The sequence below is a fragment of the Coccinella septempunctata genome, chromosome 8 (assembly GCF_907165205.1).
Source record: "Coccinella septempunctata chromosome 8, icCocSept1.1, whole genome shotgun sequence".
Taxonomy (NCBI): Eukaryota; Metazoa; Arthropoda; class Insecta; order Coleoptera; family Coccinellidae; genus Coccinella; species Coccinella septempunctata.
In genome coordinates, this window is record NC_058196.1 from 3,519,738 (window position 1) to 3,591,826 (window position 72,089).

General features: G+C 36.2%; 1 protein-coding gene across 1 annotated transcript; it reads left to right on the forward strand.

The window, feature by feature from the left end:
• The first annotated feature begins 25,283 nt into the window (after positions 1 to 25,283).
• LOC123318216 lies at positions 25,284 to 55,684 on the forward strand. The gene is made up of 3 exons (XM_044904831.1): positions 25,284 to 26,028; positions 26,494 to 27,488; positions 55,094 to 55,684. The coding sequence occupies exons 1-3, from the start codon at positions 25,284 to 25,286 to the stop codon at positions 55,682 to 55,684; spliced, it is 2,331 nt and encodes a 776-aa protein (XP_044760766.1).
• The last annotated feature ends 16,405 nt before the right edge of the window (positions 55,685 to 72,089 follow it).

Below are 72,089 nucleotides of genomic sequence, written 5' to 3' on the forward strand. Positions count from 1 at the left end.
GGCTCTCGAGAATGCTTGCAATAGATTCAGCTTTTTCGAGAAATCATATTTTCTTAACGTTTTTTCAATTATTCGACACTGTTTAGCAAAAAATCGAATTTATTGTTTTTCCATTTTCCAGTTGAATTCCAAGAGCTCCCTGGAGTGCAATTCTCTATGGAATCATCAACTGTTTAGTTTGGTGGAATCAATAAAGTTAGTATTGTATACTCCATATCCTAAGACAGTAGTAGGACACCCTGATTTTTAGGCAGAGGAGCAAATAGGTCATTTCAGGGGGGTCAAACCCCTTGCTCATTTTTGACCAAAAAAATCGAGATTTTCAAAATTGAGATTTTGAACTAGGCTGAAAGCCTCATCAACGCTGATCACAAAATGGTGAATCCCGAATGCATCAGACGAAAATAACAGGAGATATCGCAGATTGAAATTTGCGATTTTTGAAAATTGCCATTTCCAAGATGAAAATCTGAACGGAGGGAGATAGGCTCTCAAGAATGCTTGCAATAGATTAAGCTTTTCCGGGAACATATATTTTCATAAAAATTTCTCAGATATTCGGCACTGTTCAGCAAAAAATCGATTTTATTGTTTTTCCATGTTTCATTTTCGAGTTGAATTCGAAGAGCTCCCTGGAGTGCAATGCTCTATGATATCATCAACTGTTTAGTTTGTTGAAATCAACAAAGTAAGTATTGTACACTCCATATCTTAAGAAAGTAGTAGGACATCCTGATTTTTAGGCAGAGGAGCAAATAGGTCATTTTAGGGGAGTCTAACCCCTTGCTCATTTTTGACCAAAAAAATCGAGATTTTCAAAATTGAGTTTGTGTACTAGGCTGAAAGCCTTATCAACGCTGATTACAGAACCGTAAATCCCAAATGGATCAGACGACAATAGATTCAGCTTATTCGAGAACCCATATTTTCATAAAAATTTCTCAGATATTCGGCACTGTTCAGCAAAAAATCGATTTTATTGTTTTTCAATTTTTCATTTCCGAGTTGAATTCGAAGAGCTCTCTGGTGTGCAATTCTCTATGGAATCATCATCTGTTTAGTTTGGTGGAATCAACAAAGTAAGTTTTGTACACTCCATATCCTAAGACAGTAGAAGGACATCCTGATTTTTAGGCAGAGGAGCAAATAGGTCATTTTAGGTGGTTCTAACCCTTTGCTCATTTTTTACCAAAAAAATTGAGATTTTCGGAATTGAGTTTGTGTACTAGGATGGAAGCCTTATCAACGCTGATTACAAAACCGTAAATACCGAAGGTATCAGACGAAAGTCACAGGAGATATCGCAGATTGAAATTTGCGATTTTTGTGCCATTTCCAAAATGAAAATCTAAACGGAGGGAGATAGGCTCTCGAGAATGCTTGCAATAGATTCAGCTTTTTCGAGAACCCATATTTTCATAACAATTTTTCAGATATTCGACACTGTTCAGCAAAAAATCGAATTTATTTTTTTTGCCATTTTTCATTTTCGAGTAGAATTCGAAGAGCTTCCTGGAGTGCAATTCTCTATGGAATCATAAACTGTTTAGTTTGGTGAAATCCACCAAGCAAGAATTATACACACCATATCCTAAGACAGTAGTAGGACACCATGATTTTCAGGCAGAGGAGCAAATATGTCATTTTAGGGGGGTCAAACACCTTGCTCATTTTTGTCCCAGAAAATCGAGATTTTCGAAATTTAGTTTTTGAGCTAGGATGAAAGCCTCATCAATGCTGATTACAAAACCCTAAATCCCAAATGGATCAGACGAAAATAACAGCAGCTATCGCAGATTGAAATTTGCTATTTTTGAAAAATGCCATTTCCAAGATGTAAATCTAAACGGAGGGAGATAGGCTTTCAGGAATGCTTGCAATAGATTCAGCGTATCCGAAAACCCATATCTTCATAACAATTTCTAATATATTGGACAGTGCTCAGGAAAAACTGGAATTTATTGTTTTTCCATTTTTCATTTTTGAGTTGACTTCGAGGAGCTCTCTGGAGTGCAATTCTCTATGGAATCATCATCTGTTTAGTTTGGTGGAATCAACAAAGTAAGTATTGTACACTCCATATCCTAAGACAGTAGAAGGACACCCTGATTTTTAGGCAGAGGAGCAAATAGGTCATTTTAGGGGGTTCTAACCCTTTGCTCATTTTTGACCAAAAAAATCGAGATTTTCAAAATTGAGTTTGTGTACTAGGATGGAAGCCTCATCAACGCTGATTACAAAACCTTAAATACCGAAGGTATCAGACGAAAGTCACAGGAGATATCGCAGATTGACATTTGCGATTTTTGAAAAATGCCATTTCCAAGATGAAAACCTAAACGGAGGGAGATAGGCTTTCATGAATGCTTGCAATAGACTCAGCGTATTCGAGAACCCATATCTTCATAACAATTTTTAATATATTGGACAGTGTTCAGGAAAAAATCGAATTTATTGTTTTTCCATTTTTCATTTTCGAGTTGAATTCGAAGAGCTCCCTGGAGTGCAATTCTCTATGATATCATCAACTGTTTAGTTTTGTGGAATCAACAAAATTAGTACACTCCATATCCTAAGACAGTAGTAGGAAACCCTGATTTTTAGGCAGAGGAGCAAATAGGTCATTTAAGGGGGGTCTAACCCCTTGCTAATTTTTAACCAAAAAAATCGAGATTTTCGAAATTGAGATTTTGAACTAGGCTGAAAGCCTTATCAATGTTGATTACAAAACCGTAAATCTCAAATGGATCAGACGAAAATAACAGGAGATATCCCAGATTGAAATTTGTGATTTTTGAAAATTGCCATTTCCAAGATGAAAATCTAAACGGAGGGAGATAGGCTTTCGAGAATGCTTGCAATAGATTCAGCTTTTTCGAGAACCCATATTTTCTTTACGATTTTTCAGTTATTCGACACTGTTTAGCAAAAAATCGAATTTATTGTTTTTCCATTTTTCATTTTCGAGTTGACTTCGAAGAGCTCTCTGGAGTGCAATTCTCCATGGAATCATCAACTGTTTAGTTTGGTGGAATCTAGAAAGTTAGTTTTGTACACTCCATATCCTAAGACAGTAGTAGGACACTATGATTTTCGGGCAGAGGAACCAATATGTCATTTTATGGGGGTCTAACCCCTTGCTCATTTTTGACCAAAAAAATCGAGATTTTCAAAATTTGGTTTGTGTGCTAGGATGGAAGCCTCATCAACGCTGATTACAAAACCGTAAATCCCGAATATATCAGACGAAAACAACAGGAGATGTCGCAGATTGAAATTTGCGATTTTTGAAAATTGCCATTTCTAAGATGAAAATATAAACGGAGGGAGATAGGCTCTCGAGAATGCTTGCAATAGATTCAGCTTTTTCGAGAACCCATATTTTCTTTACGATTTTTCAGTTATTCGACACTGTTTAGCAAAAAATCGAATTTATTGTTTTTCCATTTTCCATTTGAATTCCAAGAGCTCCCTGGAGTGCAATTCTCTATGGAATCATCAACTGTTTAGTTTGGTGGAATCAACAAAGTAAGTATTGTATACTCCATATCCTAAGACAGTAGTAGGACACCCTGATTTTTAGGCAGAGGAGCAAATAGGTCATTTTAGGGGAGTCTAACCTCTTGCTCATTTTTGACCAAAAAAATCGAGATTTTCAAAATTGAGTTTGTGTACTAGGCTGAAAGCCTTATCAACGCTGATTACAGAACCGTAAATCCCAAATGGATCAGACGACAATAGATTCAGCTTATTCGAGAACCCATATTTTCATAAAAATTTTTCAGATATTCGACACTGTTTAGCAAAAAATCGAATTTATTGTTTTTCCCTTTTTCATTTTCGAGTTGAATTCGAAGAGCTCTCTGGAGTGCAATTCTCTATGGAATCATCAACTGTTTAGTTTGGTGGAATGAAAAAAGTAAGTATTGTACACTCCATATCCTAAGACAGTAGTAGGACACTATGATTTTCAGGCAGAGGAGCCAATATGTCATTTTATGGGGGTCTAACCCCTTGCTCATTTTGACCAAAAAAATCGAGACTTTCAAAATTGGGTTTGTGTGCTAGGATGGAAGCCTTATCAACGCTGATTACAAAACCGTAAATCCCGAATGCATCAGACGAAAATAACAGGAGATATCGCAGATTGAAATTTGCGATTTTTGAAAATTGCCATTTCTAAGATGAAAATCTAAACGGGGGGAGATAGGCTCTCGAGAATGCTTGCAATAGATTCAGCTTTTTCGAGAACCCATATTTTCTTAACGTTTTTTCAATTATTCGACACTGTTTAGCAAAAAATCGAATTTATTGTTTTTCCCTTTTTCATTTTCGAGTAAAATTCCAAGAGCTCCCTGGAGTGCAATTCTCTATGGAATCATCAACTCTTTAGTTTGGTGGAATCAACAAAGTAAGTATTATACACTCCATACCCTTAGACAGTAGTAGGACAACCAGATTTTTAGGCAGAGGAGCAAATAGTTCATTTTAGGGGGTTCTAACCCCTTGCTCATTTTTGACCAAAAAAATCGGGATTTTCAAAATTGAGTTTGTGTGCTATGATGGAAGCCTCATCAACGCTGATTACAAAACCGTAAATCCCGAATATATCAGACGAAAACAACAGGAGATATCGCAGATTGAAATTTGCGATTTTTGAAAATTGCCATTTCTAAGATGAAAATCTAAACGGAGGGAGATAGGCTCTCGAGAATGCTTGCAATAGATTCAGCTTTTTCGAGAACCCATATTTTCTTTACGATTTTCCAGTTATTCGACACTGTTTAGCAAAAAATCGAATTTATTGTTTTTCCATTTTTCATTTTCGAGTTTAATTCGAAGAGCTCTCTGGAGTGCAATTCTCTATGGAATCATCAACTGTTTAGTTTGGTGGAATGAAAAAAGTAAGTATTGTACATTCCATATCCTAAGGCAGTAGTAGGACACCCTGATTTTTAGGCAGAGGAGCAAATAGGTCATTTCAGGGGGGTCAAACCCCTTGCTCATTTTTGACCAAAAAAATCGAGATTTTCAAAATTGAGTTTGTGTGCTAGGATGGAAGTCTTATCATCGCTGATAACAAAACCGTGAATCCCGAATGCATCAGACGAAAATAACAGGAGATATCGCAGATTGAAATTTGCGATTTTTGAGAATTGCCATTTCCAAGATGAAAATCTAAACGGGGGGAGATAGGCTCTCGAGAATGCTTGCAATAGATTCAGCTTTTTCGAGAACCCATATTTTCTTAACGATTTTTCGATTATTCGACACTGTTTAGCAAAAATTCGAATTTATTGTTTTTCCATTTTATATTTTCGATTTGAATTCCAAGAGCTCCCTGGAGTGCAATTCTCTATGGAATCATCAACTGTTTAGTTTGGTGGAATCAACAAAGTTAGTATTGTATACTCCATATCCTAAGACAGTAGTAGGACACCCTGATTTTTAGGCAGAGGAGCAAATAGGTCATTTCAGGGGGGTCAAACCCCTTGCTCATTTTTGACCAAAAAAATCGAGATTTTCAAAATTGAGTTTGTGTGCTAGGATGGAAGTCTTATCATCGCTGATAACAAAACCGTGAATCCCGAATGCATCAGACGAAAATAACAGGAGATATCGCAGATTGAAATTTGCGATTTTTGAGAATTGCCATTTCCAAGATGAAAATCTAAACGGAGGGAGATAGGCTCTCAAGAATGCTTGCAATAGATTAAGCTTTATCGGGAACCCATATTTTCATAAAAATTTCTCAGATATTCGACACTGTTCAGCAAAAAATCGATTTTATTGTTTTTCCATGTTTCATTTTCGAGTTGAATTCGAAGAGCTCCCTGGAGTGCAATGCTCTATGATATCATCAACTGTTTGGTTTGGTGAAATCAACAAAATTAGTATTGTACACTCCATATCCTAAGACAGTAGTAGGACACCCTGATTTTTAGGCAGAGGAGCAAATAGGTCATTTCAGGGGGGTCAAACCCCCTTGGATAAGACGAAAATAACAGGAGATATCGCAGTTTGAAATTTGCGATTTTTGAAAATTGCCATAAGATGAAAATCTAAAGGAGGGAGATAGGCTTTCGAGAATGCTTTCAATAGATTCAGCTTTTTCGAGAACCCATATTTTCATAACAATTTTTCAGATTTTTGACACTGTTTAGCATAATATCGAATTTATTGTTTTTCCATTTTTTATTTTCGAGTTGACTTCGAAGAGCTCCCTGGAGTGCAATTCTCTATGGAATCATCAACTGTTTAGTTTTGTGGAATCAACAAAGTAAGTTTTGTAGACTCCATATCCTAAGACAGAACTAGGACACCATGATTTTCCGGCAGAGGAGCAAATAGTTCATTTTAGGGGGGTCTAACCCATTGCTCATTTTTGACTAAAAAAAATCGAGATTTTCAAAATTGAGTTTTTGTATCAGGATGGTAGCCAAATCAACGCTCATTACAAAACCTGAAATCTCAAATGAATCAGACGAATATAACAGGAGATATCGCACATTGAAATTTGCACTTTTTGAAAAATGCCATTTCCAAAATGAACATCTAAACGGAGAGAGATAGGCTTTCGAGAATGCTTGCAATAGATTCAGCTTTTTCGAGAACCCATATTTTCATAACAATTTTTCAGATATTTGACACTGTTTAGCAAACAATCGTATTTGTTGTTTTTTCATTTTCGATTTGAATTCGAAGAGCTCCCTGGAGTGCAATTCTCTATTATATCATCAACAGTTTAGTTTGGTGGAATCAACAAAGTAAGTATTGTACACTCCATATCCTAAGACAGTATGATATTCCGGCAAAGGAGCAAATAGGTCATTTTATTGGGGTCTAACCCCTTGCTCATTTTTGACTGAAAAAATCGAGATTTTCAAAATTGAATTTTTGTAGTAAGATGGTAGCCATATCAACGCTGATTACAAAACCGTAAATCCAGAATGGATCAGACGAAAATAACAGGAGATATCGCACATTGAAATTTGCACTTTTTGGAAAATGCCATTTCCAAGATGAACATCTAAACGGAGAGAGATAGGCTTTCGGGAATGCTTGCAATAGATTCGGCGTATTCGAGAAATCATATCTTCATAACAATTTTCAAGATATTGGACAGTATTCAGGAAAAAATCGAATTTATTGTTTTTCCATTTTTTATTTTCGAGTTGACTTCGACGAGCTCTCTGGAGTGCAATTCTCCATGGAATCATCAACTGTTTAGTTTGGTGGAATCTAGAAAGTAAGTTTCGTACACTCCATATCCTAAGACAGTAGTAGGACACCCTGATTTTTAGGCAGAGGAGCAAATAGGTCATTTTAGGGGGTTCTAACCCCTTGGTCATTTTTGTCTGAAAAAATCGAGTTTTTCAAAATTGGGTTTGTGTGCTAGGATGGAAGCCTTATCAACGCTGATTACAGAACCGTAAATCCCGAATGGATCAGACGAAAATAACAGGAGATCTCGCAGATTGAAATTTGCGATTTTTGAAAATTGCCATTTCCAAGATGAAAATCTAAACGGAGGGAGATAGGCTCTCGAGAATGCTTGCAATAGATTCAGCTTTTTCGAGAACCCATATTTTCATAACAATTTTTCAGATATTCGACACTGTTCAGCAAAAAATCGAATTTATTTTTTTTCCATTTTTCATTTTCGAGTAGAATTCGAAGAGCTTCCTGGAGTGCAATTCTCTATGGAATCATAAACTGTTTAGTTTGGTGAAATCCACCAAGCAAGAATTATACACACCATATCCTAAGACAGTAGTAGGACACCATGATTTTCAGGCAGAGAAGCAAATATGTCATTTTAGGGGGGTCAAACACCTTGCTCATTTTTGTCCCAGAAAATCGAGATTTTCGAAATTTAGTTTTTGAGCTAGGATGAAAGCCTCATCAATGCTGATTACAAAACCGTAAATCCCAAATGGATCAGACGAAAATAACAGGAGCTATCGCAGATTGAAATTTGCTATTTTTGAAAAATGCCATTTCCAAGATGTAAATCTAAACGGAGGGAGATATGCTTTCAGGAATGCTTGCAATAGATTCAGCGTATTCGAAAACCCATATCTTCATAACAATTTCTAATATATTGGACAGTGCTCAGGAAAAACTGGAATTTATTGTTTTTCCATTTTTCATTTTTGAGTTGACTTCGAGGAGCTCTCTGGAGTGCAATTCTCTATGGAATCATCATCTGTTTAGTTTGGTGGAATCAACAAAGTAAGTATTGTACACTCCATATCCTAAGACAGTAGAAGGACACCCTGATTTTTAGGCAGAGGAGCAAATAGGTCATTTTAGGGGGTTCTAACCCTTTGCTCATTTTTGACCAAAAAAATCGAGATTTTCAAAATTGAGTTTGTGTACTAGGATGGAAGCCTCATCAACGCTGATTACAAAACCGTAAATACCGAAGGTATCAGACGAAAGTCACAGGAGATATCGCAGATTGACATTTGCGATTTTTGAAAAATGCCATTTCCAAGATGAAAACCTAAACGGAGGGAGATAGGCTTTCATGAATGCCTGCAATAGACTCAGCGTATTCGAGAACCCATATCTTCATAACAATTTTTAATATATTGGACAGTGTTCAGGAAAAAATCGAATTTATTGTTTTTCCATTTTTCATTTTCGAGTTGAATTCGAAGAGCTCCCTGGAGTGCAATTCTCTATGATATCATCAACTGTTTAGTTTTGTGGAATCAACAAAATTAGTACACTCCATATCCTAAGACAGTAGTAGTCTAACCCCTTGCTCATTTTTAACCAAAAAAATCGAGATTTTCGAAATTGAGATTTTGAACTAGGCTGAAAGCCTCATCAACGCTGATTACAAAACCGTAAATCCCAAACGGATCAGACGAAAATAACAGGAGCTATCGCAGATTGAAATTTGCGATTTTTGAAAAATGTCATTTCCAAGATGAAAATCTAAACGGAGGGAGATAGGCTTTCAGGAATGCTTGCAATAGACTCAGCGTATTCGAGAACCCATATCTTCATAACAATTTTCAAGATATTGGACAGTGTTCAGGAAAAAATTGAGTTTAGTGTTTTTCCATTTTTCATTTTCGAGTTGAATTCGAAGAGCTCTCTGGAGTGCAATTCTCTATGGAATCATCAACTGTTTATTTTGGTGGAATCAACAAAGTAAGTATTGTACACTTCATATCCTAAGCCAGTAGTAGGACACTCTGCTTTTTAGGCAGAGGAGCAAATAGGTCATTTTAGGGGGGTCTAACCCCTTGCTCATTTTTAACCAAAAAAATCGAGATTTTCGAAATTGAGATTTTGAACTAGGCTGAAAGCCTCATCAACGCTGATTACAAAACCGTAAATACCGAAGGTATCAGACGAAAGTCACAGGAGATATCGCAGATTGACATTTGCGATTTTTGAAAAATGCCATTTCCAAGATGAAAACCTTAACGGAGGGAGATAGGCTTTCATGAATGCTTGCAATAGACTCAGCCTATTCGAGAACCCATATCTTCATAACAATTTTCAAGATATTGGACAGTGTTCAGGAAAAAATTGAGTTTAGTGTTTTTCCATTTTTCATTTTCGAGTTGAATTCGAAGAGCTCTCTGGAGTACAATTCTCTATGGAATCATCAACTGTTTAGTTTGGTGGAATCAACAAAGTAAGTATTGTACACTCCATATCCTAAGACAGTAGTAGGACACTCTGATTTTTAGGCAGAGGAGCAAATAGGTCATTTTAGGGGAGTCTAACCCCTTGCTCATTTTTGACCAAAAAAATCGAGATTTTCAAAATTGAGTTTGTGTACTAGGCTGAAAGCCTTATCAACGCTGATTACAGAACCGTAAATATCAAATGGATCAGACGACAATAGATTCAGCTTTTTCGAGAACCCATATTTTCATAACAATTTTTCAGATATTCGACACTGTTTAGCAAAAAATCGAATTTATTGTTTTTCCCTTTTTCATTTTCGAGTTGAATTCGAAGAGCTGTCTGGAGTGCAATTCTCTATGGAATCATCAACTGTTTAGTTTGGTGGAATGAAAAAAGTAAGTATTGTACACTCCATATCCTAAGACAGTAGTAGGACACTATGATTTTCAGGCAGAGGAGCCAATATGTCATTTTATGGGGGTTTGGTCATTTTTGACCAGAAAAATTGAGATTTTCGAAATTGAGTTTGTGTACTAGGATGGAAGCCTTATCAACGCTGATTACAAAACCGTAAATACCGAAGGTATCAGACGAAAGTCACAGGAGATATCGCAGATTGAAATTCGCGATTTTTGTGCCATTTCCAAAATGAAAATCTAAACGGAGGGAGATAGGCTCTCGAGAATGCTTGCAATACATTCAGCTTTTTCGAGAACCCATATTTTCATAACAATTTTTCAGATATTCGACACTGTTCAGCAAAAAATCGAATTTATTTTTTTTCCATTTTTCATTTTCGAGTAGAATTCGAAGAGCTTCCTGGAGTGCAATTCTCTATGGAATCATAAACTGTTTAGTTTGGTGAAATCCACCAAGCAAGAATTATACACACCATATCCTAAGACAGTAGTAGGACACCATGATTTTCAGGCAGAGGAGCAAATATGTCATTTTAGGGGGGTCAAACCCCTTGCTCATTTTTGTCCCAGAAAATCGAGATTTTCGAAATTTAGTTTTTGAACTAGGATGAAAGCCTCATCAATGCTGATTACAAAACCGTAAATCCCAAATGGATCAGACGAAACTAACAGGAGCTATCGCAGATTGAAATTTGCGATTTTTGAAAAATGCCATATCCAAGATGAAAACCTAAACGGAGGGAGTAGGCTTTCATGAATGCTTGCAATAGACTCAGCGTATTCGAGAACCCATATCTTCATCAAATAGGTCATTTTAGGGGGGTCTAACCCCTTGCTCATTTTTGACCAAAAAAATCGAGATTTTCAAAATTTGGTTTGTGTGCTAGGATGGAAGCCTCATCAACGCTGATTACAAAACCGTAAATCCCGAATATATCAGACGAAAACAACAGGAGATATCGCAGATTGAAATTTGCGATTTTTGAAAATTGCCATTTCTAAGATGAAAATATAAACGGAGAGAGATAGGCTCTCGAGAATGCTTGCAATAGATTCAGCTTTTTCGAGAACCCATATTTTCTTTACGATTTTTCAGTTATTCGACACTGTTTAGCAAAAAATCGAATTTATTGTTTTTCCATTTTTCATTTTCGAGTTTAATTCGAAGAGCTCTCTGGAGTGCAATTCTCTATGGAATCATCAACTGTTTAGTTTGGTGGAATGAAAAAAGTAAGTATTGTACATTCCATATCCTAAGGCAGTAGTAGGACACCCTGATTTTTAGGCAGAGGAGCAAATAGGTCATTTCAGGGGGGTCAAACCCCTTGCTCATTTTTGACCAAAAAAATCGAGATTTTCAAAATTGAGTTTGTGTGCTAGGATGGAAGTCTTATCATCGCTGATAACAAAACCGTGAATCCCGAATGCATCAGACGAAAATAACAGGAGATATCGCAGATTGAAATTTGCGATTTTTGAGAATTGCCATTTCCAAGATGAAAATCTAAACGGGGGGAGATAGGCTCTCGAGAATGCTTGCAATAGATTCAGCTTTTTCGAGAACCCATATTTTCTTAACGATTTTTCGATTATTCGACACTGTTTAGCAAAAATTCGAATTTATTGTTTTTCCATTTTATATTTTCGATTTGAATTCCAAGAGCTCCCTGGAGTGCAATTCTCTATGGAATCATCAACTGTTTAGTTTGGTGGAATCAACAAAGTTAGTATTGTATACTCCATATCCTAAGACAGTAGTAGGACACCCTGATTTTTAGGCAGAGGAGCAAATAGGTCATTTCAGGGGGGTCAAACCCCTTGCTCATTTTTTACCAAAAAAATCGAGATTTTCAAAATTGAGTTTGTGTGCTAGGATGGAAGTCTTATCATCGCTGATAACAAAACCGTGAATCCCGAATGCATCAGACGAAAATAACAGGAGATATCGCAGATTGAAATTTGCGATTTTTGAGAATTGCCATTTCCAAGATGAAAATCTAAACGGAGGGAGATAGGCTCTCAAGAATGCTTGCAATAGATTAAGCTTTATCGGGAACCCATATTTTCATAAAAATTTCTCAGATATTCGACACTGTTCAGCAAAAAATCGATTTTATTGTTTTTCCATGTTTCATTTTCGAGTTGAATTCGAAGAGCTCCCTGGAGTGCAATGCTCTATGATATCATCAACTGTTTGGTTTGGTGAAATCAACAAAATTAGTATTGTACACTCCATATCCTAAGACAGTAGTAGGACACCCTGATTTTTAGGCAGAGGAGCAAATAGGTCATTTCAGGGGGGTCAAACCCCCTTGGATAAGACGAAAATAACAGGAGATATCGCAGTTTGAAATTTGCGATTTTTGAAAATTGCCATAAGATGAAAATCTAAAGGAGGGAGATAGGCTTTCGAGAATGCTTTCAATAGATTCAGCTTTTTCGAGAACCCATATTTTCATAACAATTTTTCAGATTTTTGACACTGTTTAGCATAATATCGAATTTATTGTTTTTCCATTTTTTATTTTCGAGTTGACTTCGAAGAGCTCCCTGGAGTGCAATTCTCTATGGAATCATCAACTGTTTAGTTTTGTGGAATCAACAAAGTAAGTTTTGTAGACTCCATATCCTAAGACAGAACTAGGACACCATGATTTTCCGGCAGAGGAGCAAATAGTTCATTTTAGGGGGGTCTAACCCATTGCTCATTTTTGACTAAAAAAAATCGAGATTTTCAAAATTGAGTTTTTGTATCAGGATGGTAGCCAAATCAACGCTCATTACAAAACCTGAAATCTCAAATGAATCAGACGAATATAACAGGAGATATCGCACATTGAAATTTGCACTTTTTGAAAAATGCCATTTCCAAAATGAACATCTAAACGGAGAGAGATAGGCTTTCGAGAATGCTTGCAATAGATTCAGCTTTTTCGAGAACCCATATTTTCATAACAATTTTTCAGATATTTGACACTGTTTAGCAAACAATCGTATTTGTTGTTTTTTCATTTTCGATTTGAATTCGAAGAGCTCCCTGGAGTGCAATTCTCTATTATATCATCAACAGTTTAGTTTGGTGGAATCAACAAAGTAAGTATTGTACACTCCATATCCTAAGACAGTATGATATTCCGGCAAAGGAGCAAATAGGTCATTTTATTGGGGTCTAACCCCTTGCTCATTTTTGACTGAAAAAATCGAGATTTTCAAAATTGAATTTTTGTAGTAAGATGGTAGCCATATCAACGCTGATTACAAAACCGTAAATCCAGAATGGATCAGACGAAAATAACAGGAGATATCGCACATTGAAATTTGCACTTTTTGGAAAATGCCATTTCCAAGATGAACATCTAAACGGAGAGAGATAGGCTTTCGGGAATGCTTGCAATAGATTCGGCGTATTCGAGAAATCATATCTTCATAACAATTTTCAAGATATTGGACAGTATTCAGGAAAAAATCGAATTTATTGTTTTTCCATTTTTTATTTTCGAGTTGACTTCGACGAGCTCTCTGGAGTGCAATTCTCCATGGAATCATCAACTGTTTAGTTTGGTGGAATCTAGAAAGTAAGTTTCGTACACTCCATATCCTAAGACAGTAGTAGGACACCCTGATTTTTAGGCAGAGGAGCAAATAGGTCATTTTAGGGGGTTCTAACCCCTTGGTCATTTTTGTCTGAAAAAATCGAGTTTTTCAAAATTGGGTTTGTGTGCTAGGATGGAAGCCTTATCAACGCTGATTACAGAACCGTAAATCCCGAATGGATCAGACGAAAATAACAGGAGATCTCGCAGATTGAAATTTGCGATTTTTGAAAATTGCCATTTCCAAGATGAAAATCTAAACGGAGGGAGATAGGCTCTCGAGAATGCTTGCAATAGATTCAGCTTTTTCGAGAACCCATATTTTCATAACAATTTTTCAGATATTCGACACTGTTCAGCAAAAAATCGAATTTATTTTTTTTCCATTTTTCATTTTCGAGTAGAATTCGAAGAGCTTCCTGGAGTGCAATTCTCTATGGAATCATAAACTGTTTAGTTTGGTGAAATCCACCAAGCAAGAATTATACACACCATATCCTAAGACAGTAGTAGGACACCATGATTTTCAGGCAGAGGAGCAAATATGTCATTTTAGGGGGGTCAAACACCTTGCTCATTTTTGTCCCAGAAAATCGAGATTTTCGAAATTTAGTTTTTGAGCTAGGATGAAAGCCTCATCAATGCTGATTACAAAACCGTAAATCCCAAATGGATCAGACGAAAATAACAGGAGCTATCGCAGATTGAAATTTGCTATTTTTGAAAAATGCCATTTCCAAGATGTAAATCTAAACGGAGGGAGATATGCTTTCAGGAATGCTTGCAATAGATTCAGCGTATTCGAAAACCCATATCTTCATAACAATTTCTAATATATTGGACAGTGCTCAGGAAAAACTGGAATTTATTGTTTTTCCATTTTTCATTTTTGAGTTGACTTCGAGGAGCTCTCTGGAGTGCAATTCTCTATGGAATCATCATCTGTTTAGTTTGGTGGAATCAACAAAGTAAGTATTGTACACTCCATATCCTAAGACAGTAGAAGGACACCCTGATTTTTAGGCAGAGGAGCAAATAGGTCATTTTAGGGGGTTCTAACCCTTTGCTCATTTTTGACCAAAAAAATCGAGATTTTCAAAATTGAGTTTGTGTACTAGGATGGAAGCCTCATCAACGCTGATTACAAAACCGTAAATACCGAAGGTATCAGACGAAAGTCACAGGAGATATCGCAGATTGACATTTGCGATTTTTGAAAAATGCCATTTCCAAGATGAAAACCTAAACGGAGGGAGATAGGCTTTCATGAATGCCTGCAATAGACTCAGCGTATTCGAGAACCCATATCTTCATAACAATTTTTAATATATTGGACAGTGTTCAGGAAAAAATCGAATTTATTGTTTTTCCATTTTTCATTTTCGAGTTGAATTCGAAGAGCTCCCTGGAGTGCAATTCTCTATGATATCATCAACTGTTTAGTTTTGTGGAATCAACAAAATTAGTACACTCCATATCCTAAGACAGTAGTAGTCTAACCCCTTGCTCATTTTTAACCAAAAAAATCGAGATTTTCGAAATTGAGATTTTGAACTAGGCTGAAAGCCTCATCAACGCTGATTACAAAACCGTAAATCCCAAACGGATCAGACGAAAATAACAGGAGCTATCGCAGATTGAAATTTGCGATTTTTGAAAAATGTCATTTCCAAGATGAAAATCTAAACGGAGGGAGATAGGCTTTCAGGAATGCTTGCAATAGACTCAGCGTATTCGAGAACCCATATCTTCATAACAATTTTCAAGATATTGGACAGTGTTCAGGAAAAAATTGAGTTTAGTGTTTTTCCATTTTTCATTTTCGAGTTGAATTCGAAGAGCTCTCTGGAGTGCAATTCTCTATGGAATCATCAACTGTTTATTTTGGTGGAATCAACAAAGTAAGTATTGTACACTTCATATCCTAAGCCAGTAGTAGGACACTCTGCTTTTTAGGCAGAGGAGCAAATAGGTCATTTTAGGGGGGTCTAACCCCTTGCTCATTTTTAACCAAAAAAATCGAGATTTTCGAAATTGAGATTTTGAACTAGGCTGAAAGCCTCATCAACGCTGATTACAAAACCGTAAATACCGAAGGTATCAGACGAAAGTCACAGGAGATATCGCAGATTGACATTTGCGATTTTTGAAAAATGCCATTTCCAAGATGAAAACCTTAACGGAGGGAGATAGGCTTTCATGAATGCTTGCAATAGACTCAGCCTATTCGAGAACCCATATCTTCATAACAATTTTCAAGATATTGGACAGTGTTCAGGAAAAAATTGAGTTTAGTGTTTTTCCATTTTTCATTTTCGAGTTGAATTCGAAGAGCTCTCTGGAGTACAATTCTCTATGGAATCATCAACTGTTTAGTTTGGTGGAATCAACAAAGTAAGTATTGTACACTCCATATCCTAAGACAGTAGTAGGACACTCTGATTTTTAGGCAGAGGAGCAAATAGGTCATTTTAGGGGAGTCTAACCCCTTGCTCATTTTTGACCAAAAAAATCGAGATTTTCAAAATTGAGTTTGTGTACTAGGCTGAAAGCCTTATCAACGCTGATTACAGAACCGTAAATATCAAATGGATCAGACGACAATAGATTCAGCTTTTTCGAGAACCCATATTTTCATAACAATTTTTCAGATATTCGACACTGTTTAGCAAAAAATCGAATTTATTGTTTTTCCCTTTTTCATTTTCGAGTTGAATTCGAAGAGCTGTCTGGAGTGCAATTCTCTATGGAATCATCAACTGTTTAGTTTGGTGGAATGAAAAAAGTAAGTATTGTACACTCCATATCCTAAGACAGTAGTAGGACACTATGATTTTCAGGCAGAGGAGCCAATATGTCATTTTATGGGGGTTTGGTCATTTTTGACCAGAAAAATTGAGATTTTCGAAATTGAGTTTGTGTACTAGGATGGAAGCCTTATCAACGCTGATTACAAAACCGTAAATACCGAAGGTATCAGACGAAAGTCACAGGAGATATCGCAGATTGAAATTCGCGATTTTTGTGCCATTTCCAAAATGAAAATCTAAACGGAGGGAGATAGGCTCTCGAGAATGCTTGCAATACATTCAGCTTTTTCGAGAACCCATATTTTCATAACAATTTTTCAGATATTCGACACTGTTCAGCAAAAAATCGAATTTATTTTTTTTCCATTTTTCATTTTCGAGTAGAATTCGAAGAGCTTCCTGGAGTGCAATTCTCTATGGAATCATAAACTGTTTAGTTTGGTGAAATCCACCAAGCAAGAATTATACACACCATATCCTAAGACAGTAGTAGGACACCATGATTTTCAGGCAGAGGAGCAAATATGTCATTTTAGGGGGGTCAAACCCCTTGCTCATTTTTGTCCCAGAAAATCGAGATTTTCGAAATTTAGTTTTTGAACTAGGATGAAAGCCTCATCAATGCTGATTACAAAACCGTAAATCCCAAATGGATCAGACGAAACTAACAGGAGCTATCGCAGATTGAAATTTGCGATTTTTGAAAAATGCCATATCCAAGATGAAAACCTAAACGGAGGGAGTAGGCTTTCATGAATGCTTGCAATAGACTCAGCGTATTCGAGAACCCATATCTTCATCAAATAGGTCATTTTAGGGGGGTCTAACCCCTTGCTCATTTTTGACCAAAAAAATCGAGATTTTCAAAATTTGGTTTGTGTGCTAGGATGGAAGCCTCATCAACGCTGATTACAAAACCGTAAATCCCGAATATATCAGACGAAAACAACAGGAGATATCGCAGATTGAAATTTGCGATTTTTGAAAATTGCCATTTCTAAGATGAAAATATAAACGGAGAGAGATAGGCTCTCGAGAATGCTTGCAATAGATTCAGCTTTTTCGAGAACCCATATTTTCTTTACGATTTTTCAGTTATTCGACACTGTTTAGCAAAAAATCGAATTTATTGTTTTTCCATTTTCCATTTGAATTCCAAGAGCTCCCTGGAGTGCAATTCTCTATGGAATCATCAACTGTTTAGTTTGGTGGAATCAACAAAGTTAGTATTGTATACTCCATATCCTAAGACAGTAGTAGGACACCCTGATTTTTAGGCAGAGGAGCAAATAGGTCATTTTAGGGGAGTCTAACCCCTTGCTCATTTTTGACCAAAAAAATCGAGATTTTCAAAATTGAGTTTGTGTACTAGGCTGAAAGCCTTATCAACGCTGATTACAGAACCGTAAATCCCAAATGGATCAGACGACAATAGATTCAGCTTATTCGAGAACCCATATTTTCATAACAATTTTTCAGATATTCGACACTGTTTAGCAAAAAATCGAATTTATTGTTTTTCCCTTTTTCATTTTCGAGTTGAATTCGAAGAGCTCTCTGGAGTGCAATTCTCTATGGAATCATCAACTGTTTAGTTTGGTGGAATGAAAAAAGTAAGTATTGTACACTCCATATCCTAAGACAGTAGTAGGACACTATGATTTTCAGGCAGAGGAGCCAATATGTCATTTTATGGGGGTCTAACCCCTTGCTCATTTTGACCAAAAAAATCGAGACTTTCAAAATTGGGTTTGTGTGCTAGGATGGAAGCCTTATCAACGCTGATTACAAAACCGTAAATCCCGAATGCATCAGACGAAAATAACAGGAGATATCGCAGATTGAAATTTGCGATTTTTGAAAATTGCCATTTCTAAGATGAAAATCTAAACGGGGGGAGATAGGCTCTCGAGAATGCTTGCAATAGATTCAGCTTTTTCGAGAACCCATATTTTCTTAACGTTTTTTCAATTATTCGACACTGTTTAGCAAAAAATCGAATTTATTGTTTTTCCCTTTTTCATTTTCGAGTAAAATTCCAAGAGCTCCCTGGAGTGCAATTCTCTATGGAATCATCAACTCTTTAGTTTGGTGGAATCAACAAAGTAAGTATTATACACTCCATACCCTTAGACAGTAGTAGGACAACCTGATTTTTAGGCAGAGGAGCAAATAGTTCATTTTAGGGGGTTCTAACCCCTTGCTCATTTTTGACCAAAAAAATCGGGATTTTCAAAATTGAGTTTGTGTGCTAGGATGGAAGCCTCATCAACGCTGATTACAAAACCGTAAATCCCGAATATATCAGACGAAAACAACAGGAGATATCGCAGATTGAAATTTGCGATTTTTGAAAATTGCCATTTCTAAGATGAAAATCTAAACGGAGGGAGATAGGCTCTCGAGAATGCTTGCAATAGATTCAGCTTTTTCGAGAACCCATATTTTCTTTACGATTTTCCAGTTATTCGACACTGTTTAGCAAAAAATCGAATTTATTGTTTTTCCATTTTTCATTTTCGAGTTTAATTCGAAGAGCTCTCTGTAGTGCAATTCTCTATGGAATCATCAACTGTTTAGTTTGGTGGAATGAAAAAAGTAAGTATTGTACATTCCATATCCTAAGACAGTAGTAAGACACAATGATTTTCAGGCAGAGGAGCCAATATGTCATTTTATGGGGGTCTAACCCCTTGCTCATTTTTGACCAAAAAAATCGAGATTTTCAAAATTGGATTTGTGTGCTAGGATGGAAGCCTCATCAACGCTGATTACAAAACCGTAAATCCCGAATGCATCAGACGAAAATAACAGGAGATATCGCAGATTGAAATTTGCGATTTTTGAAAATTGCCATTTCTGAGATGAAAATCTAAACGGGGGGAGATAGGCTCTCGAGAATGCTTGCAATAGATTAAGCTTTTTCGGGAACCCATAATTCCATAAAAATTTCTCAGATATTCGACACTGTTCAGCAAAAAATCGATTTTATTGTTTTTCCAATGTTCATTTTCGAGTTGAATTCGAAGAGCTCCCTGGAGTGCAATGCTCTATGATATCATCAACTGTTTAGTTTGGTGGAATCAACAAAGTTAGTATTGTATACTCCATATCCTAAGACAGTAGTAGGACACCCTGATTTTTAGGCAGAGGAGCAAATAGGTCATTTCAGGGGGGTCAAACCCCTTGCTCATTTTTGACCAAAAAAATCGAGATTTTCAAAATTGAGTTTGTGTGCTAGGATGGAAGTCTTATCATCGCTGATTACAAAACCGTGAATCCCGAATGCATCAGACGAAAATAACAGGAGATATCGCAGATTGAAATTTGCGATTTTTGAGAATTGCCATTTCCAAGATGAAAATCTAAACGGAGGGAGATAGGCTCTCAAGAATGCTTGCAATAGATTAAGCTTTATCGGGAACCCATATTTTCATAAAAATTTCTCAGATATTCGACACTGTTCAGCAAAAAATCGATTTTATTGTTTTTCCATGTTTCATTTTCGAGTTGAATTCGAAGAGCTCCCTGGAGTGCAATGCTCTATGATATCATCAACTGTTTGGTTTGGTGAAATCAACAAAATTAGTATTGTACACTCCATATCCTAAGACAGTAGTAGGACACCCTGATTTTTAGGCAAAGCAGCAAATAGGTCATTTCAGGGGGGTCAAACCCCCTTGGATAAGACGAAAATAACAGGAGATATCGCAGTTTGATATTTGCGATTTTTGAAAATTGCCATAAGATGAAAATCTAAACGGAGGGAGATAGGCTTTCGAGAATGCTTTCAATAGATTCAGCTTTTTCGAGAACCCATATTTTCATAACAATTTTTCAGATTTTTGACACTGTTTAGCATAAAATCGAATTTATTGTTTTTCCATTTTTTATTTTCGAGTTGACTTCGAAGAGCTCCCTGGAGTGCAATTCTCTATGGAATCATCAACTGTTTAGTTTTGTGGAATCAACAAAGTAAGTTTTGTACACTCCATATCCTAAGACAGAAGAACTAGGACACCATGATTTTCCGGCAGAGGAGCAAATAGTTCATTTTAGGGGGGTCTAACCCATTGCTCATTTTTGACTAAAAAAAATCGAGATTTTCAAAATTGAGTTTTTGTATCAGGATGGTAGCCAAATCAACGCTCATTACAAAACCCGAAATCTCAAATGAATCAGACGAATATAACAGGAGATATCGCACATTGAAATTTGCACTTTTTGAAAAATGCCATTTCCAAGATGAACATCTAAACGGAGAGAGATAGGCTGTCGGAAATGCTTGCAATAGATTCCGCGTATTCGGGAACCAATTTTTCTTCACCAATTTTTCAGATATCTGACAGTGTTCAGAAAAAAATCCAGCTTAATGTTTTTCCATTTTTCATATTCGAGTTGGATTCGAAGAGCTCTCTGGAGTGCAATTCTCTATGGAATCATCAACTGTTTAGTTTGGTGGAATGAAAAGAGTAAGTATTGTACACTCCATATCCTAAGACAGTAGTAGGACACTATGATTTTCAGGCAGAGGAGCCAATATGTCATTTTATGGGGGTCTAACCCTTTGCTCATTGTTCGATTTGAGATTTTCAAAATTGGGTTTGTGTGCTAGGATGGAAGCCTTATCAACGCTGATTACAAAACCGTAAATCCCGAATGCATCAGACGAAAATAACAGGAGATATCGCAGATTAAAATTTGCGATTTTTGAAAATTGCCATTTCTAAGATGAAAATCTAAACGGGGGGAGATAGGCTCTCGAGAATGCTTGCAATAGATTCAGCTTTTTCGAGAACCCATATTTTCTTAACGATTTTTCAATTATTCGACACTGTTTAGCAAAAAATCGAATTTATTGTTTTTCCATTTTATATTTTCGATTTGAATTCCAAGAGCTCCCTGGAGTGCAATTCTCTATGGAATCATCAACTGTTTAGTTTGGTGGAATCAACAAAGTTAGTATTGTATACTCCATATCCTAAGACAGTAGTAGGACACCCTGATTTTTAGGCAGAGGAGCAAATAGGTCATTTCAGGGGGGTCAAACACCTTGCTCATTTTTGACCAAAAAAATCGAGATTTTCAAAATTGAGGTTGTGTGCTAGGATGGAAGTCTTATCAACGCTGATTACAAAACCGTGAATCCCGAATGCATCAGACGAAAATAACAGGAGATATCGCAGATTGAAATTTGCGATTTTTGAAAATTGCCATTTCCAAGATGAAAATCTAAACAGAGGGAGATACGCTCTCAAGAATGCTTGCAATAGATTAAGCTTTTTCGGGAACCCATAATTCCATAAAAATTTCTCAGATATTCGACACTGTTCAGCAAAAAATCGATTTTATTGTTTTTCCATGTTTCATTTTCGAGTTGAATTCGAAGAGCTCCCTGGAGTGCAATGCTCTATGATATCATCAACTGTTTGGTTTGGTGAAATCAACAAAATTAGTTTTGTACACTCCATATCCTAAGACAGTAGTAGGACACCCTGATTTTTAGGCAGAGGAGCAAATAAGTCATTCTAGGGGGGTCTAACCCCTTGCTCATTTTTGACCAAAAAAAAAATAGAGATTTTCAAAATTGAGTTTGTGTGCTAGGATGGAAGCCTTATCAACGCTGATTATGGAACCGTAAATCCCGAATGGATAAGACGAAAATAACAATAGATTTCGCAGATTGAAATTTACGATTTTTGAAAATTGCCATAAGATGAAAATCTAAACGGAGGGAGATAGGCTTTCGAGAATGCTTTCAATAGAATCAGGTTTTTCGAGAACCCATATTTTCATAACAATTTTTCAGATTTTTGACACTGTTTAGCATAAAATCGAATTTATTGTTTTTCCATTTTTCATTTTCGAGTTGACTTCGAAGAGCTCCCTGGAGTGCAATTCTCTATGGAATCATCAACTGTTTAGTTTTGTGGAATCAACAAAGTATCCTAAGACAGTAGTAGGTCACCCTGATTTTTAGGCAGAGGAGCAAATAGGTCATTTTAGGGGGCTCTAACCCCTTGCTCATTTTTGTCTTAAAAAAATCGAGATTTTCAAAATTGAGTTTTTGTATAAGGATGGTAGCCATATCAACGCAGATTACAAAACCGTAAATCCCGAATGGATCAGACGAAAATAACAGGAGATATCGCACATTGAAATTTGCACTTTTTGGAAAATGCCATTTCCAAGATGAACATCTAAACGGAGAGAGATAGGCTTTCGAGAATGCTTGCAATAGATTCAGCTTTTTCGAGAACCCATATTTTCATAACAATTTTTCAGATATTTGACACTGTTTAGCAAACAATCGTATTTGTTGTTTTTTCATTTTCGATTTGAATTCGAAGAGCTCCCTGGAGTGCAATTCTCTATTATATCATCAACAGTTTAGTTTGGTGAAATCAACAAAGTAAGTATTGTACACTCCATATCCTAAGACAGTATGATATTCCGGCAAAGGAGCAAATAGGTCATTTTAGGGGGGTCTAACCCCTTGCTCATTTTTGACTGAAAAAATCGAGATTTTCAAAATTGAATTTTTGTAGTAAGATGGTAGCCATATCAACGCTGATTACAAAACCGTAAATCCCGAATGGATCAGACGAAAATGACAGGAGATATCGCACATTGAAATTTGCACTTTTTGGAAAATGCCATTTCCAAGATGAACATCTAAACGGAGAGAGATAGGCTTTCGAGAATGCTTGCAATAGATTCAGCTTTTTCGAGAACCCATATTTTCATAACAATTTTTCAGATATTTGACACTGTTTAGCAAACAATCGTATTTATTGTTTTTCCATTTTTCATTTTCGAGTTGAATTCGAAGAGCTCCCTGGAGTGCAATTCTCTATGATATCATCAACTGTTTAGTTTGGTGGAATCAACAAAGTAAGTATGGTACACTCCATATCCTAAGACAATAGTAGGACACCATGATATTCCGGCAAAGGAGCAAATAGGTCATTTTAGGGGGGTCTAATCCCTTGCTCATTTTTGACTAAAAAAAATCGAGATTTTCAAAATTGAGTTTTTGTAGTAAGATGGTAGCCATATCAACGCTTATTACAAAACCGTAAATCCCGAATGGATAAGACGAAAATAACAGGAGATATCGCACATTGAAATTTCCACTTTTTGGAAAATGCCATTTCCAAGATGAACATCTAAACGGAGAGAGATACGCTTTCGGGAATGCTTGCAATAGATTCAGCGTATTCGAGAAATAATATCTCCATAACAATTTTCAAGATATTGGACAGTGTTCAGGAAAAAATCGAATTTATTGTTTTTCCATTTTTTATTTTCGAGTTGACTTCGAGGAGCTCTCTGGAGTGCAATTCTCCATGGAATCATCAACTGTTCAGTTTGGTGGAATCTAGAAAAAAAGTTTTGTACACTCCATATCCTAAGACAGTAGTAGGACACCCTGATTTTTAGGCAGAGGAGCAAATAGGTTATTTTAGGGGGTTCTAACCCCTTGCTCATTTTTGTCTGAAAAAATCGAGATTTTCAAAATTGGGTTTGTGTGCTAGGATGGAAGCCTTATCAACGCTGATTACAGAACCGTAAATCCCGAATGGATCAGACGAAAATAACAGGAGATATCGCAGATTGAAATTTGCGATTTTTGAAAATTGCCATTTCCAAGATGAAAATCTAAACGGAGGGAGATAGGCTCTCGAGAATGCTTGCAATAGATTGAGCTTTTTCGGGAACCCATATTTTCATAACAATTTTTCAGATATTTGACACTGTTCAGCAAAAAATCGATTTTATTTTTTTTCCATGTTTCATTTTCGAGTTGAATTCGAAGAGCTCCCTGGAGTGCAATGCTCTATGATATCATCAACAATTTGGTTTGGTGAAATCAACAAAATTAGTATTGTACACTCCATATCCTAAGACAGTAGTAGGACACCCTGATTTTTAGGCAGAGGAGCAAATAGGTCATTTCAGGGGGGTCAAACCCCCTTGGATAAGACGAAAATAACAGGAGATATCGCAGATTGAAATTTGCGATTTTTGAAAATTGCCATAAGATGAAAATCTAAACGGAGGGAGATAGGCTTTCGAGAATGCTTTCAATAGATTCAGCTTTTTCGAGAACCCATATTTTCATAACAATTTTTCAGATTTTTGACACTGTTTAGCATAAAATCGAATTTATTGTTTTTCCATTTTTTATTTTCGAGTTGACTTCGAAGAGCTCCCTGGAGTGCAATTCTCTATGGAATCATCAACTGTTTAGTTTTGTGGAATCAACAAAGTAAGTTTTGTATACTCCATATCCTAAGACAGAACTAGGACACCATGATTTTCCGGCAGAGGAGCAAATAGTTCATTTTAGGGGGGTCTAACCCATTGCTCATTTTTGACTAAAAAAAAAATCGAGATTTTTAAAATTGAGTTTTTGTATCAGGATGGTAGCCAAATCAACGCTCATTACAAAACCTGAAATCTCAAATGAATCAGACGAATATAACAGGAGATAACGCACATTGAAATTTGCACTTTTTGAAAAATGCCATTTCCAAGATGAACATCTAAACGGAGAGAGATAGTGTTATATATTGGCGAATCTGCGCAGCAGATAAGAATGAAACACATGTGCCTAACATAATACGTAGGATTAAGAGATTCATTCAGAGTGTAACTGCGACCTGAAATAAATATATTAAATACAAACGAGTTTTCGTCCCAATCATACTATTGGAATAAATATAAATTGGTGAAATAATCACAAGTGGCGACGAGGAAAAGTGAATTATACGAATTCAAACAATTTGGTTCTTCACAACATGTCTGAATCTACGACATCAAACATCGGACATTTACGGGAGTTCAATCCCGCCATTTCGGAATGGTCCATTTTTAAAAGAAGAATTGACAATTACTTCGTTGCAAATACGATCACGGACGAAAAACGGAAAGGAGCCATCCTGTTGAATGTCCTTAGCGAAGAAGCTTACAAGCTAGTGTTTAACATGTGCTTGCCGGAGGAACCAGAAACTAAAACACACAAAGTACTCAGTGATCTACTCACTAATCATTTCAAACCGAGTGAAAGTGTATTTGCTGCACGATACAAATTTTATACAGCTAAGAAGGGATCAACAGAAACTGCAAAAGAATGGGCAGCTCGTCTAAGAAATTTTGCAGCGCAGTGTCAATTTAATAATTTACAACTAGAAATGGTTCTGAGGGATATATTCATAGTAAACTACGACAAGGGAAGTGTTCAAGATCGTCTTCTGGAAGAAAAAAATTCAGTAACTTTTACTGAAATGGTGGAATTGGCATCAGCAAAATCTGCGACGCAGGCATCGATGAATAACTGGGAGAATTTAATCAAGAAAGAAGTGGATTTGCATTACGCAGGTACACAGTCATGTCAGAGTGTATCGAAGAAGGGGAGTCCACCGGATCAAGAATCGTCAAGAACATCGAATACCAGTAATCAACAGAACAAATGCGAAATCTGTGGAAGACGGAATCACTCAAAAGATAAGTGTTTTTATCGCGATTGTCTCTGTCACATCTGTGGTAAAAAAGGTCACCTCGCAACAGTTTGTAAACAAAAACAGAGAAATTCAAAGTTTCTTCAAGATTCAAAGTATAAACAAAATTTCATGGAATCTTCTGATTATTCTTTGTTTACTTTGGGAGCATTGCAAAATGATCCTATCATCATTGAAATTCTTATTCAAGGTACTCCTTATGCATTCAACTTGGATACAGGGTCAAGTTTCACGGTTATTTCTGATTCATTTTATTCGAAAAATTTTGGGAAATTTTCAATGAAATGCACGAGGAAAAGATTTAATCTTTACAATGGGGAATATATTGTACCTTTAGGCTATTTTACTTGTGAAGTTGTTTTTCAAAATAAAACAAAGGAAATAGATATTTACGTGATAAAAGATGCATGTGGACCGCCACTTTTAGGAAGAGATTTCTTCAATATTTTTCAGTTGAATATATCTTCTTTGAATTACGTGAATGTCCCAGATGACTTACAGTTTCTGTTCAAAAAATATAAACGTGTTTTTGAACCTGGATTGGGAACATTCACTAAAGGAAAAATTTCAATCAAATTAAAATCTGATGGAATAACACCTAAATTTTTTAGGGCTAGACCTCTTCCGTTCGCCATGAGGGAGAAAGTTGAGCAGGAACTGGAAAGGCTTCTGAGTTTAGGGGTCATCGAACCAGTTGATTATTCACCGTGGGGAACGCCAGTGGTGCCCGTGATTAAAAAAGATGGTTCAGTAAGACTGTGCGGAGATTTTAAGGTAACACTTAACCCTCACATCGAAATTGATAAATATCCTTTGCCCCGCATAGAACAACTCTTTGCTAGCCTTCAGGGCGGTGAACATTTCACGAAATTAGATTTAGCCAATGCTTATACCCAGATATGTCTTGAAGAAGATTCGAAAAATCTTGTAGTTATCACAACTCACAAAGGTTTATTTCGTTATACTCGAGCTCCTTTCGGAATAGCAAGTATTCCCTCTAAATTTCAAAAGTTGATGGAATCGTTGTTACAAGGAGTAGATGGTGTTGTAATTTTTATTGATGACATAGTCGTTACTGGTAAGGATAGAGCCGAACATCTCGAGAGGTTGGAGAAAGTATTTGAGAGATTACAGGATGCGGGTTTCAAAATTTCCGACAATAAATGCGAATTTTTCAAATCAAAAATTACATATATGGGTTATCAAATTGATAAAACCGGTTTGCATACTTGTCAGGAGAAAATCGAGGCTATCAATAAAGCGCCGGTGCCAAAAGATATCTCACAGCTCAAATCATTCCTTGGTTTGGTGAACTACTACGGAAAATTCGTGCCAAATCTATCATCGATTTTACACCCGTTGTATAATTTGTTGAGGGATAGGGTACAATGGCGTTGGTCAGCCAATTGTGAGAGAGCTTTCAGAAAAATAAAAGAAATATTAACTTCGGCTGATGTCCTAGTTCACTATAACCCAGATCTACCGGTAAGACTCATCACAGATGCGTCAAATTATGGCGTCGGGGCGGTTAATACACATACTTTTCCTGATGGCACGGAAAAACCAATAGCTTATGCCTCGCGAACATTGTCACAAGCGGAAATCAAATACGCACAGATTGAGAAAGAGGGCCTCGGCATTATATTTGGGCTTTGTAAATTCAATGAATATTTATGTGGCCGCCACTTCACACTTGTAGTTGACCACAAACCTCTCACATCAATTTTTCATCCGAAAAAAAGTATACCGCAGTTTTCCGCAAATCGTCTTCGCCGGTGGGCTATCATTTTGAGTAACTATCAATATACTATTGAATATGTGCGATCAACTGAAAATCTAGCTGATCCACTATCCAGGCTACCGCAACCAGAACAGAATTCTGTCTGGGAAAATGTTGATGTGAATTATATCAATTATTTCCAAAATAATGCCCACTTTCCGATTGACTTCAGTAGAGTACAAGAAGAAACCCGAAATGATTATATTCTCTCTCAAGTCATAAAATTTTTGCGAAGCGCTTGGCCGAACAAAATTAGGGACAATTTGAAAGTTTTTCACAGAATTAGGAACGAACTAACGGTGGAACAAAATTGTTTGTTATGGAATAATCGTTTGATTATCCCTCTTGTACTGAGGGCCGAAATTTTGAGAGATCTCCATCGATCTCACATGGGCGTCGTCAAATCTAAAAGTTTGGCCAGATCATATTTCTGGTGGCCTAAACTAGATAAAGATATTGAAGCGCTATGTAAAGAATGTGAAAATTGCCTGATACATAAAAATAACCCTAATAAAGCTATTTTGAATAACTGGCCGTGGCCGCGGGAAGTGTGGTCCAGATTACATATCGATTATTTGGGCCCATTTTTGAACCGATATTTCCTCATTATAGTCGACGCTCATTCTAAGTGGATTGAAGCTTTTCCGATGACTACTATTACTTCTAAAGCAACTATTGACGCATTACGATCATGCTTTGCTCGGTTTGGGTTACCGCGTTCAATTGTTTCTGATAATGCTCCTAATTTCACTTCATCGCATATGGAACAATTTTTCAAGTTGAACAGTATAGAACACATCACCTCTCCACCCTATCACCCTTCTTCGAATGGTCAAGCTGAAAATGCGGTGAAATCAATTAAAAATTCATTGAGGAACGCTCTTGGCAAAAACGAATCCTCAGATATAAACAAGATACTGAACAATTTTCTGTTTGATTTTCGAAATACGGTTCATTGCACCACTGGGCGTTCACCTGCGAGTCTAATGTTCAATAGAGAACTCCGTACACGTTTTAATTTGTTGTTACCGAGTGATAAGACAAATGAACATCTCCAGAAAACCGTTAAAAATAATCAACTCACACAAATAGAAAACTATAGAGGAAAAAGAAATATTGAATTTTGTCGGGGTGAAAAAGTAACGGTAAAAGATCATAGAAATGCATCAAAACCAACTTGGATCAAAGCTATTATTGACAAGAGAATAGGTAAATCAACTTATTTGGTTCACATTCCAGAGTTGGGAAATGTAACATGGAAACGTCACTTGGATATGATTATTCCCATGTCTTCTGATGCTTTGGCACTTCCGGGGGAGATTAATAGCGAGTTGCTTGATCCAGGTGAGGTTTCTCATGAGGAAAATGAAGTGAATCAAGATTTACCTGAGAGATCTGATGAGTTGGTTTCCGAGTATGAAAGTAATGTAATAACGAGACCAAGACGAAATATTAGACCTGTAGAGCGTTTAACTTATGTTTAGAACTTATTTACTTTGAAGTATCCTTTACTATATGTAGTAAATAGAAATGTATTGAATTGTGTGGTATATGGCAGGATATGTTGTTGAGGATATTGTGAATTGATTTTTTTTTTATTATTGATATTTTAAAGAGGGAAGTATTGTTATATATTGGCGAATCTGCGCAGCAGATAAGAATGAAACACATGTGCCTAACATAAAACGTAGGATTAAGAGATTCATTCAGAGTGTAACTGCGACCTGAAATAAATATATAAAATACAAACGAGTTTTCGTCCCAATCATACTATTGGAATAAATATAAATTGGTGAAATACATCACAGATAGGCTGTCGGAAATGCTTGCAATAGATTCCGCGTATTCGGGAACCAATTTTTCTTCACCAATTTTTCAGATATCTGACAGTGTTCAGAAAAAAATCGAGCTTATTGTTTTTCCATTTTTCATATTCGAGTTGAATTCGAAGAGCTCTCTGGAGTGCAATTCTCTATGGAATCATCAACTGTTTAGTTTGGTGGAATGAAAAGAGTAAGTATTGTACACTCCATATCCTAAGACAGTAGTAGGACACTATGATTTTCAGGCAGAGGAGCCAATATGTCATTTTATGGGGGTCTAACCCTTTGCTCATTGTTCGATTTGAGATTTTCAAAATTGGGTTTGTGTACTAGGATGGAAGCCTTATCAACGCTGATTACAAAACCGTAAATCCCGAATGCATCAGACGAAAATAACAGGAGATATCGCAGATTGAAATTTGCGATTTTTGAAAATTGCCATTTCTTAGATGAAAATCTGAACGGGGGGAGATAGGCTCTCGAGAATGCTTGCAATAGATTAAGCTTTTTCGAGAACCCATATTTTCTTAACGATTTTTCAATTATTCGACACTGTTTAGCAAAAAATCGAATTTATTGTTTTTCCATTTTATATTTTCGATTTGAATTCCAAGATCTCCCTGGAGTGCAATTCTCTATGGAATCATCAACTGTTTAGTTTGGTGGAATCAACAAAGTTTGTTACAAATTTGATTCAATATACTTGAGGTGTAAGAAACTACAGAAAATAAGCGCACCTCCTTTGATAGCTACCGGAGAGAGAATGAACCTCTTTTCGCATAGGCGTTCGAAATAGGAGAAAATACAGCAGTATGATAACAAATTAAAGATAAACTCAACTGGGCTAAGAAACGTCCTTACCTTTAGTTCTATTAGCTCCTTCGTAGCTGGGAGATCTCTGACGACGGCGTGGAGGGCCCTCCAAATATGGAACACACGAACTGGCGTTGCACTGTATTCCCCAAGAAGGCACAGGACGTTCAAAGTCACAATTCAAAATTGGCGATTTTTGAATTAACAAAAATAATCGATATTATGGCGTGGTAAACAATTATTATATATCTCTTGCAGAGCGTTAAACGACGAATGCGTGTTCCAGATATGGAACATATGTGGTTGGGCGTTTCTTATCATTCCCACTACTTCATTCAATAATGAAAATGAAAAACTAAAGAAAAAATGAAACCTGCTATAATTTCTCCTCAACAAACAAAAATTTTTATGAATTTTGAACATATTCCCCCCCCAAAGGCACGCTAGGGCGTGGCTTTAATAAAAAGGCAGTAAAATAAACAAAAATACATGTACCTAGCTGAAACCAATCGAAAAAACAAATGAAACAAAAAAAAAAAATTGAAAAATTATCAATTACAAAAAAAAATATCACCACTTATGTTCTCAAGCTAGTCCAATGGTAGGGGACATAATTTATTGAGAGGTCTTTTAAAGACACCTGTTTTTACCCTTACCGTTGCAACACGTGCAACATTATCGTCACCTGGGTGAACCTCTACGATGCGACCCATTTGCCATTGCAAGGGGGGGTGGTTGTCGTTCTTGAGGAGAACAAAAGTACCAATCATAGGATTGGCAGACGAAATCATCCACTTATTACGCTGTTGCAGCGTATGTAAATATTCAGATTTCCATCTGCGCCAAAAATCCTGTTGAAGGCGCTGAACTAATTGCCATCGGGAAAGTCGTGATAACGGAATATCAGTTAGATCGAAATCTGGAACAGCGTTGAGTGGCTCGAGCGTCAAAAAATGACCTGGTGTCAGTGCACTTAGGTCATTCGCGTCAGAACTTAGTGGAGTTAAGGGCCGTGAATTTAATATGGCTTCAATTTGCGTCAGTACGGTATTGAACTCCTCATAAGTGAGGATTTGCTCGCCAATTACCCTTTTCAAATGAGTTTTTACCGATTTAATACCCGATTCCCATAATCCCCCCATATGTGGGGCGTTTCCAGGAAGAAAATGGTACTCTATGCTTTCTGTATTCGCTGTGGCTTCCAACATATTTCTAATTTCGTTGGAGGAGCCTACGAAATTTGTACCTCGATCGGAATAGAGGTGAGTGCATCTGCCCCTACGTGAGACGAACCTCCGTAAACAGGCAAGAAAAGCGTCACTACTTAAATCTGATGCCAATTCTAAATGAATGGCCTTCGTGGCCATGCAGACAAATAGACATATGTAGGCCTTACATGTTTTAGCGCCTCGGTGTCTACTCATAAATATCGAAAAAGGACCCCCATAATCTACTCCCGAGCGGAGAAAAGGTTTTACTTGAGAAATACGTGGCAAAGGCAAATTACCCATCATAGGTTGAAAGGGAGTAGGATTTACCTTCCAACATTTGAGGCATTTCGAGAGTACGGATCTAACAGCCCGACGTGCCGATAGAATCCAGAATTTCTGCGAAATAGTGAATTGAGTCATTTGCTTACCGGCATGAAGCAACTTTTTATGATAATGTTCTATCAACAGTTCGACGAGACGACCTTTTCTTGGGAGCAAGATAGGGTGTTTTCTATCGTAATTCAGATCTGAATAAGTTAACCTACCACCGACTCGTAGGATCTGATCGTGATCAAAAAAAGCGTTCAGTTTACGAAGAGGCTTTGAAAAACTTTTAGATGAAATTTCCGGTTGAAAATAACTAGTTTGCGTGTGTTTTACGAGCAAATTCAAGGAATTATTCAATTCAAGTGAGGTTGATATACGAGGTTATGAACCCGGAACGTTTTTTATCTGGATTTCTGCTGTTGTGAATGAATCGTAAGATGAAGCCCAAAACCCGCTGAAGACGTGAAAATGACGATACGCGTCTCAACAGATCATCTAACAAGCTCGATTCGCCCGTAACTAATAGAACGTTTTTGCGTTCCTCTTCATCTGTTTCAAGCTCAACTTCCTCCGGTTTCCAGACTGGATTCAAAATCAAAAATTCAGGGCCGTGAAACCAAACATTATTATTAGCTAAGAACTCGGATGGGAACAAATCGCGAGAAGCCGCGTCGGCAGGATTCGAAGTCGATCGCACATATCTCCAATGTGATGCATCGAGACTCTCCTGAATAAATGCTACTCGATTTGCCACAAAAGTCTTCCAACGATTTGGATTAGCGTTCAGCCATGCTAAAACTATCTGTGAATCGGTATAAGCATAAATATCCTTTACTGACATCTTCTTCATCAAAATCGCATGAACCCATTTGACCACCTTTGTCAATAAAACCGCTGCACAAAGTTCCATTCTAGCTATGGAAATACTTTTAGAACGAGAAGCTACTTTAGATTTGGCGCATATGAGATTGGACTGTACGTATTCCCCTCTTACAGTTCTCAAATATATAGCCTTACCATAACCCCGTTCAGACGCGTCAGCAAATGCGTGAATCTCAATGATATCATTAATATCCCAATCAAAATAACGAGGTATACGGATTGTTGACAATAGGTTCAATTCATTTTTATATTTCAACCAAACTCTTGATATTTCCTGATTGGGTGCATCATCCCAGCCTAAGCCCAAGAGCCACAATTTCTGAATAAGATATTTACAAAGAAATGTTACTGGTGTTAAGAATCCCAAAGGATCAAAAATTCTAGCTAATTCCGAAAGTAGATTTCTTTTCGTTATGGGGCGTTCTATATGATTGACCTTGAAGAAAAAGCAATCTGTGCTCGAATCCCAAAAGAGACCCAAAATCTTAATAGTAGTTTCTGTACCTGATTCGAATGAAAGGGGATCAGGGGAAACGTGTTCCCGAGGAAGCTCCTCCAAAAATTCTGGCTCATTGCTAGCCCATTTGCGAAGCTCGAAACCACCTCTAGACAAAATTTTAATGAGCTCATTACGCAGATTCTTTGCTTCAGATAACGAATCACCCCCGCTACACACATCATCAATATATGTATGGTCTTCCAGTACCACTGATGCTTTTGGAAAAGCTTCTTTCTCGTCTCGCTGACGCATAGTCCGCAGAGCAAGGAAAGGTGCGCAATTAAAGCCGAACGTTAAAGTCAGCAAACGAAGATCCATCAAAGGATCAAGAGGAGAAAATCGGAATACTCGGCGCTGATAAACTCTAAATTCCGGTGCTATTAAAATTTGGCGATACATTTGTTTAATATCGGCAGTGAAACAAACTTTGTTGAGTCGAAAATTCACCAGAATGGTGGAAATATCCTTCTGCAATTTAGGACCGATGTATAAACAATCATTCAAAGTCTTGTCCCGATTAGTCATTTTTGCCGACGCGTTAAAAACTATCCTCAACTTTGTACTAACTTTGTCCGGTCGCAAAACAGCATGATGGGGTAGATAAAAATTATTTATTTCTTGCGCCGGTTCCACTATTTCCATGTGTGATAGCGCTAAGTACTCTTCAATAACCGCACAGTATTCTTTATGCAAGTCCGGATTTTTTAGTAATCGACGTTCCAGTGAATGAAAACGTTGAATGGCTAAATCACGGCTCTGCGGAAATAAAGGACACGGTTCCTTGAATGAAAGTGGTACAACGTAACGTCCCGTATCGGTTCGATAAAAGTTTTTCACAAAAATATCCTCACAAACATCTCTTGACGAAGAATTTTCATCAACATTCGGAATCGATTCAAAGGCGAAAAATTCTTTCATAGTTTCATTCAAATCCTCAACACAATGTGTTCCGCAAAATAATGAATTAACCGAATGAACAACAGCATTTATCTCCTTTCTATTATCGATCTTTCCGATCAAAACATAACCGAAAATTGTGTTGAGGGCATCTGGACCTCCATTCTTTCCCGGAATACGATTCTCGAGCAAAATCTTAGAAAACACGTCGGCGCCTAACAAGATATCCACCTCTCCGGGAATATAATACCGAGGATCCGCCAATTTTAAATTATTCAGATAAGCCCAATAATGCGAATCAATTCTGCGCTGAGGAAGATTTCCACATATTTTAGGAAGAATAGTTGCGTTTACAACAAGGGTATCATCCCTTGTCCCGATTGGCCTGATAAAAAGTTCGACATTACCTAAATTTGGTAATTCAAATGCATTTCCGATTCCGTTAATAACTGTGTTACAAGATGACTTAGTTAAGTTCAATGAGGAAAAGCATTTCTGTGAAATGATGGAAATTTCCGAACCAGAATCCAACACCGCTCGAAACCGTTTAAAATTTCCCTTGTCCGTTTGGACTTCTATTGAGGCAGTGCAAAGTAATACCTGGTGCTGTGGTACCGGGGACGAGGCTGAGCACAACACCAGCGAGCGTGGCGTTTGCGTCGATGTCGTAGGCGAATCGTTCGGACTGCCGCGAATTTCTGGATTTCCAGTGGCGTCGCTATTAGAAATTTCACGATCGAAGTGCAAAGTGGTATGATGCATTCTGCTCGAGCACTTTCTGCAACAGGACTTAGATTTACAACCTTTTATATCATGAAAACTGCTCAAACAACCGAAGCACAAATGTTGATTTTTACAAAAGAGATGGCGTTCCCGTGGTGATTTGCCCAAATATCCACTACAGTTGTATGTAGGATGATCCGCATTACAAAACGCACATTTAGGATGTTTGGATTTACTTTGTGCTATGAAAGTATTCCTTTTACGGTTTTCGATCGCATGCGTAGATTTAGATGGTAAAGCTTTAGCGTGAATACTGGTGTTTAAATTGATCAATCCGTTGCAATGTTCTTCCAAAAAATCGAAAACGGTTTGATAAGAGGGTATAGCAGTCGATCCATGTTCTCTTTCAAAAGCACGAGACGTATCTGGATCCAAGTGAGAAAGCAACATATGCGTTAAAACGAAATCACAACCAACAGCGACATTCATATTTTTCAGGCTTTCCAAATTTATAGCAAAAGTATCTAACAATTTTCGTAATTGTAAAGGATTTTCTGTTTTGATAACAGGACAATTTTCGATTTCTAACCAATGTGCTCGAGCCTGAGCGCGAGGGTTAGTATATCGCTTCACAAGCGTATCGTAGGCAATTTGATAATTATCTGCGGTTGCATTCAATCTCTTAATTAAATCTAAGGGGATACTTTCAAGCGATGAGCGCAAATAGTTGAATTTTTCAACGGGTTGAAGACTATTATTGTTATGAACAACCGCATCGAACATGTCCTTGAAACTGGGAAAGTCGCGAATATCCCCAGAAAATTTATTCAGTTCAAGTTTTGGCAACTTTACATATGTGGTAAATCTGAAGGAGACCGGGTAGCGTTTGAATTCGAAATAGTGGTAGAATTGAAGGGATCTTCAGAGAAAAGAAACGTATATGTAGAACGTATATCATAATAATACTCTAAAAATTGAGCTTTAATCAAATCTTCATTCTCTAAATCATATTCTTTATCAGCGGAATAAATCCCTACTAAGGCACTATGATATTTCAAAAATTCTTCTTTAATGTCTTCGATGGAGGAATATCGAACCCTAAATTTGGTTAACTTTGATTTGTCCTTTTGACACTCGATGGCTAGTTCTCGTAAAGTATTGATTTCATTCACGGCACTCTGCCTTAAAGCGACATTACGACGTAGTTTGTCGGACATAATGAATAAGTTTATTCTTGTAATAGAATGAAAAGAGTGCGCCTATGCAGGGTATACAAAAACCTGATGTATATAAACAATTGGCATATGTGGCTTGAGAACAGAAGTCTGATAAGGATGCCTTTCACCCAGACTGCAAGTGATAAATAAATTCGATTCTTTGAATTTTAAAGATTTTGAGAAGTGCAATTATTCTGAAACTTCGAATAATCAAAAATTGATCATAGATACCTATATTTTCCAGACTCCTCAATATCACTTTGAACCGTCACAGAGGAGAAAAAAAAAATATTTTTTCTGTTTCAATTATTTTTTCTTGTTGAAATTTAAAGAAAAATTGAGCGAAAAGGTTGCAATCTCTATCCGGCCCGAAGGACCATGTTACAAATTTGATTCAATATACTTGAGGTGTAAGAAACTACAGAAAATAAGCGCACCTCCTTTGATAGCTACCGGAGAGAGAATGAACCTCTTTTCGCATAGGCGTTCGAAATAGGAGAAAATACAGCAGTATGATAACAAATTAAAGATAAACTCAACTGGGCTAAGAAACGTCCTTACCTTTAGTTCTATTAGCTCCTTCGTAGCTGGGAGATCTCTGACGACGGCGTGGAGGGCCCTCCAAATATGGAACACACGAACTGGCGTTGCACTGTATTCCCCAAGAAGGCACAGGACGTTCAAAGTCACAATTCAAAATTGGCGATTTTTGAATTAAAAAAAATATTCGATATTATGGCGTGGTAAACAATTATTATATATCTCTTGCAGAGCGTTAAACGACGAATGCGTGTTCCAGATATGGAACATATGTGGTTGGGCGTTTCTTATCATTCCCACTACTTCATTCAATAATGAAAATGAAAAACTAAAGAAAAAATGAAACCTGCTATAATTTCTCCTCAACAAACAAAAATTTTTATGAATTTTGAACAAAGTTAGTATTGTATACTCCATATCCTAAGACAGTAGTAGGACACCCTGATTTTTAGGCAGAGGAGCAAATAGGTCATTTCAGGGGGGTCAAACCCCTTGCTCATTTTTGTCCCAGAAAATCGAGATTTTCGAAATTTAGTTTTTGAACTAGGATGAAAGCCTCATCAATGCTGATTACAAAACCGTAAATCCCAAATGGATCAGACGAAACTAACAGGAGCTATCGCAGATTGAAATTTGCGATTTTTGAAAATTGCCATTTCCAAGATGAAAATCTAAACGGAGGGAGATACGCTCTCAAGAATGCTTGCAATAGATTAAGCTTTTTCGGGAACCCATATTTTCATAAAAATTTCTCAGATATTCGACACTGTTCAGCAAAAAATCGATTTTATTGTTTTTCCATGTTTCATTTTCGAGTTGAATTCGAAGAGCTCCCTGGAGTGCAATGCTCTATGATATCATCAACTGTTTGGTTTGGTGAAATCAACAAAATTAGTTTTGTACACTCCATATCCTAAGACAGTAGTAGGACACCCTGATTTTTAGGCAGAGCAGCAAATAAGTCATTCTAGGGGGGTCTAACCCCTTGCTAATTTTTGACCAAAAAAATCGAGATTTTCAAAATTGAGTTTGTGTGCTAGGATGGAAGCCTCATCAACGCTGATTACAAAACCGTAAATCCCGAATATATCAGACGAAAACAACAGGAGATATCGCAGATTGAAATTTGCGATTTTTGAAAATTGCCATTTCTAAGATGAAAATCTAAACGGGGGGAGATAGGCTCTCGAGAATGCTTGCAATAGATTCAGCTTTTTCGAGAACCCATATTTTCTTAACGATTTTTCAGTTATTCGACACTGTTTAGCAAAAAATCGAATTTATTGTTTTTCCATTTTTCATTTTCGAGTTGAGTTCGAAGAGCTCTCTGGAGTGCAATTCTCTATGGAATCATCAACTGTTCAGTTTGGTGGAATTAAAAAAGTAAGTATTGTACACTCCATATCCTAAGACAGTAGTAGGACACTATGATTTTCAGGCAGAGGAGCCAATATGTCATTTTATGGGGGTCTAACCCCTTGTTCATTTTCGACCAAAAAAATCGAGATTTTCAAAATTGGGTTTGAGTGCTAGGATGGAAGCCTTATCAACGCTGATTACAAAACCGTAAATCATGAATGCATCAGACGAAAATAACAGGAGATATCGCACATTGAAATTTGCGATTTTTGAAAATTGCCATTTCTAAGATGAAAATCTAAACGGGGGGAGATAGGCTCTCGAGAATGCTTGCAATAGATTCAGCTTTTTCGAGAACCCATATTTTCTTAACGATTTTTCAATTATTCGACACTGTTTAGCAAAAAATCGAATTTATTGTTTTTCCATTTTATATTTTCGATTTGAATTCCAAGAGCTCCCTGGAGTGCAATTCTATATGGAATCATCAACTGTTTAGTTTGGTGGAATCAACAAAGTTAGTATTGTATACTCCATATCCTAAGACAGTAGTAGGACACCCTGATTTTTAGGCAGAGGAGCAAATAGGTCATTTCAGGGGGGTCAAACCCCTTGCTCATTTTTGACCAAAAAAATCGGGATTTTCAAAATTGAGTTTGTGTTCTAGGATGGAAGTCTTATCAACGCTGATTACAAAACCGTGAATCCCGAATGCATCAGACGAAAATAACAGGAGATATCGCAGATTGAAATTTGCGATTTTTGAAAATTGCCATTTCCAAGATGAAAATCTAAACGGAGGGAGATACGCTCTCAAGAATGCTTGCAATAGATTAAGCTTTTTCGGGAACCCATATTTTCATAAAAATTTCTCAGATATTCGACACTGTTCAGCAAAAAATCGATTTTATTGTTTTTCCATGTTTCATTTTCGAGTTGAATTCGAAGAGCTCCCTGGAGTGCAATGCTCTATGATATCATCAACTGTTTAGTTTGGTGGAATCAACAAAGTAAGTATTGTACACTCCATATCCTAAGACAGTAGTAGGACACCCTGATTTTTAGGCAGAGGAGCAAATAAGTCATTCTAGGGGGGTCTAACCCCTTGCTAATTTTTGACCAAAAAAATCGAGATTTTCAAAATTGAGTTTGTGTGCTAGGATGGAAGCCTCATCAACGCTGATTACAAAACCGTAAATCCCGAATATATCAGACGAAAACAACAGGAGATATCGCAGATTGAAATTTGCGATTTTTGAAAATTGCCATTTTTAAGATGAAAATCTAAACGGGGGGAGATAGGCTCTCGAGAATGCTTGCAATAGATTCAGCTTTTTCGAGAACCCATATTTTCTTAACGATTTTTCAGTTATTCGACACTGTTTAGCAAAAAATCGAATTTATTGTTTTTCCATTTTTCATTTTCGAGTTGAGTTCGAAGAGCTCTCTGGAGTGCAATTCTCTATGGAATCATCAACTGTTTAGTTTGGTGGAATGAAAAAAGTAAGTATTGTACACTCCATATCCTAAGACAGTAGTAGGACACTATGATTTTCAGGCAGAGGAGCCAATATGTCATTTTATGGGGGTCTAACCCCTTGTTCATTTTCGACCAAAAAAATCGAGATTTTCAAAATTGGGTTTGAGTGCTAGGATGGAAGCCTTATCAACGCTGATTACAAAACCGTAAATCATGAATGCATCAGACGAAAATAACAGGAGATATCGCACATTGAAATTTGCGATTTTTGAAAATTGCCATTTCTAAGATGAAAATCTAAACGGGGGGAGATAGGCTCTCGAGAATGCTTGCAATAGATTCAGCTTTTTCGAGAACCCATATTTTCTTAACGATTTTTCAATTATTCGACACTGTTTAGCAAAAAATCGAATTTATTGTTTTTCCATTTTATATTTTCGATTTGAATTCCAAGAGCTCCCTGGAGTGCAATTCTATATGGAATCATCAACTGTTTAGTTTGGTGGAATCAACAAAGTTAGTATTGTATACTCCATATCCTAAGACAGTAGTAGGACACCCTGATTTTTAGGCAGAGGAGCAAATAGGTCATTTCAGGGGGGTCAAACCCCTTGCTCATTTTTGACCAAAAAAATCGGGATTTTCAAAATTGAGTTTGTGTTCTAGGATGGAAGTCTTATCAACGCTGATTACAAAACCGTGAATCCCGAATGCATCAGACGAAAATAACAGGAGATATCGCAGATTGAAATTTGCGATTTTTGAAAATTGCCATTTCCAAGATGAAAATCTAAACGGAGGGAGATACGCTCTCAAGAATGCTTGCAATAGATTAAGCTTTTTCGGGAACCCATATTTTCATAAAAATTTCTCAGATATTCGACACTGTTCAGCAAAAAATCGATTTTATTGTTTTTCCATGTTTCATTTTCGAGTTGAATTCGAAGAGCTCCCTGGAGTGCAATGCTCTATGATATCATCAACTGTTTAGTTTGGTGGAATCAACAAAGTAAGTATTGTACACTCCATATCCTAAGACAGTAGTAGGACACCCTGATTTTTAGGCAGAGGAGCAAATAGTTCATTTTAGGGGGTTCTAACCCCTTGCTCATTTTTGACCAAAAAAATCGAGATTTTCAAAATTGAGTTTGTGTGCTAGGATGGAAGCCTCATCAACGCTGATTACAAAACCGTGAATCCCGAATGCATCAGACGAAAATCACAGGAGATATCGCAGATTGAAATTTGCGATTTTTGAAAATTGCCATTTCCAAGATGAAAATCTAAACGGAGGGAGATACGCTCTCAAGAATGCTTGCAATAGATTAAGCTTTTTCGGGAACCCATATTTTCATAAAAATTTCTCAGATATTCGACACTGTTCAGCAAAAAATCGATTTTATTGTTTTTCCATTTTTCATTTTCGAGTTGAGTTCGAAGAGCTCTCTGGAGTGCAATTCTCTATGGAATCATCAACTGTTTAGTTTGGTGGAATGAAAAAAGTAAGTATTGTACACTCCATATCCTAAGACAGTAGTAGGACACTATGATTTTCAGGCAGAGGAGCCAATATGTCATTTTATGGGGGTCTAACCCCGTGTTCATTTTTGACCAAAAAAATCGAGATTTTCAAAATTGGGTTTGTGTGCTAGGATGGAAGCCTTATCAACGCTGATAACAAAACCGTAAATCCCGAATGCATCAGACGAAAATAACAGGAGATATCGCAGATTGAAATTTGCGATTTTTGAAAATTGCCATTTCTAAGATGAAAATCTAAACGGGGGGAGATAGGCTCTCGAGAATGCTTGCAATAGATTCAGCTTTTTCGAGAACCCATATTTTCTTAACGATTTTTCAATTATTCGACACTGTTTAGCAAAAAATCGAATTTATTGTTTTTCCATTTTATATTTTCGATTTGAATTCCAAGAGCTCCCTGGAGTGCAATTCTATATGGAATCATCAACTGTTTAGTTTGGTGGAATCAACAAAGTTAGTATTGTATACTCCATATCCTAAGACAGTAGTAGGACACCCTGATTTTTAGGCAGAGAAGCAAATAGGTCATTTCAGGGGGGTCAAACCCCTTGCTCATTTTTGACCAAAAAAATCGGGATTTTCAAAATTGAGTTTGTGTGCTAGGATGGAAGTCTTATCAACGCTGATTACAAAACCCTGAATCCCGAATGCATCAGACGAAAATAACAGGAGATATCGCAGATTGAAATTTGCAATTTTTGAAAATTGCCATTTCCAAGATGAAAATCTAAACGGAGGGAGATAGGCTCTCAAGAATGCTTGCAATAGATTAAGCTTTTTCGGGAACCCATATTCTCTGAAAAATTTCTCAGATATTCGACACTGTTGAGCAAAAAATCGATTTTATTGTTTTTCCATGTTTCATTTTCGAGTTGAATTCGAAGACCTCTATGGAGTGCAATGCTCTATGATATCATCAACTGTTTGGTTTGGTGAAATCAGCAAAATTAGTATTGTACACTCCATATCCTAAGACAGTAGTAGGACACCCTGATTTTTAGGCAGAGCAGCAAATAAGTCATTCTAGGGGGGTCTAACCCCTTGCTAATTTTTGACCAAAAAAACTCGAGATTTTAAAAATTGAGTTTGTGTGCTAGGATGGAAGCCTTATCAACTCTGATTATAGAACCGTAAATCCCGAATGGATAAGACGAAAATAACAGGAGATATCGCAGATTGAAATTTGCGATTTTTGAAAATTGCCATAAGATGAAAATCTAAACAGAGGGAGATAGGCTTTCGAGAATGCTTTCAATAGATTCAGCTTTTTCGAGAACATATATTTTCATAACAATTTTTCAGATTTTTGACACCGCTTAGCATAAAATCGAATTTATTGTTTTTCCATTTTTCATTTTCGAGTTGACTTCGAAGAGCTCCCTGGAGTGCAATTCTCTATGAAATCATCAACTGTTTAGTTTTGTGGAATCAACAAAGTAAGTTTTGTACACTCCATATCCTAAGACAGAACTAGGACGCCATGATTTTCCGGCAGAGGAGCAAATAGTTCATTTTAGGGGGGTCTAACCCATTGCTCATTTTTGACTAAAAAAAAATCAAAATTTTCAAAATTGAGTTTTTGTATCAGGATGGAAGCCATATCATCGCTTATTACAAAACCTAAAATCTCAAATGGATCAGACGAATATAACAGGAGATATCGCACATTGAAATTTGCACTTTTTGAAAAATGACATTTCCAAGATGAACATCTAAACGGATAGAGATAGGCTGTCGGAAATGCTCGCAATAGATTCCGCGTATTCGGGAACCAATTTTTCTTCACCAATTTTTCAGATATCTGACAATGTTCAGAAAAAAATCGAGTTTATTGTTTTTCCATTTTTTATTTTCGAGTTGAATTCGAAGAGCTCTCTGGAGTGCAATTCTCTATGGAATCATCAACTGTTTAGTTTGGTGGAATCAACAAAGTAAGTATTGTACACTCCATATCCTAAGACAGTAGTAGGACACCCTGATTTTTAGGCAGAGGAGCAAATAGGTCATTTTAGGGGGCTCTAACCCCTTGCTCATTTTTGTCTTAAAAAAATCGAGATTTTCAAAATTGAGTTTCTGTATAAGGATGGTAGCCATATCAACGCTGATTACAAAACCGTAAATCCCGAATGGATCAGACGAAAATAACAGGAGATATCGCACATTGAAATTTGCACTTTTTGGAAAATGCCATTTCCAAGATGAACATCTAAACGGAGAGAGATAGGCTTTCGAGAATGCTTGCAATAGATTCAGCTTTTTCGAGAACCCATATTTTCATAACAATTTTTCAGATATTTGACACTGTTTAGCAAACAATCGTATTTGTTGTTTTTCCATTTTTCATTTTCGATTTGAATTCGAAGAGCTCCCTGGAGTGCAATTCTCTATTATATCATCAACAGTTTAGTTTGGTGGAATCAACAAAGTAAGTATTGTACACTCCATATCCTAAGACAGTATGATATTCCGGCAAAGGAGCAAATAGGTCATTTTAGGGGGGTCTAACCCCTTGCTCATTTTTGACTGAAAAAATCGAGATTTTCAAAATTGAATTTTTGTAGTAAGATGGTAGCCATATCAACGCTGATTACAAAACCGTAAATCCCGAATGGATCAGACGAAAATAACAGGAGATATCGCACATTGAAATTTGCACTTTTTGGAAAATGCCATTTCCAAGATGAACATCTAAACGGAGAGAGATAGGCTTTCGGGAATGCTTGCAATAGATTCAGCGTATTCGAGAAATCATATCTTTATAACAATTTTCAAGATATTGGACAGTGTTCAGGAAAAAATCGAATTTATTGTTTTTCCATTTTATATTTTCGATTTGAATTCCAAGAGCTCCCTGGAGTGCAATTCTATATGGAATCATCAACTGTTTAGTTTGGTGGAATCAACAAAGTTAGTATTGTATACTCCATATCCTAAGACAGTAGTAGGACACCCTGATTTTTAGGCAGAGGAGCAAATAGGTCATTTCAGGGGGGTCAAACCCCTTGCTCATTTTTGACCAAAAAAATCGGGATTTTCAAAATTGAGTTTGTGTTCTAGGATGGAAGTCTTATCAACGCTGATTACAAAACCTTGAATCCCGAATGCATCAGACGAAAATAACAGGAGATATCGCAGATTGAAATTTGCGATTTTTGAAAATTGCCATTTCCAAGATGAAAATCTAAACGGAGGGAGATACGCTCTCAAGAATGCTTGCAATAGATTAAGCTTTTTCGGGAACCCATATTTTCATAAAAATTTCTCAGATATTCGACACTGTTCAGCAAAAAATCGATTTTATTGTTTTTCCATGTTTCATTTTCGAGTTGAATTCGAAGAGCTCCCTGGAGTGCAATGCTCTATGATATCATCAACTGTTTAGTTTGGTGGAATCAACAAAGTAAGTATTGTACACTCCATATCCTAAGACAGTAGTAGGACACCCTGATTTTTAGGCAGAGGAGCAAATAGTTCATTTTAGGGGGTTCTAACCCCTTGCTCATTTTTGACCAAAAAAATCGAGATTTTCAAAATTGAGTTTGTGTGCTAGGATGGAAGCCTCATCAACGCTGATTACAAAACTTTGAATCCCGAATGCATCAGACGAAAATCACAGGAGATATCGCAGATTGAAATTTGCGATTTTTGAAAATTGCCATTTCCAAGATGAAAATCTAAACGGAGGGAGATACGCTCTCAAGAATGCTTGCAATAGATTAAGCTTTTTCGGGAACCCATATTTTCATAAAAATTTCTCAGATATTCGACACTGTTCAGCAAAAAATCGATTTTATTGTTTTTCCATTTTTCATTTTCGAGTTGAGTTCGAAGAGCTCTCTGGAGTGCAATTCTCTATGGAATCATCAACTGTTTAGTTTGGTGGAATGAAAAAAGTAAGTATTGTACACTCCATATCCTAAGACAGTAGTAGGACACTATGATTTTCAGGCAGAGGAGCCAATATGTCATTTTATGGGGGTCTAACCCCGTGTTCATTTTTGACCAAAAAAATCGAGATTTTCAAAATTGGGTTTGTGTGCTAGGATGGAAGCCTTATCAACGCTGATTACAAAACCGTAAATCCCGAATGCATCAGACGAAAATAACAGGAGATATCGCAGATTGAAATTTGCGATTTTTGAAAATTGCCATTTCCAAGATGAAAATCTAAACGGAGGGAGATAGGCTCTCAAGAATGCTTGCAATAGATTAAGCTTTTTCGGGAACCCATATTTTCTTAACGATTTTTCAATTATTCGACACTGTTTAGCAAAAAATCGAATTTATTGTTTTTCCATTTTATATTTTCGATTTGAATTCCAAGAGCTCCCTGGAGTGCAATTCTATATGGAATCATCAACTGTTTAGTTTGGTGGAATCAACAAAGTTAGTATTGTATACTCCATATCCTAAGACAGTAGTAGGACACCCTGATTTTTAGGCAGAGAAGCAAATAGGTCATTTCAGGGGGGTCAAACCCCTTGCTCATTTTTGACCAAAAAAATCGGGATTTTCAAAATTGAGTTTGTGTGCTAGGATGGAAGTCTTATCAACGCTGATTACAAAACCCTGAATCCCGAATGCATCAGACGAAAATAACAGGAGATATCGCAGATTGAAATTTGCAATTTTTGAAAATTGCCATTTCCAAGATGAAAATCTAAACGGAGGGAGATAGGCTCTCAAGAATGCTTGCAATAGATTAAGCTTTTTCGGGAACCCATATTCTCTGAAAAATTTCTCAGATATTCGACACTGTTGAGCAAAAAATCGATTTTATTGTTTTTCCATGTTTCATTTTCGAGTTGAATTCGAAGACCTCTATGGAGTGCAATGCTCTATGATATCATCAACTGTTTGGTTTGGTGAAATCAACAAAATTAGTATTGTACACTCCATATCCTAAGACAGTAGTAGGACACCCTGATTTTTAGGCAGAGCAGCAAATAAGTCATTCTAGGGGGGGTCTAACCCCTTGCTAATTTTTGACCAAAAAAAACTCGAGATTTTCAAAATTGAGTTTGTGTGCTAGGATGGAAGCCTTATCAACTCTGATTATAGAACAGTAAATCCCGAATGGATAAGACGAAAATAACAGGAGATATCGCAGATTGAAATTTGCGATTTTTGAAAATTGCCATAAGATGAAAATCTAAACAGAGGGAGATAGGCTTTCGAGAATGCTTTCAATAGATTCAGCTTTTTCGAGAACCCATATTTTCATAACAATTTTTCAGATTTTTGACACTGTTTAGCATAAAATCGAATTTATTGTTTTTCCATTTTTCATTTTCGAGTTGACTTCGAAGAGCTCCCTGGAGTTCAATTCTCTATGAAATCATCAACTGTTTAGTTTTGTGGAATCAACAAAGTAAGTTTTGTACACTCCATATCCTAAGACAGAACTAGGACACCATGATTTTCCGGCAGAGGAGCAAATAGTTCATTTTAGGGGGGTCTAACCCATTGCTCATTTTTGACTGAAAAAAAATCAAGATTTTCAAAATTGAGTTTTTGTATCAGGATGGAAGCCATATCATCGCTTATTACAAAACCTAAAATCTCAAATGGATCAGACGAATATAACAGGAGATATCGCACATTGAAATTTGCACTTTTTGAAAAATGCCATTTCCAAGATGAACATCTAAACGGATAGAGATAGGCTGTCGGAAATGCTCGCAATAGATTCCGCGTATTCGGGAACCAATTTTTCTTCACCAATTTTTCAGATATCTGACAATGTTCAGAAAAAAATCGAGTTTATTGTTTTTCCATTTTTTATTTTCGAGTTGAATTCGAAGAGCTCTCTGGAGTGCAATTCTCTATGGAATCATCAACTGTTTAGTTTGGTGGAATCAACAAAGTAAGTATTGTACACTCCATATCCTAAGACAGTAGTAGGACACCCTGATTTTTAGGCAGAGGAGCAAATAGGTCATTTTAGGGGGCTAGGGGGCTCTAACCCCTTGCTCATTTTTGTCTTAAAAAAATCGAGATTTTCAAAATTGAGTTTCTGTATAAGGATGGTAGCCATATCATAGCTGATTACAAAACCGTAAATCCCGAATGGATCAGACGAAAATAACAGGAGATATCGCACATTGAAATTTGCACTTTTTGGAAAATGCCATTTCCAAGATGAACATCTAAACGGAGAGAGATAGGCTTTCGAGAATGCTTGCAATAGATTCAGCTTTTTCGAGAACCCATATTTTCATAACAATTTTTCAGATATTTGACACTGTTTAGCAAACAATCGTATTTGTTGTTTTTCCATTTTTCATTTTCGATTTGAATTCGAAGAGCTCCCTGGAGTGCAATTCTCTATTATATCATCAACAGTTTAGTTTGGTGGAATCAACAAAGTAAGTATTGTACACTCCATATCCTAAGACAGTATGATATTCCGGCAAAGGAGCAAATAGGTCATTTTAGGGGGGTCTAACCCCTTGCTCATTTTTGACTGAAAAAATCGAGATTTCAAAATTGAATTTTTGTAGTAAGATGGTAGCCATATCAACGCTGATTACAAAACCGTAAATCCCGAATGGATCAGACGAAAATAACAGGAGATATCGCACATTGAAATTTGCACTTTTTGGAAAATGCCATTTCCAAGATGAACATCTAAACGGAGAGAGATAGGCTTTCGGGAATGCTTGCAATAGATTCAGCGTATTCGAGAAATCATATCTTTATAACAATTTTCAAGATATTGGACAGTGTTCAGGAAAAAATCGAATTTATTGTTTTTCCATTTTTTATTTTCGAGTTGACTTCGAGGAGCTCTCTGGAGTGCAATTCTCCATGGAATCATCAACTGTTTAGTTTGGTGGAATCTAGAAAGTAAGTTTCGTACACTCCATATCCTAAGACAGTAGTAGGACACCCTGATTTTTAGGCAGAGGAGCAAATAGGTCATTTTAGGGGGTTCTAACCTCTTGCTCATTTTTGTCTGAAAAAATCGAGATTTTCAAAATTGGGTTTGTGTGCTAGGATGGAAGCCTTATCAACGCTGATTACAGAACCGTAAATCCCGAATGGATCAGACGAAAATGACAGGAGATATCGCACATTGAAATTTGCACTTTTTGGAAAATGCCATTTCCAAGATGAACATCTAAACGGAGAGAGATAGGCTTTCGAGAATGCTTGCAATAGATTCAGCTTTTTCGAGAACCCATATTTTCCTAACAATTTTTCAGATATTTGACACTGTTTAGCAAACAATCGTATTTATTGTTTTTCCATTTTTCATTTTCGAGTAGAATTCGAAGAGCTCCCTGGAGTGCAATTCTCTATGATATCATCAACTGTTTAGTTTGGTGGAATCAACAAAGTAAGTATTGTACACTCCATATCCTAAGACAATAGTAGGACACCATGATATTCCGGCAAAGGAGCAAATAGGTCATTTTAGGGGGGTCTAACCCCTTGCTCATTTTTGACTAAAAAAATCGAGATTTTCAAAATTGAGTTTTTGTAGTAATATGGTAGCCATATCAACGCTGATTACAAAACCGTAAATCCCGAATGGATCAGACGAAAATAACAGGAGATATCGCACATTGAAATTTGCACTTTTTGGAAAATGACATTTCCAAGATGAACATCTAAACGGAGAGAGATAGGCTTTCGGGAATGCTTGCAATAGATTCAGCGTATTCGAGAAATCATATCTTCATAACAATTTTTAATATATTGGACAGTGTTCAGGAAAAAATAGAATTTATTGTTTTTAAATTTTTTATTTTCGAGTTGACTTCGAGGAGCTCTCTGGAGTGCAATTCTCCATGGAATCATCAACTGTTTAGTTTGGTGGAATCTAGAAAGTAAGTTTCGTACACTCCATATCCTAAGACAGTAGTAGGACACCCTGATTTTTAGGCAGAGGAGCAAATATGTCATTTCAGGGGGTTCTAACCCCTTGCTCATTTTTGACCAAAAAAATCGAGATTTTCAAAATTGAGTTTGTGTGCTAGGATGGAAGCCTTATCAACGCTGATTACAGAACCGTCAATCCCGAATGGATCAGACGAAAATAACAGGAGATATCGCAGATTGAAATTTGCACTTTTTGGAAAATGCCATTTCCAAGATGAACATCTAAACGGAGAGAGATAGGCTTTCGAGAATGCTTGCAATAGCTTCTTCGGGAACCCATATTTTCATGAAAATTTCTCAGATATTCGAAACTGTTCAGCAAAAAATCGATTTTATTGTTTTTCCATGTTTCATTTTCGAGTTGAATTCGAAGAGCTCCCTGGAGTGCAATGCTCTATGATATCATCAACTGTTTAGTTTGGTGAAATCAACCAAATTAGTATTGTACACTCCATATCCTAAGACAGTAGTAGGACACCCTGATTTTTAGGCAGAGGAACAAATAAGTCATTCTAGGGGGGTCTAACCCCTTGCTCATTTTTGACCAAAAAAAAAATCGAGATTTTCAAAATTGGGTTTGTGTGCTAGGATGGAAGCCTTATCAACGCTGATTACAGAACCGTAAATCCCGAATGGATAAGACGAAAATAACAGGAGATATCTTAGATTGATATTTGCGATTTTTGAAAATTGCCATAAGATAAAAATCTAAACGGAGGGAGATAGGCTTTCGAGAATGCTTTCAATAGATTCAGCTTTTTCGAGAACCCATATTTTCATAACAATTTTTCAGATATTTGACACTGTTTAGCAAACAATCGTATTTATTGTTTTTCCATTTTTCATTTTCGAGTTGAATTCGAAGAGCTCCCTGGAGTGCAATTCTCTATGATATCATCAACTGTTTAGTTTGGTGGAATCAAAAAAGTAAGTATTGTACACTCCATATCCTAAGACAGTAGTAGGACACCATGATATTCCGGCAAAATAGTAAATAGGTCATTTTAGGGGGGTCTAATCCCTTGCTCATTTTTGACTAAAAAACTCGAGATTTTCAAAATTGAGTTTCTGTAGTAAGATGGTAGCCATATCAACGCTGATTACGAAACCGTAAATCCCGAATGGATCAGACGAAAATAACAGGAGATATCGCACATTGAAATTTGCACTTTTTGGAAAATGCCATTTCCAAGATGAACATCTAAACGGAGAGAGATAGGCTTTCGGGAATGCTTGCAATAGATTCAGCGTATTCGAGAAATCATATCTTCATAACAATTTTCAAGATATTGGAAAGTGTTCAGGAAATAATCGAATTTATTTTTTTTCCATTTTTCATTTTCGAGTTGAATTCGAGGAGCTCTCTGGAGTGCAATTCTCCATGGAATCATCAACTGTTTAGTTTGGTGGAATCAAGAAGGTGAGTATTGTACACTCCATATCCTAAGACAGTAGTAGGACACCATGATATTCCGGCAAAGGAGCAAATAGGTCATTTTAGGGCGGTCTGACACCTTGCTCATTTTTGACTAAAAAAAAATCGAGATTTTCAAACTTGAGTTTTTGTAGTAATATGGTAGCCATATCAACGCTGATTACAAAACCGTAAATCTCGAATGGATCAGACGAAACTAACAGGAGATATCGCACATTGAAATTTGCACTTTTTGGAAAATGCCATTTCCAAGATGAACATCTAAACGGAGAGAGATAGGCTTTCGGGAATGCTTGCAATAGATTCAGCGTATTCGAGAACCCATATCTTCATAACAATTTTTAGGATATTTGACAGTGTTCAGGAAAAAATCGAATTTATTGTTTTTACATTTTTCATTTTTGAGTTGATTTCGAAGAGCTCTCTGGAGTGCAATTCTCTATGGAATCATCAACTGTTTAGTTTGGTGGAATCTAGAAAGTAAGTTTTGTACACTCCATATCCTAAGACAGTAGTAGGACACCCTGATTTTTAGGCAGAGGAGCAAATAGGTCATTTTAGGGGGTTCTAACCCCTTGCTCATTTTTGTCTAAAAAAATCGAGATTTTCAAAATTCGGTTTGTGTGCTAGGATGGAAGCCTTATCAACGCTGATTACAGAACCGTAAATCCCGAATGGATCAGACGAAAATAAGAGGAGATATCGCATATTGAAATTTGCGATTTTCGAAAATTGCCATTTCCAAGATGAAAATCTAAACGGAGGGAGATAGGCTCTCGAGAATGCTTGCAATAGATTGAGCTTTTTCGGGAACCCATATTTTCATGAAAATTTTTAAGATATTCGACAGTGTTCAGGAAAAAATCGAATTTATTGTTTTTCCATGTTTCATTTTCGAGTTGAATTCGAAGAGCTCCCTGGAGTGAAATTCTCTATGATATCATCAACCATTTAGTTTGGTGGAATCAAAAAAGTAAGTATTGTACACTCCATATCCTAAGACAGTAGTAGGACACCATGATATTCCGGCAAAGGAGCATATAGGTCATTTTAGGGCGGTCTGACACCTTGCTCATTTTTGACTAAAAAAATCGAGATTTTCAAACTTGAGTTTTTGTAGTAATATGGTAGCCATATCAACGCTGATAACAAAACCGTAAATCCCGAATGGATCAGACGAAAATAACAGGAGATATCGCACATTGAAATTTGCACTTTTTGGAAAATGCCATTTCCAAGATGAACATCTAAACGGAGAGAGATAGGCTTTCGGGAATGCTTGCAATAGATTCAGCGTATTCGAGAAATCATATCTTCATAACAATCTTCAAGATATTGGACAGTGTTCAGGAAAAAATCGAATTTATTGTTTTTCCATTTTTTATTTTCGAGTTGACTTCGAGGAGCTCTCTGGAGTGCAATTCTCCATGGAATCATCAACTGTTTAGTTTTGTGGAATCAACAAAGTGAGTATTGTAAACTCCATATCCTAATACAGTAGTAGGACACCCTGATTTTTAGGCAGAGGAGCAAATAGGTCATTTTAGGGGGGTCAAACCCCTTGCTCATTTTTGACCGAAAAAATCGAGATTTTCAAAATTGGGTTTTTGTGCTAGGATGGAAGCCTCATCAACGCTGATTACAAAACCGTAAATCCCGAATGGATCAGACGAAAATAACAAGAGATATCGCACATTGAAATTTGCACTTTTTGGAAAATGCCATTTCCAAGATGAACATCTAAACGGAGAGAGATAGGCTTTCGGGAATGCTTGCAATAGATTCAGCGTATTCGAGAACCCATATCTTCATAACGATTTTCAAGGTATTGGATAGTTGCTGGAAAAAATCGAATTTATTCTTTTTCCATTTTTCATTTTCGAGTTGACTTCGAAGAGCTCTCTGGAGTGCAATTCTCCATGGAATCATCAACTGTTTAGTTTGGTGGAATCTAGAAAGTAAGTTTTGTACACTCCTTATCCTAAGACAGTAGTAGGACACCATGATTTTCAGGCAGAGGAGCCAATATGTCCTTTTAGAATGAACATCTCTTTGATCATTTCTGACCCAAAAAATCGAATTTTCAAAATTGAGTTTTTGTGCTAGGATGGAAGCCTTATCAACGCTGATAACAAAACCTGAAATCTCAAATAGATCAGAAGAATATAACACATTGAAATTTGCACTTTTTGAAAAATGCTATTTTCAAGATGAACATCTGAACGGAGAGAGATAGGCTTTCGGGAATGCTTGCAATAGATTCAGCGTATTCGAGAACCCATATCTTCATAACAATTTTAAAGATATTTGACAGTGTTCAGGAAAAAATCGAATTTATTGTTTTTACATTTTTAATTTTTGAGTTGATTTCGAAGAGCTCTCTGGAGTGCAATTCTCTATGGAATCATCAACTGTTTAGTTTGGTGGAATCAAGAAAGTAAGTATTGTACACTCCATATCCTAAGACAGTAGTAGGACACCATGATTTTCAGGCAGAGGAGCAAATAGGTCATTTTAGGGGGGTCAAACCCCTTGCTCATTTTTCACCAAAAAATCGAATTTTCAAAATTGAGTTTTTGTGCTGATTACAAAACCGTTATTCCCGAATGGATCAGACGAAAATAACAGGAGCTATCGCAGATTGAAATTTGCGATTTTTGAAAATTGCCATTTCAAAGATGAAAATCTATACCGAGGGAGATAGGCTTTCATGAATGCTTGCAATAGATTCAGCGTATTCGAGAACCCATATCTTCATAAAATTTTCAAGATATTTGACAGTGCTCAGGAAAAAATCGAATTTATTGTTTTTACATTTTTCATTTTCGAGTTGACTTCGAAGAGCTCTCTGGAGTGCAATTATCTATGGAATCATCAACTGTTTAGTTTGGTGGAATCAACAAAGTTAGTATTGTACTCTCCATATCCAAGGACAGTTGTAGGACACCCTTATTTTTAGGCAGAGGAGCAAATAGTTCATTTTAGGGGGGTCTAACCCCTTGCTCATTTTTAACCAAAAAAATCGAGATTTTCGAAAATGCGTTTTTGAGCTAGGGTGAAAGCCTCAGCAACGCTGATTACAGAACCGTAAATCCTAAATGGATCAGACGAAAATAACAGGAGCTATCGCAGATTGAAATTTTCGATTTTTGAAAAATGCCATTTCCAAGATGAAAATCTAAACGGAGGGAGATGGGCTTTCAGGAATGCTTGCAATAGATTCAGCGTATTCGAGAACCCATATCTTCATAACAATTTCCGAGTTATAGGACAGTGTTCAGGAAAAAATTGAGTTTATTTTTTTTCCATTTTTCATTTTCGAGTTGAATTCGAAGAGCTCCCTGGAGTGCAATTCTCTATGGAATCATCAACTGTTTAATTTGATGGAATCAACAAAGTAAGCATTGTACACTCCATATCCTAAGACAGTAGTAGGACACTATGATCTTCAGGCAGAGGAGCCAATAAGTCAATTTAGGGCGGTCTAACCCCTTGCTCATTTTTGACCCAAAAAATCGAAATTTTCAAAATTGGGTTCTTGTGCTAGGATAGAAGCCTTATCAACGCTGATAACAAAACCTGAAATCTCAAATAGATCAGACGAATATAACAGGAGATATCGCAAATTGAAATTTGCACTTTTTGAAAAATGCTATTTTCAAGATGAACATCTAAACGGAGAGAGATAGGCTTTCGGGAATGCTTGCAACAGATTCCGCGTATTCGGGAACCCATATCTCCATAACAATTCTTAAGATATTGGACAGTGTTCAGGAAAAAATCGAATTTATTGTTTTTACATTTTTCATTTTCGAGTTGACTTCGAAGAGCTCTCTGGAGTGCAATTCTCTATGGAATCATCAACTGTTTATTTTGGTGGAATCAAGAAAGTAAGTATTGTATACTCCATATCCTAAGACAGTAGTAGGACACCATGATTTTCAGGCAGAGGAGCAAATAGGTCATTTTAGGGGGGTCTATCCCCTTGTTCATTTTCGACCCAAAAAATCGAAATTTTCAAAATTGAATTCTTGTGCTAGGATGGAAACCTCATCAACGCTGATAACAAAATCTGAAATCTCAAATAGATCATACGAATATAACAGGAGATATCGCACATTGAAATTTGAACTTTTTGAAAAATGCTATTTCCAAGATGAACATCTGAACGGAAAGAGATAGGCTTTCGGGAATGCTTGCAATAGATTCAGCGTATTCGAGAACCCATATCTTCATAACGATTTTCAAGATATTGGACAGTTGCTGTCATATGTGTATTTCTGTAGTTGTGTTTGTCTTGATGCGCATACTCCAATAAGAGATGTAAAATTGTCGTTGTGAATAAAGTCAGTTAAGATAGAGATGTTCAGTAATTTAGATGACCCTCGAATAATTTATAAAAAAGTATTTTCAAGAATAGCACATGGCGCAGTCGGAAACAGCGTATAAATCAGCGAGAGAAATTCATAAAAATATTAATATGTCCCTAAAAATGAGTGTACCCGGAGAGATGGACTTCGATAAAAATCATTACGAGGCATGGAAGTTCTTCATTCAGAAATTCCAATTTTATCTAACTGCATCCAGAGCAGGGGAAGAAGATGAATAATTTAAGTGCGCCCTCATGTTAAATCAAATTGGTGACCGAGCTCTGAAAATATATAATACTTTCAAGTTCGAAAAACCTGGAGACGCCAAGATATACAGTAAAGTGGTTACACAGTTCGAAGGATACTTCATTCCCTCAAGAAATGACACCTTCGAAAGTCATGTATTTTTATCAAGAGATATGAAACCTGTTGAAAGTGTCGATAAATATGTCACAAATCTAAGGGAATTGAGTGCCACATGTAACTTCGGTGATCTAACAGATTTCTTAATTAAAGACAAGTTAGTTCATGGAATCAGGGGAAAATCCGTGAAAGATCGACTCCTGCGAACAAAAAACTCAGATCTTGCAAAAGCCCTAGAAATTTGCAAGGCTGCCGAGAAAACAGAAAATCAAGTGAACCAATCATGTGGAGATTTGGAAGAGCAACATTTAGAGGAAGAAATCAACGTGATTAAATCCAGGAACCGGAAAACGTACCAAAGGAATATGGCAACCAAGCAGGCGCAATATCAATATCGACCAGGAAGCAGACGCAATATCGATCAGAAGATCCAGCGATGGCAGCAGCCTACGTCATCATTGAATGTCACAAACCAACAGCCGTCAAACTCAAAACAAGAACATGGAACTAGAAATCCAAACTCGCATCATTAAAAGAATCATTGTACGAAATGTGGTTACGTACATCCACCAAATAAGTGTTGGGCTTATGAGAAGAAATGTACATTATGTAACAAATTTAATCATTTAGAAAGGGTATGTAAAACAAAAATTTACAATATTGGCCAGGAAAGTTTATTTATAGGTAAAATAGATAACGAACTTTCACAAATTAATTATGTGAATGAATTGAATATTTCTCTCAACTTAAATGATAAAATTAATTTAAAATTTCAAATAGATACAGGCGCGAAAGCTAACTTAATTCCTTGGAGCATTTTCAAAAAATATTTTCAGAATAATCCGATTTTTCAATGTGAAAATAAATTCACAACATACACTGGAGAAAGTGAAACAATAAAAGTAAAAGGTTATGTAAATTTAGAATGTAAACACAAGAATAATAGTTATAAATTAAAATTTTTCATTGTTGGACAATAGAGGTCCTTGCATACTAGGATTAAATTCAATTCAAGAACTAAATATATTACAAAGAATAGGCCATATAGATAATGAGAAAGGAAAATCAAGTTCTATTTCATTTTTAAATCAGTTTGAAGATATTTTTAAAGGCATAGGATGCATGCCAGGTAATATTAAAATAAAAATTAATAAAGATTTGCCTCCAGTAGTACATGCTGCACGAAACGTTCTTCATTCCATTTCACCAAAATTAAAAAGTAAATTAGAAAATGTATGTGAACAAGGTATTACATATTAGAAAGGTTACTGAGCTGACAGATTGGGTTAATTCTTTAGTAATTCTCAACAAACCAAACGGAATATTAATGGAAACAACAATTCCGAAGGAATTGTCGTTCCAGTAATGTGAGCTAGTCATGAACTATCATAGGAAGTCCCAGAGAAGTCAAAAAATTCAAGTGCAACTGGAGACCGGTTTCGGGATCATTTTCCCTCGTCAGTACAGTATAGCACTGAATCCCTCGAGCGGAGGAAGGTAGTCTTATGCGATCTTGGGACGTCGCTTTGAGATATTCTCATCACGATACGCCACCTGTCAAGCAAAGGCTGAACCCCTCAATTCGCCCGTGGTCCTTGATGAATGTTTGCACATTCGATGACTGCGGGAAGTAGTTGAACTTAGGAGCCATGAACTGTTGTAGGAGTCTGCAGAGAAAGAGAGGTTAGGTTCAGCCTTTGCGTGACAGGTGGCGTATCGTGATGAGAATATCTCAAAGCGACGTCCCAAGATCGCATAAGACTTCTTCCTCCGCTCGAGGGATTCAGTGCTATACTGTACTGACGAGGGAAAATGATCCCGAAACCGGTCTACAGTTGCACTCGAATTTTTCGACTTCTCTGGGACTTCCTATGATAGTTCATGACTAGCTCACATTACTGGAACGACAATGCCTTCGGAATTTTTGTTTCCATTATTATTTCATTATTCCGATGCCCCCGGTTAGGTGCTTGGAGTACTTTATTACAGTACTCTTTCTTTTTTTGTATTAAACCAAACGGAGATTTTCGATTTTGTATAGATCCTTTTGATTTGAATAGAGCCATTAAAAGAGAACACTTTCAGATACCCACTTTCGAAGACATAACTGTAAAACTGAAAGGTGCTAAATATTTTTCTTTATTAGATGCTACCAATGGATTTTGGAATATTGAATTGGACGATGAAAGTTCTCGTCCTTGCACATTTAATACTCCTTTTGGCAGGTATTGCTTTTTGAGATTACCTTATGGATTAAAAATTTCAAGTGAAGTTTTCCAGAAAAAAATTACAGAATGTTTTAGTGATTTGAGTTGTACAGAAATATATATTGATGATATTTTAGTTTGCGGTAGAACAATTTCCGAACATGATTTGAATTTCAAAAGAGTGTTGCAAAGAGCTAGAGATTTGAATACAAAATTTAATAAAGAAAAATGTAAATTTAGATTGAACAAAATTAAATATTTGGGTCATATCATAGTAAGTTCGGGTGTTGAACCTGATAATGAGAAAGTTTCAGTCATTCAATCATATCCTGTGCCCCATTCTATGAAAGAATTGCAAAGTTTTCTAGGAATATTGAACTATTTACATAAATTTATTCCGAATTTGGCAGAACTCACCGGTCCATTGAGAGAGCTAATGAAGAAAGATAGTATTTTCAAATGGGAAGACGTACATCAACAAGCTTCTTTAAATTTTAAACACATTTTAACAACACCTCCAGTTTTGCAGTATTATGAACCAAAATTACCTTTAACATTGAGTGTAGATGCTAGTTATAGCACCGTTGGGGCATGTTTGTTACAAAATTCTGGTCCCATAGCTTATTCATCAAAATCTCTTACAGAAACACAAAAAATATATGCGCATATAGAAAAAGAATTGCTTGCTGTTGTTCATGGTTGTAAGAAATTTCATCAGTATATTTTTGGAAGATCAGTAACTGTAGAATCGGATAATAAACCGTTAGTTCAAATTTTTAAAAAACCATTGATAAAATGTCATATGAGAATACAAAGAATGATGCTTGACTTACAAATTTATGATCTAAAAGTTGTGTTCATACCAGTCAAAGAGATGTTCATTGCAGATGCACTTTCTAGAATTAAAATAGATAAGGACGATACAATTTTGTTTTCAGATGAATATGAGTCACAAATAAATTATTTAATAGATAACTTTCCCATATCTGATACAAAACTTGAACAATTTCAAATGGAAACTAAAAAAGATCCTATCTTACAAAATGTGATAAAATATGTTAAAGAAGGTTGGCCAAATTCACGATCAAAATGTATAGACTCTACGAAATTATATTTCAATATTAGACATGAAATTGTAATTATTAATGATCTCTTCTATATAGAAATAATTCTTCAATAGTGCCAAATAGTTTGCAAAAAGATATGCGAAATATTTTACATTCAAATCATATGGAAATAACTAAAACCAGATTGAAATCCTCTGAAGTTATTTATTGGCCAAGTATCAACAAAGATATTGAAATGAAAATTTTGTCATGTTCTACATGTAATCGATTTAGTAATAATAATCCCAAAGAAATTTTAACACCACATCCAATTCCGGATGGTCCATGGCAAAAAGTTGGAGTAGACATATTCGAAATCAATAAATGTTTATATCTTATTGTAACAGATTATTTTTCCAAATTTGTGATGGACAGAGAATATAGTAAAGCAACTAGTGCATAGTGAAAAGGTGTATGACAATGTACCCTATTTAGAAATCAGCATTGAATATACAATGGAGGTATTTTGTGACTTGTATCATACGCCCAATGGTATGGTAACTTGAACAATTTCAAATGGAAACTAAAAAAGATCCTATCTTACAAAATGTGATAAAATATGTTAAAGAAGGTTGGCCAAATTCACGATCAAAATGTATAGACTCTACGAAATTATATTTCAATATTAGACATGAAATTGTAATTATTAATGATCTTCTTTATAGAAATAATTCTTCAATAGTGCCAAAAAGTTTGCAAAAAGATATGCTAAATATTTTACATTTAAATCATATGGGAATAACTAAAACCAGATTGAAAGCCTCAGAAGTTATTTATTGGCCAGGTATCAACAAAGATATTGAAATGAAAATTTTGTCATGTTCCACATGTAATCGATTTAGTAATAATAATCCCAAAGAAATTCTAACACCACATCCAGTTCCGGATTGTCCATGGCAAAAAGTTGGAGTAGACATATTCGAAATCAATAAATGTTTGTATCTTATTGTAACAGATTATTTTTCCAAATTTGTAGAAATAAGAAAAATATCAACTACCTCGGCATTCTGTGTAATAATAAGTCTAAAATCTATTTTTTCTGTACATGGTATACCTTTTATAATTTTTTCTGATAATCAACCTTTTGGCAGTGAAGAATTCAGGAAATTTTGTAGAGAGTGGAATATTATTCATCAAACTTCAAGTCCTTTGTATCCTAAATCTAATGGTCTTATTGAGAGACACATTCAAACTGTAAAACATATTATAAAGAAATGTACTTTTGACAAAAATGACATTGACTTAGCTCTTTTAGAATTGAGAAACACTCCAATTGATTGTAATATAAAATCACCAAGTGAACTGATGTTTAGTAGGAAAATAAGAGGACTTCTTCCTGTTAGACCTCAATTTTTGAAACCGAAAAAAATTAACTTCAAATTGCAGAGAGAATTTTTAATGAATAAACAAAAAATTCAACAAAATTATTATAATAGAAAAGCGAGGATTTTGAAAGGTTTGAACATGGGTGATAAAGTATACATTAAAAATAAGAATATTTGGCTACCTGGAAAAGTTGTGAAGAAATGTAATAATCATTCTTTTTTTGTAAAAGAAAATAATTCAAATATTCTAAAAAGAAGAAATAGATCATTTATAAAACCATACTATGAAGAAACTGATATATATTACTCAGATGATGAAAGTGTAACTGATGAAAATGTACCTGACAGAAATTTGAATATCAATGATTCATCTAGTGAATCAGACACGTATAAAACAAGATTTGGAAGAACGATTGTTAAACCTAAGAGACTTGGATATTAGTATATCCTAACTGTTACTTAATTACATGGCTAGTATTATTTTTTATTTTATTGAACAGGGGAGATGTCATATGTGTAGTTCTGTAGTTGTGTTTGTCTTGATGCGCATACTCCAATAAGAGATGTAAAATTGTCGTTGTGAATGAAGAAAGTTAATAGACAGATGTTCAGTAATTTAGATGACACTCGAATAATTTATAAAAAAGGATTTTCAAGAATAGCACAACGACGACTGTGCTATTCACATGGTTACCGATCCAAATAGATGTTGAAGCTCCATCCCTCCTCGCATGGTGTTCCTCGGGCCGAACCTTCAAAGGGGCGACTGTAGTGGACTGCTCTTTCTTCATCATTGTGATAACTACTGCCCTCTGGAGGACTCGCTTGAAGACCATCAGTAAGAAGGAATGTGAGAAAGAGTTTTCTGTACTAGTTGTTGAATTGAAAGGGGAGATGGCGCAAGCGGTAAGAACCCTCTGGAAGACGCTCTTTTTCAAGTAGGTACTTGAGATCGAAAAGGCAAAAAATTCCTAATGAAGAAGGGATTCATTAAGCGTCCTTTCTTGAAACGAGTTAAACCGGTTTTTCCTGTTAGTTAGTTTTTTTTTCTGGAGTGAATTTTTGAGTAAGACAAAGCTTGTTTTTTTTTCTTTATTTTGTTCAGTGAATCCCATACGTAAGTTACCACTCATTTCATTATTACCGTTTCTTATTTTATTAATTTGAAGGTTTTATTGCGAATATGCGGTTTTGGGTACTTGATGCATCATATTAGTTTTCATTGTTAAAGTATTCCGTTAATTAATTCCAGGGCCAATTCCGTCCGTCCCTATTTTATGTGCTTCACACACAATATAACTCATTTTCTCTATTGTAGATAATAACGTACTTTCTGAGTTTTTCTTTCTTTGAACACGTCATAGGGACGCCAGACGCCATTTTGTACGCTACCCCTTTTTGCTTCCAATTCTATTCCCTTTATGATTTGAGGGCTAGTTATTATAATAAACTTGTTTCATGGTGGATGCGCTTGTGTTATGTAATGTTCATAGTATTAATTTCTTAATTTCTACATATTTTTTTGTGCTTATCTTATGAATACGTGTAAATGTAACTGAAGCGTCGCCAAGCTAAGCCAATGATTCGAATACTTAGGTACGACCAACAGGGTAAATACTGTAATTGCATTAAGGACCCTTAATTATCATTTTTCCTTTTCTTTTATTATTATTATTTTTCTCTTCACTGGTGGAGTTGGTCAATACAGGACATATTTGAAAGTGATAGCCAAGAGCGGAAATAATTCATATTTGTTTTACGGGACAAACATACAACTTTTGTGGATTTTGCCCTTCCTAGTATCCTGCAGGCCGGATACCCTTGTATCTGCGTCGATTTCTGAGGCCGGATGCCCTTGTAGCTGCTTCTCTCTCCCCTGAGGCCGGGTACCGTTGTAACTGCGTCTCTAACCCTTTAGGCCGGATACCGTTGTATCTGCGTCGATTTCTGAGGCCGGATGCCCTTGCAGCTGCGTCTCTCTCCCCTGAGGCCGGGTACCGTTGTAACTTCGTCTCCAACCCTTTAGGCTGGATGCCCTTGCATCTGAGTCTAATACTTCCCACAACCCCCTGACTGAACCCTACCCAATTCAGAACTGTTGTATGCTGAACGTAACTCATCTCACTGAAGTATTGGTTAAGAGTCATCATTAAGGAGCTGATAGCTGTAGATGTAACTGATTCCACCAAGTGTGCATTTCACGTGAGATTTTCTCATTAAGAATCGAAATAACAAATAATCATGATACAGTTTCACGAATATAGACTTTTAGCAAAATATCATTATTTCGAAAAAAAAAAAGATAGAATGTTCTCGGAACTCCAGGTAGAAACCTGACCGATAGTTAATGAGTTTTCTCAAAATTCGGCATCCCTACTCTTTTAGTAGATAACGTTCTATTCAGTATAACTCTGTTCGCCCTTTTGAGAAGTTGAAAATTTTGGCGAAATCCTTAGTGTCTTCTAGATCATTGGCAAAGTTTTGTGAATTTTTTCATTCAGAATACCGTATCGATAAAATTCGAAAATGAAGTTAACTAATGATTGGTACAAGGAGTTGATGTAAGTAGTGTATATTCACCATAACTTCGAAATAGTTAGTGTGGAAAATGTTGTTAACATCGAAATATTTTTCATTTAATCAAGTCTCCAGTGAATTTCAGGTTTCTTATATTTCCCACTAATCACTTTTTAAATTTTTTTGAATAGTCACTCTAACCCCGTACTAATTCAATACATTTGCAGAATTGATATTCTTTTCGTTGAAAATATTCCTCCACTCATCCTATGGTTTCAAAATTGTGATTCAATATTCTCAACCCTTCAATAATCAAATAAACTGTTTCTCCTTTTCTTTTGCGTCTTGAAATATAAAACAGGCTTATTTCTTTCATTTTTGTGGACTTTGACTAGCAGAAAATCATTTCGGTTCTTCAAAATTACATGCATATTCAAAATAATATATAATCATGATACCGTTTCGCGAGAATAGAATTTTAGCAAAATATTATTCTTTTGAAAAATAGGTTAGAATATTCTCGAAATTCTAGATTAAATTTGCATAATTGATTTCCTTTTCATTTGAGAACCTTCCAAAACCTATCGTTCGGTTTCTCAATTGTGATTCAATAATTCAATTATCTTTTTTTCTTTTTGCTTTTCCAAATATAAATTTTTTTTTCATTCATTCTTGTGATCTTTGAATAGGTAACATAATTTCAGTTTCTTAAAATTACATGAAGAATCGAAATAACAAATAATCATGATACAGTTTCACGAATATAGACTTTTAGCAAAATATTATTATTTCGAAAAAGAAAAAGATAGAATGTTCTCGAAACTCCAGCTAGAAACCTGACCGATAGTTAATGCGTTTTCTCAAAATTAAGCATCCCTACTCTTTTAGTGGATAACGTTCTATTCAGTATAACTCTGTTCTCTCTTTTGAGAAGTTGAAAATTTCGGCGAATTCCTTAGTGTCTTCTAGATCATTGGCAAAGTTTTGTGAATTTTTTCATTCAGCATACTGTACCGATAAAATTCGAAAATGAAGTTAACTAATGATTGGTACGAGAAGTTGATGTAAGTAGTGTATATTCAGCATAACCTCGAATTAGTTAGTGTAGAAGAAGTTGTTAATATCAAAATATTTTTCATTTAATCAAGTCACCAGTGATTTTCAGGTTTCTTATATTTCTCACTAATCGATTTTTAAATTTTTTCGAATAGCCACTCTAACCCCGTACTAAGTCAATACATTTGCAGAATTGATATTTTTTTCGTTGAAAATATTTCTCCACTTATCGTATTGTTACAAAATTTTGATTCAATATTTTCAACCTTCAATAATCAAATAAACTGTTTCTTCTTTTTGTTTGCGTTTTGAAATATGAAACAGGCTTATTTCTTTCATTTTTGTGGACTTTGACTAGCAGAAAATTATTTCGGTTCTTCAAAATTACATGCATATTCAAAATAACAAATAATCATGATACCGTTTCGCGAGAATTACATTACATTACTTAGATTATAAACTTTTAGCAGAGTATTAATCTTTCGAAAAATAAGATAGAATGTTCTCGGAATTCTAGGTTGAATTTGCATAAACGATTTCCTTTTCAATTGAGAACATATCGAAACTTATCCTATGGTTTCTTAATTGTGATTAGATATTTTCAACTTATTCAATATTTCAATTGTCACTTTCTTCTCTCTTTTGGCTCTCCCAAATAAAATTTTTTTTCATTCATTCTTGTGAACTCTGAATGGTTCACATTTTTTCAGTTTTTCAAAATTACATGCAGAATCAAAATAGCCATGAATCATTATACTGTTTCACGAATATGGATTTTTCGTGAAATATTATTGTTTTGAAAATAAGGTGGAATGTCTTTTAAATTCCCAGTTGAATTTGCAGTTTCGTATCTCTTGAACTAAGGAACATCTAAAAATCTCAAGGTATGGTTGCATGATTGTGATTCTATATCTTAAACAATTCTGATATTTCAATCATCACATTCATCATCTTGTTAGCTATTCCAAATATGAAGCTGCACTTATTATTTCATTTTTGTGGACAAAATTTTTAAATTTTCTCGAATCGTCACTCTAACCCCGTACTAATTCCATACATTTGCAGAATCAATTCTTCTTATTAACAATATTTCTCCACTCATCGTATGGTTTCAAAATTGTGATTCAATATTTTCCTTCCTCACATAATCAAATAAACTCCTTCTTCTTTTCTTTTGCTTCTTGAAATATAAAACAGGCAAATTTCTTTTTTTTTTGTGGACTTTAGCTAGTAGAATATTATTGCGGTTCTGCAAAATTACATGCAGATTCAAAATAACGAATGATCATGATACCGTTTCGCGAGAATAGAATTTTAGCAAAGTATTATTCTTTAAAAAAATTAGATAGAATATTCTCGAAATTCTAGGTTAAATTTGCATAATTGATCCTTTTTTCAATTGAGAACCTTTCAGAAACTATCGTATTGTGATCTTTGAATAGTTAACATAATTTTAGTTTCTCAAAATTACATGCAGAATCAAAATAACAAATGATCATGATACAGTTTCACGAATTTAGACTTTAAGCAAATTATTATTCTCTTGAAGAATATGATAGAATGTTCTCGAAATTCCAGGTAGAAACCTGATCGATAGCTAATGCGTTTTCTCAAAATTCTGCATCCCTACTTTTTCACTAAATAATGTTCAGAAATTTTATTCAGTATAATTCTTCATTCATTCTTGTGAACTTTGAATAGTTAACATAATTTCTGGTTTTCGAAATTACATGCAGAATTAAAATAACCAAAAATCATTATACTGTTTCAGAAATATATATATATTTCTTGAAATATTATTTTTTTGAATATAAGATGGAATGTCCTCTGAATTCCCAGTTTAATTTGCAGTTTTGTATCTCTTAAACTCAGGAACATCTAAAAAACTCAAGGTATGGTCGCATAATTGGGCCACACAACACAGGTTATTCTGTGCATCGGTTTCTAAATCGTTGTGTGGTCCTTTTTGTCTGTTTATAATACTGTCAACTTGTTATTGTGAAAATTTGAGACAAATAAACAAATGATGATGATGATGATAATTGTGATTCAATATTTTCAACAATTCTGATATTCCAATCATCACATTTTTCATCTTGTTTGCTTTTCTAACTATAGAGCTGTTTTCAATAGGACACATTTCAAAACTTATCATAATGTCTCATAGTTCTTATTCAATCTGAATGACTGACTCTCCTCTGAACACGAGTTTTTGAACTGCTGCTTGATATCGAACTAATTGATTACGGTAGTGATATAATGAAGTAGATCGTGGATTACCACTTTGAGGTCGAAAAATAGACGAGATCCGATCAAGTTTGCGACACCGATGATGAAATCCGATTCTCACTGAATTCATTATTTTTGTGCCTATCTCCTTTTTACGTACATCAATTATTTGTTGCTCTTTGTATTGTTTGGCAGTCATGTACCTGTTGAGCCTAATATTAACCTCTTCGTTATTTACAGGGGTACACCACTAGTGCTTCCCCCCCTCTTCGGAAATCCAGTTAAGGTGAGCTTTGAACCCTTTATTACATATTTTCACAAATAACCACTGATGTGCTTTCGAAAAGTGTATTGTGTTTTTCGATGAGTCCTATCAGTTTCAAGTACCCTTGGTGATATATTCCAGGGTGTTAGTATTATCACCTTCTAAGAAGAACTGTTCACATCAGGATAAAAACGGAAAGAGCTGTTGATGTATTTACCGTCCGATCTCTCACCTTCTTGAAATGTGACCCAGTCTCACAACGGCCCTATATGAAATCATCCTTCCGTGCATATTTCAATACCCAATCGAAAGTGTATTTTTCAGAATGTCAAAACAAATACCCTCGTATTTCTCATGACCAATTTCCACACATTATATCGATCCATTTTCTACAAGCACGAAAGGTTCTGTGAAATGCAAAAAAAGAGATTCAGAACAACTTAGCACCCATCAGATGGTATCCAATTTGAATATAAAAGGGGCCTATGACCCACAATCCGGGATTGGGGATTCTTAAACGCACCTTTTTTAGTTTCGATCCGCCAGTCAGTATTTGTTCTATCATCTTTTCCTATAGATTAATCACAATATTTTAGAATTGATATTCTATGTAGACATAATGAAATGGATCTCTGAGCCCCAACATTGTTTTCCTGGAGTCCTCGCGTATAAATCCCCCCATTTTAATTTTTTCGACAACTTCGAAACTTTACAATATCATAACATCTTGAAATGATAATTCAAAACTCTATGAATCATTATAATTTTGAAAAATTATCCTAGTAGCCTTGCTTTGATCATCTTTCAACTGATCTCAATTTCTTTTAATTTTTCTCAGGTTCCCACAAATAAGAATGACCCGTTGGTAAAAAGAATTAACGGCGTACTGGGAAAGTATAGCAGGGCCAAGCATTTATTCGATGGGAAGAAGGTTTTGATCCAGCCTTGTTTCACCACTCTATATGCGGTGCAACCGAGAACACACATGCCACCCCATCAGCCAGCAAACAGGTAATTAAATGTAGAATTCACAAGACCCTTACTGACATTGAGATGTGTCTCAACAACGCTATTTTTCCAACTTATTTCAAATACTTGTCAGGATTGATCGGTAGAATGTCACTGCTTAATTTGTGTGAAGAGCATTATGAAGATGTTATCCTTGACTTCAGTCAAGGAAGATTCAAATCATCTTGATGCACATTTTATCGTGCAACGCGTCACATCTCAATGTGCAGCCGTTTTTGAAATACCCAAACTTTTACTGAACTACTTTATACTAACAGAATACTAATCAATATTTTTCCTTGCAGACCAACTTCTGTTGAAGCCAGGCACGAGTTGATGAAGAAAAATAACCACCACCATCCTGGCTTTCATTTTATGCCCGAGAAGAAACCGATTCAACACAGGCCAGTCGACAGCAGGCCACACGAAAGCGGCCCTTTTCAGGGCCACCAGGTCAGGCAAATCATCAAAAACAACTACGAACATAGCGCAAACGGCGCATATCAACAAATGATGCGTCGTCCTATGGCCATGGATCGTCCTACTGCTTATCGAATGACCCGTCCAGCCGGCCCCGTATCGAACAAACAAAGGCCCTTCGACATCAGACCTCACGAATGCGGCCCTTATCAGGGCCACAAGAATAGGCAAATTAACTACAACTATGCCGCCTACAAACAAAAAGTAATCTGGTCTATCTCCACGAATAATGCGTCGTCCTATGACCATGGGTCATCCTTGTCATAATCAAAAGAGGCCTACAGCCGTTCCTGTACCGGTAAGTATGAAACACCAGATCTTCTAAAAATTTTGCCTCGCTGTGAAATACGAGCTGAAAGATTTTGGATCTATTTAAATTATTCTTTTGCCTTCGTAATTCGACGTACAGCATGTAATATCCTCTCAGCATTTCCATCCAATTAAATTTTCAAGCGACTCAGGTTAAATAAATTTCGCACAGCTAACGTTCTGAGTGGTAAATAAGTGAACTCTTGTCAACTCCAGACTCTTTCAAAAATCGTAGTAAATTTCATAAGCGAAACGAGGTATCCTCAATACTTACACATGATTTTTATTTTACAGGACAGAAAATCTCTACTTCACTCTACTTCCAGCTTCCTCGAACTTCGAAGTAGACAGGGCTCTGAAGGAAATGATCATTATGAAAGCAAAACTTTCGCCTATTGTTCCCATTTCGGGGTTGGATATTAACAAGAAAGAATTGATCTTCCATCATCCTAAGTCAACGGTGAGTGTGATCAGAATTTTTTTTCCAATTTCAATCCTACATTTTCTCCATATTGATAATGAGAAAAAGAAACTTTTTGTTTCGTTAAGGTCCATTTTTTCATATATGATGAGATTTTAAGGAAACTGAACAACTGAATTTCTTTATCATTTTGACGACGTTTCGGACATTATTCAGCCTTTTCCCAAGGCTACAATGTAAATTGATATGAAATGGACTCGTCGAAGTATTGCACATAATGCTGCTCATAACTTTAACTAGGATAACTTCTGATCACCTATGAGGTAATTGGTTGCGAGAATAGATCTAGACCTTGCTGGCTTTCACCAAAATTCGAAATTTTTATCTAGTAACCATAATTTTTCCTTTTCAGAACAGAATGAAAAACTTTCCGATCAAACCTTGCAAAACATCTCTGGGACATCAGCGTAAGTAACCCTCCGTCAAACGCTTTCGAACCGCATCCCAAACCGTAGATTCGCATTCAACTAATCCTTAATTTCTCCTCCAGCGATCTCAGAATACAATTGGCGTTGTCCGATATCAGCGACGACGAGGAATAAGACTATTCTGTAGTGAAAAGAACGCTGTCTAACATAACGGCGATACCAGCCGCCAATCACATGGACGTCATCCCGCAAATCCTGAAGGACTATCTTGAGAGAGTCAGCGCCTAAAGCAGCAGATTTTTCAGTGCTCATACTCTGTTATAATTATTCAAATAAATAAATAAGCCAAAAATTATATTTTTTCATTCTTGAAACCATCTAACAATTCAAATTTTCAAAAAAATAAAATAGCGATTATGTTAATTTCATAACAAATATTTTTATGAAGTACATATGTTCACAACAGGAAATAACAGAAAATTTTTGTTTTTGAAAAATAAGTACCCGCTCAGTGAGATAATTTTCCTGTTTTGTATTCAATCAACTTGTTCACTTCCTCGAAATCAACACTTCCTGTAAGTTCATTTTCTATAGAAGAGCGTACCGAAGAATTATTTGGAGTATTCTTGAATTTTTTCGGAACCTTTCTCTTACCTCTTTCTCTTTCAATACATTCGCAGGAATAATTTCTTTTATTAAAACCATTTCTCCACTCATCGTATGGTTTCAAAATCTTGATATAATAATTTCAACTCTTTCAGTATTTTAACTATAACTATCTTCTTTCTGTTTGCTCATCTAAACATGAAATTATTTTTTTGCTATTCATTCCTTTGGACTTTGAATAGTTAACATAATATCAGTTTCTCAAAATAACATGCAACTTTTCAACCTGCAATATCTCGCTAACTATTCGTTGAAAGGAGGCTACGGAAAGCATTGTTTATCAGGAATAAATGCCGGAGAGGAAAGACATAATAACTTGTATATTGCTTTATTTGAGGTTGCTCAAAACACCTCTTTAAATGGAGAATATTCTCGAATCAAATATATAACGTTGAAACGGATTAATTGGGTTATTCACGAGAGTTAAATATATAGCATCATTGATTTTTTATAGAACTTTCTGAGCTCTACAAAAGAGGAGTTGATAATTTTTCTTTATCTCTCATATCGACTATATGAGCTGAATTTGCATTATCGATTCTGTTTTCAATTGAGAACATTTCAAAACTTATCGTATGGTTTTATAGTCCTGATTCAATATTTTCAACTCTTTCCATATTTGAATGATCGCTTTATTCTTTCTGTTCGCTCTTCTGAATTCAAATCAATATAAAAAATGTTAATAATAATAATACAAATAATATAATCGTCAGGGCATGTCTGGAGCCGGCGCTGGACATGACAGCATGCGGGACGTCGGTGGCAGGATGTTGAGGAAGAGGGCTCCTGCTGCAAAAGAAGCTACAGCTCCATAGCAACAACAGCAACCAACGAGTCCAATTCAATTGCCGACTCGAATCGCTGAAGGTGCTGCGCAGGATATTCAGCCAGTGCTCACCCAAGCGGGGTTAGTTAGAAAGCGCATGAAGTGGACAACGTCCATGAATGAAACTATTGTGCGCATATATAACTCAATCACGGGACTAGGGCAGAACACGAACAACTATAGGAAAAGGCTCCATGAGGAAGTCTGCAACGCCTACCCAAATATAAATGTCACTGAACAACGGGTGGCAGACCAGTACCGCGTAATTCTGAGAAATGAACTAATACCAATGGCCAGAATCGACGCGATTAAACAAGAACTTCAGCGCTCGCCAGTAACAGAGAGCGACACCAACACCTCTGATGAGATTCACATGCCTGGGCAACAACAGCCAGAAGAAATTGACGCTGAAAGTCCATCTTGCAACCCAAGTGAGGCAGAACACCAGGACGATAGGGAAGAGCTCCACCGACAAATTGACTCTGAGATGAGGAGATATTTTGCCGAATTGGAAGGAACAGATCCTCTTCATCGAATAGCACCTCCCCGACTCAATACATCCAAGAAACTGTCACTCATAATCGACATCTTGAATAGGGACGTTTTACCTGAGTACCTACAGAATGGCAGTTCATTGGAATATCTTCATCTAGTTTTTTACTGTGCAGCGCTAACGACGGCTAAAACCATAGGGGCAAAAATTCGCCGAACGAACAACGATGGTCCAAAATTACACAAATTATATGCGCCACCATGGCAGAAACGTCTTCAACACAAAACAGAGAGACTAATAAGAGACATTGGACGACTGACGGAGTACGTGAACGGGAATCGCAGAAGGAAGGCTGTGGAAGCTGCCAAAGAAATCATGGATAAAAACAGAACACACACAGAACGAGAGACGGAGAATGCTACAGCTCACCACTGCCTCGACACTCTGAAGCAAAAGCTAAGTCTGTATGCAGAACGCCTGAGAAGATGTAAAAGCAATTATAGCCGGAAAAGAGACAACAATTCATTCGAAAAGTCGGAAGAAACTTTCTACCGGTCACTCACATCGTCTGATGGAGAAAATGGAAAGTTACCACCAAAAGAAGCCATTGAACAATTCTGGACTGAACAATTATCAACGAAACCTCAGTTCAATGGAGATACCGGATGGATTGAAGATGAAAAGTCTGAAGCTGTGAAATATGAGCCGATGCAACATGACATAATCACAATTGAAGAAGTAAAATCAGCTATCAGAGGACTACACAACTGGAAAACACCTGGGCCTGATGGATTACAGAACTTCTGGATCAAGAAACTTTGGATCATGCATGACAAATTGACCTCCGCAATAAATGATGTCATTGAAAATCCTGAAAGAATGCCAATATTCCTTACACATGGCACAACGTACCTGTTACCTAAAGGCCAAAGGAATACAGAAGACCCATCCAAATACCGACCAATCACATGTCTTCCAACGATGTACAAATTAATCACATCGTGCATTTCAAATCGAATTCACAACCATTGCGAAAGGAATAACATCATCGCCATGCAACAAAAAGGATGCACCAAAGAGAGCAGGGGGTGCAAAAAACAGCTAATAATTGATTCAGTTATCTGCAATCAAGCGTTCTCCGAGCGAAGGAATCTTTACGCTGCGTACATAGACTACAAGAAAGCATTCGATTCTATACCTCACGAATGGCTCTTGACTATCTTGAACATTTACAAGGTGGATCCCAATATTGTTAAGTTCCTGAAAAACGCTATGTCAACCTGGCGTACTAGTCTTCAAATGAAAGCAGCAGATGGCTCCATTACGACAGGACCTATTCCAATAAGACGCGGAATTTTCCAAGGGGAGTCGCTGAGCCCTCTGTGGTTCTGCATGGCTCTGAATCCCTTGTCTCATAGATTGAACTCTACGGACTACGGATTTGCCATCAAAAGCGGCAGTAGAACTATGATGAAACTGAATCATCTCCTTTACATGGACGATTTGAAACTCTTCGCATCTACCAAAAAACAAATGCAACAGATGCTGAAAATGGTGGAAGGATTCTCGGACGACAACAAAATGAAGTTTGGATTAGAAAAA

What these genes read in the sequence shown, in the direction of transcription:
- LOC123318216 (XM_044904831.1), top strand. Translation starts at nt 25,284, where the DNA reads ATGTCTGAATCTACGACATCAAACATCGGACATTTACGGGAGTTCAAT. An exon ending in TTGTCTCTGTCACATCTGTG is followed by an intron (nt 26,029 to 26,493) that starts GTAAAAAAGGTC and finishes TGAATGTCCCAG; the next exon opens with ATGACTTACAGTTTCTGTTC. An exon ending in ACTATAACCCAGATCTACCG is followed by an intron (nt 27,489 to 55,093) that starts GTAAGACTCATC and finishes AATACTTTCAAG; the next exon opens with TTCGAAAAACCTGGAGACGC.